This window comes from Cottoperca gobio, chromosome 16 (assembly GCF_900634415.1).
Source record: "Cottoperca gobio chromosome 16, fCotGob3.1, whole genome shotgun sequence".
NCBI lineage: Eukaryota > Metazoa > Chordata > Actinopteri > Perciformes > Bovichtidae > Cottoperca > Cottoperca gobio.
In genome coordinates, this window is record NC_041370.1 from 18129729 (window position 1) to 18201817 (window position 72089).

General features: G+C 40.5%; 1 protein-coding gene across 1 annotated transcript; it reads left to right on the top strand.

Annotated features, from left to right (window-relative positions):
• Positions 1 to 13174: 13174 nt before the first annotated feature.
• trak1a (trafficking protein, kinesin binding 1a) lies at positions 13175 to 51282 on the top strand. Its single transcript, XM_029450962.1, is given in 17 exon segments — positions 13175 to 13385; positions 21681 to 21875; positions 36125 to 36201; positions 37187 to 37303; positions 37464 to 37564; positions 37751 to 37859; positions 37944 to 38022; positions 38159 to 38289; positions 38459 to 38533; positions 39016 to 39153; positions 39242 to 39318; positions 39706 to 39942; positions 40226 to 40554; positions 42981 to 43318; positions 43320 to 43455; positions 45681 to 45783; positions 47658 to 51282. Coding segments are annotated over 15 exon segments (3081 nt in total). The 5' UTR covers positions 13175 to 13385; positions 21681 to 21875; positions 36125 to 36150; the 3' UTR covers positions 48718 to 51282.
• The last annotated feature ends 20807 nt before the right edge of the window (positions 51283 to 72089 follow it).

Genomic DNA, 72089 nt, shown 5'->3' on the forward strand with positions numbered 1-72089 from the left:
GCCGTGCATCAAATTATACACAAGCAAAAGAAAACTATTTGAAGTCAAATAAAGTGTCAAATGTATGCATTTTTGTTCACAGTGTTAATATTGCAGGAGGCCCTACATATGTTGCCGGTAAAAGGTGAAATAAATCACACATGGACACTGTTGTTATCTTATGATCACTTGACACATACAAGCCCATGAGCACACAGTCAGCTCAGATAGAGTTGAATTGTACAGAATAAGTTACAGTAACATTTCTGACTTTATGCTAATGCAAAACGCAATAGCTTAACCTATAATAATATATCATCATTTACTAGTTTATTTATATTTTGTATTAATAATCACAATCTGCAAAGTAGGCTAAATATTAACTAAAGGTATCAAATAATTGTAGTGGAGTACAATATGCCTCAAAAATGTAGTTGGAAAGAAGTGGAAATACTGAAGTACTTCAACAGTGTAGGCTACTTAATTGAGTAAATGTAGGACTTAGTTACGTTTCACCACCGCTATAAAGCTTTCCTACATTTCACAGAGCAACTACATTGAAAGTCATTTACTGTACAGAGTCCTGACATATCTGTTAGGGGCCACAAATCTGATGTTGGGCCCCGACAGTATTTAGTGAATATGGATGAAGAGTGAACACCAGGAGACAGTGGAAATCATCTGTGCCCAGAATATAAATCCTGTAATATTAACTAAAGAATAACCCTCCATTTCCTGAGAGCGCATTTTATTCTACAAAATAAAAGCAAGAAATGCATTTAATTTAAAATGTTTTCCACCACATTTACTTCTTACATCATTGTATGAATACATAAATAAATGTAATGAACATGAATTTCAAAGTAGTTTTAATGACTTGTGACAATTCAGGCCTTTTAAAAATGTGTGCATTGTTCAACAATATAAGCATGAAAAAAGAAATAGGTACAAATATGTATACTACAATATATAACAATAGTGTAAATAATATTAATGCTGAAATGGGACCTATGATTAAGGGTTTAAAATGCAGGAATAATATAAATAAGAATATTACTTGAAATGTAGAGTATTAATGTTATGTCAGTAATACAGTATATGTATATACTGACACATAATCAACACATATAATGTAATAATTTAGTGGAAACTGGAAATATTTCAGACCTTGCCTTAGATTGTTGCTAATGTTTATGTTTTTAGTTTGAAAATATACTATGTAAAAGAATATTCTGATAACGACAAACTACCCTGTTTGATTTATGTTTCTAATGCTTATTTACAAGCTCAGTTAATGTGGCAGTGTGCAAAGGATTGAATGATACAAATTATGTGTCTTCAACAATTAAAAGGTTTTCATGGCATCATCACATTATAATATAGTTTTCCATATCTGTCATGACACGTTTTACGTCACAACAACAACAACAACAACAACAACAACAATAACTAGATTTCAGGGTTTCAAGTTTTTGTCTTTACAGTTTAATATGTGTGTTGTAAGCAAAACAGACCACTAAAACTAAAAATGTGATATTAGTGCAATTTATTTTGAAATGACTAACACCGGAAGTGCACCCTGCTTCTTCTACCTTGACTCTGCTCTGCTCAGCAGCTTTGTTTCTATCAAGTGATTCAGTTACCCCTGCCTGTAAAGGTAGTTTGGTGAACGGGCACTGGGCTGACTCTGAATTACTTATTTTCTGTATTTGTCCGTAAACTTGCCTTTAAAAAAACAAACCCTGATTGATATTCTGACACCGGTCTGTGTCGAAGTGTTTCCCGTGGGGTGGGGGTGCTCTCCGTCGTTGGTGTTAGGATTCAGGTTAGTCAGGTTAGGCTGAGGCGTGATAAAATTGTTTAAGAGTTATGGTAAAGTCGGGGCTGGTTAAACATCTCAGAAGACTGGTTGTGGTTAGGAACACGGTTAGTTTCAGGTTATTGTGAGAGGACCCGCACATCGACAGGGGAACAGACTTCGACGCAACACCGGTCGCATGGTAGCATTCTGGATGAACCACATTGTTGCGTTGAGTAGTCTGTCGCCAAACACGGAACACGGGATTATTCTGTGCGATCTACTAAAGCGGTAAGAAGTATTTTTTGAGTTTGTGAACTGTGTGTGTCTCACATTAAATGTTGTATTATCATATGGGGATAGTGGAGCAGGTGCAGAGCGCCACGCGGTTTGGTAACTATTGATTAACTTTGTAACGGTTTCTCATGATAGGAACAGTTTCCTATAAAACTTTATACATGGCATGTTTTGTTTTTACTAATCTCCATAATTTAATCTCACAATTGTTCTTGTCGAATCAATTTTACTCGTAGCCTAATAGCTGACCCATGTGGGGACTTGTGTTTTCATGAGAATACCCCTTTTGTCTGATCTAAAGTTACCTGTTTTCTGCCCTCACTTTGTTCGACCCAGAGGTGAACATGTTTAGCTTTGAGTTTGTCGCAGCTGCTATTGGACACCGTTTTAATAAGATTGATTTCAGAAGATTTAGCTAGGCCTAATCCTTTCACAGTAAACCTGCCTCCACTCATTAAAAGTGACTCCATAAGCAGTCTGACTGCTTATCACCGCTACCTCTCAGAGCGTGTTGACAAACCTTTGACACTATGCATTGTGATGCATTCATGGTTTTTTCTTCATATACTGTACATCTGTTTGTTTTCCTTAAATGCAATTATTTTGTGTCAACTTAAACCCATTATCCCTTATTGATTTCGTTCATTAAAACAAATATTGAAATAGATTTAGCTTATTCAGATTTCCCTTTTTACAAACCAATCACAAAGCAGGACATTGAGATAATGAGCCTCAGGCAAGTGAAAGAAGGCTTCTGAAGCTTGACTGAGATGTGGATTGTGTGAAGAGGCAGCAACAATATTATAAGTTCAGTGTGAAAAGTATGGAGGTGCCAGTGATTTTTATTTTACTTCAGCTATACTCTGCTGAGGTGGAGGGTTTCTCAGTCCAGTCCTGAGAAGCTAAATAAGGTCCCAGTTGGTTTTGCCAACTAACAGCACATGATCCATGGGAGGCCTGCATACTGTCTCACTGCTCAGACACACACACACACACACACACACACACACAGCTGGCCTCACTGTTAACACACACACACACACACACACACACACACACACACACACTTCTGAAAACATTCACACTACCAGAACCTGGACCTGATAGCTTGAATGTCCCACAGATAGGTCGAGGGACTGACAGGTGGGCTGTGGGGGGTGTTTGTTCTATCTGACACACACACACACACACACACACACACACACACAGGCTTTTAGCATATGGGAAATCCCTTATCTTGGTTAGAGAGATGTGTGATATAAGTATTTTGTAACCCTACCACCCCTTGCAATAAGCCAAATTGAATGTCCTTTTCAAGGACTGAGGTGCATGCATTTATTTTGGTATGACATTCCACAAAAAAGACTAATTGAGCAAGTGACGGCAGTAAGGGATATATGCTGCTCTGCCAGCGCACAGAATTAGTAGCAGTAGTCCTTGAGACCAGAAGTCAAAGGTTGCTTTTATGTGTGAATAAGGCCATCAATATTAACTTCAAAGCTATTTTACTGCACACTATCACTGTAGAGTGGATTTATAGCTAGAGAGAGAGAGAGAGTGTGTGTTTGAGGAGATTTTATTTCTGGGACTGGACTGATGTGGGCACATTGACACTACCAATACTACTGCCATTTATTTCAGCAATAACAATAAACGGCACCAAAAAAGTAGTGGAAGTTATAGCCACAGTGACTTTTATACAGTCCCCAAGATTGCCAGTTATGTTACGCATGCAGAAATAAGAAGAAATCCCATTGTAATTACATGCAATCAAAACATTTGGAAGCGCAATGAATCCTAATACATATACAAACATGATGAGTTATTTTTAGTTTTACAGTTCACTGAACTGAGCCAAAGTGATGCAGCTGCATATGGACTGGACGTTATAGTGAATCATGCTGAAGTGCATGTCTGTGTCAGACCTAGGCTGGGCTGAAGGAGAGTTTTAGCAAGACTCCTCTGCTGTGCATATAAAGAGTGTGTATGCTCTATTTTTTTTGGCTTTTCGCTCTGTCTTCCTGTTGTCTTATAGAATAATAACTGTAAAAAATCTGCCTCTCTGTCTTTCTTACATAAAAGCAGTGTGATATGAAAGCAGTGCACATTCTTTTCAACAAAGCTTTCAAACGGGCTGTGCCGTCACACACATAAAGTAAACATAAATTTCCATCAGCCCTTTTCATTTAACTTTGCTCTTAAAGAACACAGTACGACAGGAGGTGTCCAGACATTACATGGAAGGGATTTATAGGATTTCGGAAAGGATGTCTCAACTTCCTTTGACTGATCATGTGACTTGTTGGATTTTAAAATCCACTAGCAGCTTCCTTCTTGTCATTTCACCTTAACTTCTCTCTTTGTCTTCCTCTTTGTCTCCTTCCTGTAAAAACACTTGAAATGAGACCGTGTGTGTGTCTGCTAGTCATGGTATCAGATCTCTTTTGTCTGACAAAGCTTGCTAGATTTTTAATCTATAGGAAAACAAAGAACTTGTTGCCATGTGATAGTGTTCAGAGTGAGATGGAGGAGTATGTATGATGCAGGGAATGGGCATCCTAGGGATTTTCTCTTAGATGCCTGTTTCTTTTGTCTAAACCACGGGTGTCAAACTCAAGACCCCCCGCGGTACAATTCTATCCGGCCCGCGAGTAATTATCATATCACCGATTCTTGAGAATTTGGATAAAATTTTGAATGAGTTGTTCACAATTTATCGAATTGAAATGACAATCTCTTGTCTGGGGACAACTGATTTTCTGGGTATTGGGCTATCATATAATCATATAATTTATAAAATTAAAGACAAACATATGACATTTTTTTACATTTCTGCAAAAGACCCTCAGATGATCAACCCTGATTATTTTAAATGAGAAAATATTATTGCTTTTCAACGGAATTAGCACTTTTCTTAGTGGGACATGTTTTATCCAAATTCTCAAGAATCAGTGACATGTCTATCATAACTGGCATGTCGGTTTTGGTAATTAAATCAATGCATGGCACAACCACGGGAAAATACATATTTGAGGAAGTATCTAAATGTGTGAAAAATGAAACTGTCCCGGGACTGACGACAGATGGAGCGCCAGCGATGTGATGAAAAGAGCGGATGCGGGAGAAGATGCAGCTGACGGTGTATCACTGCATCATACACCAGAAAGCGCTGTGTTGTAAAGCTCTGGAGATGGAACATGTAATAAAGCACCTTATCACAGACAGGAAACTTTATAAGAGTCAATTTAAGTCTTTTCTTAACATTTCGGTGCGATGGCTGAGTCGAGGGAAAGTGCTGAATAGATTCTTCTAGATGCGTGAGGAAATCTGCCAGTTTTTGGAAAGCAAAGGGAAACGCACCACAGATCTCTGGGACGATGTGAGCTGGACTGTTTGTGCGACATAACGAAGCATCTCACTGTTAAATCTCCAGCTTCAGGGCCGTGTGATCACAGACATGTATGATGCAGTGAGAGCTTTCCAAGCCGAGCTGCCTGTGGGAGACTCTGATGCAGCAGGAAACTTTGGTCACTACGTGTTTCCAAACACTGACAAACCATGTCCACCGCTGTTGTTCCCGACAGCACATTCTGCTGATAAACTGTATTTGCCAACTTTGCAGCTCAGAAATTTTAATTGAACTGCTCAGCAATCCGTTTGCAGTCGATTTAAATATGTTCCATATCTTTTTGCACTTATCCAATATGTGTATCCTGTTCAATAAATGTGGACCGTGTTTGGCCCTCGACGTAGTCCCAGTTTTTAATGTTGGCCCTCTCTGTGATTGAGTTTGACACCCCTGGCTGCTTGCTTTGCGCAGTTTCTCCTCTGCTCGGTTTCGCGAAAGGAGGGGCTTCACTGCCGACACACACACATGTGCGAACACACCCACAGTCAGAAACGGGGCGGAGAAAAGGAGAGGGCAGAACTAAAAAAAAGAATAATAATCCGCTGCTAAAGGTTTTACTTTAAAATGACACAGTATAATTATTTATTACTTGATTTATAAAAATGTCAGCTCAAAATTGTCTGCGAGCCATATTGTGTCATCGGCCCCTGCCATAGACTGTTGTAACCAGAAAATAGTAAACCTAACACTCTATAAATAATAATACAACACAAGCACTAACAAGCTCTATCAGTTTTGCAGATGACAAGTGTGTTTGTTTTCACAGCATAAGTATTAATCAAAAACTCAATAACATGCCGACCTTGCAATAGCATTAGATCTGTGTTATATTTAAATATAAGCAAAAAAGTCATCACTGCTGCCAGTCTCTGACAAGTTAGCCTTTACTCTAGATTTGAGTTGTAAAGAGTGTGTTTGTGTCAAATGGCTCTCTGGAAGACTATTTTATGTGTTAGGAAAAAGTGAATACTGTTGACGGTTAATGTCAGAACCATGTCAATGAGCGCGAGGTAGGTTCTCATGAATGTATGAAGCCAGGCCAAGTGATCATGATGCATGACATTACAACCACCACCAAGCAACCACCAAGCAACCACGTTTCTGCCACGGCAATGTTTTTATATCAGCTTTTATCAGCTCTGTAATACCAATTTCTTTTGTGAGTTTCATCTCTGATAAATCTTACTTTTGATCCTGAGTAAAAAAACTGATTGTATTGCTTGTATGTCTGGTCAAACAGAGGAGTATTGATCGATCCATTGATCATAAAGTGGATGACAGGAAGGACTGAACTTCAATTACTGCCTCACTCAAACATTTAGTTGGAAGTTGGCATTTCTATTCAGTTTTAAGATAATTAAAAAAAGCTTAGTTAACGGCAAGTTATATTTTAAAACTGATGCTGAATGGTTTTCATGCAATCATACTATCATATACTGCAAATAGAATACATTTTCATTCGTATTTTGCGATTATTATGTTGAAGCTACTGTAGCTGACAGAAGGTGCTGGCATGCCTAAGGGGCTTTCACATAGTCCGATTACAGAGAAAAGAATGGGGGGTGAAATGAAACTCGACCCAATCGAGCTAGAGGGAGTTAAAGAGAAATGTGAGCCTAGGCTGAACCCATCAGGTCTGTTTGTCGTGACCCACTAGGTTTAGGCTGAAAATAAAAACGTGTACACATTTTATTAAACGGTACCTGAACCGCTGTGCGTTTATACTGTGTGATTTATGCGGTTTCTGTACACAGGATAATGTTGACATTGCAGTTATCAGTAGCAACCAATGTTTACTCTCCTGATCTGTCAGCCTTTAATAACTGTTTTATGGCAGGAGGTTTTTATATGTTGGTGTTCTCACCATGGTGACGTTATGGAGGCTGTTTTTACATGTTTACAGCTGACATATATTTCTAATGACTGAGCGGGAATATGAAGCCCGTCACCCATCGGTCACTGAGGCTCTGACCTATTTCTTAGAGCAGAAACAAACATTTCAAGTTTCCTGAAGTGAGTGTTTCATTACAAATTACATTAAGAGGAAGTCGTTTATGGTGTTTCCTGTGTTAGAGCTCCAGCTTATAGCCCGTCAGTCACAGCCTGTGGCTCCCCTGTTTACAGGGATGACTACAGGAAACGGTTGTCCAGCAGCATGTCCTTAATATTCCATTATCCAGGAGGCCACATGTGTATTGAACAGCACTACTCTAAATGATCAGCTATTGAAAGTAAGGAAATCCCCTCTAGCCAGGACAAACCTCATTACTCGGTTGCTAAAAAGTGCTACAGAGGCACAGTTTTGTGAATTGATGTATTGACTGCCATAGCACCCAGCAGCAGACTAATGTTTTAACACTTTTGGGCAAACTGGCTACAAACAGTTAGCTCACAGGCTAACTAATAAGATGAAACATAATTTTGCTGTCCTGTACTGCTCTGCTACGTCAGCATAACTACTACAACTAATATTTGTGGATTAATCGACAGTGGACTAATTGGAAAAGTATTCTTAACCAGAGTGATTACTAGATGGTTAGTTAGATATAAAATATACAGTAGTATGCAACATCAAAATGACTTCACATATTTCTGTGTAGTTTAAACCAGGTTATTTTCTTGCAGTTGTTTGTTTTTGTATGCATTTATTTGCATATTTGTGGATGTGACATTGCATAACATTTTGAAATTAAAGCATAATTTTTTTGTGTGATGATATGAAATGAGTTATGTTTCATGGCCTTATGATCCTGGAAACACTTTCAAAATTCATTGCAGTGTTTGAAAACACGTGGACATGTATGCTGGCCTGTTTTAGGTGCTTGGTGTGTGTTGTTTGTGCATGTCAACAGTTTAAGAGATGATGAGAGCTTATGATCTGAAAGCCAAGGTCATAAGGAGATCAAGTTGCAACACCAACACCTTGAGCTGGGCTTGACTCAGTCTTCTTAGGGCTGATGTTAGCTGTGGATGGAACAAGTTTTTAGAGCTGTTACTCAGAGGTTTGGGTGGTGCAGCACCGTCTTTCCTTTAGGAGGTGAGAATGAATGTCTGTGGTCTGTGTTGTAATGTTCTTATTGTTGCAGTTGAAAGCACAGTCGGGAGTAACTGATTAACAGAATGCATTGAGAAATGCATCACTGTTTGATAGTCTTCTCCATACTGGACTAAGAATAAGTAGGCTACGCGTTGCATTTAAACTAAGGGACAGTATTTTTGGGGGGTTATTAAGACAAATTGGGACTAACTAGCGATTACTTTCCTAATGATTTGATATACTTATGTACTTGGACAAAGATATTCATCAAATAAATCTAACAAAAACTATAACAAAAGAGCCAAAAAGTAAAATAAAGGTGAAGTTACTGTACCCTTAGACTCATATTCTTGTTGTGTGAACTCAGCTCCTGTGGTTGCAAGTGGCTCTTCGTACGCCTAACATCACCTGCTAAATGTAGTCTGTGTTTGGATGTGGTGATGTGTGTATATCTTCATGCCCTATCCCAGTTCAGGAACACAACATGTGACTGTTTGTTTGGACTAAGGACCAAAAACAAATTGAATGGCTAGACAAATGTCATTGCATGTAAAACATTAAAAACACAAACATTCACTAAACCAACGCTGCAAAAACTGCAACGTTTTGATTTTGAATTTCAAGAAAATTAATAAATATAAAGAAAGTGGAAAACGACACCTTGTCCCCAAGAAAGAAATTGCAGTTACTGTTGTTCTGGAGCACCGGCTCTGTCAGCCCACAGCAATCTTCCACTTCCTCTAAACTCAACCAACCCTATGATTGTGAGCCCTGCTGGAGGACAGTGCAGGGTGGGACTGTTGTGGCCATAACATATTAGATGCTGGTACTGCTGATCCTAGTACTGCTGAACTTTAACTTGGAAATAATACAGCATTGTTTGGTCAACATTGCTGCTATTATAATAACATAATTCATTCAGGGCACTGGCTTTGAAGTGGTTCTGTTGTAAAGAGCTGCAAAGGCTTTTCCTCTTCATGACAAACCTCCTGTGATTCTGAAATAGGGGTTGGGGTGTTTCATTTACAGTAGAGTAGATTCAAATCCCTAAAAATCTTGTTTCCAACTTTTCCAGCCCTGTATCGACTTTTGTTTCAGTCCTCAGAAAGACTGCTGACCTTTGGAAGAAACATGTCATTGTCATATTTTTTGCAGTGACTGTATGGCTTGTTGTCATTAGCAACAGTGTTTGGATGTCCTTCACTTATAAATAATGGAAACCGTGTGACCTAAATTTGACTTCCCATAAGGCACCAAAATCTGACTCAATTTGTCTAAGAGAAGGCTGGGGTAGGAAAAGAAAAACAAGAGTAGATGAGTACTGTGTGTGTGTGTGTGTGTGTGTGTGTGTGCGTGTGTGTGATTAATAGCAACTTAGCCACGTGATTGTGTTGTACTTTTGTCCGCCTTTTAACTTGTCAGCCATCAGGTTTTTTGTATCATTGACACGGTAGCTCATCGCATTTGCTTATTAGTTGTTCTTTTCAGAATTTGGTTTATTACCAAGCAGGTTTTCACATACAAGGAATTTGCTTTGGTGTGTAATGGTGCAAACATAAACACAGTAGGAGAAATAAAAAAATAAGAGCAAATTCAGAATTTTAACACTTTTTGAAATTGTGTACAAGAAATATAAATATAGGAAAAAGAATGTAATGAAAAATATGTACAGTATGTCTTAGAGTGGAGGAGCTGTGCAATAGTGGTCGTAGCAGAAATGTGCAAAATAGTCAGAGGGATGTGCAAAGGTTCCCACATACTGGAGTATGATAATAATAATACTAATAATAATAATAATAATACATTAGGCCTTGAAGCATGCTGGCACGTGGCATGTCTCCAGTGAGGTGTTAAAAATGTATGTGAACACTGGAGACAGTTGATCAGCACAGTGCTTCAAAGTGGAAGAGAGACAGTCAGGTCCGGCTGCTTTGCGGGGGTTCTGCCTCTTGAATAGGGTGTTGACGTCCCTCTCAAGAATGGAGAGAGGTGGAAGTAGGGGGAGGGGGTCGCTAAGGTGGGCAGTAATGGGGAGGCTAAGGCCTCTGCTGAGGTGGAGCTCCTGGGCTGGAGTTGATGAAGAGTGTCGCGTGGGATGGTGTCAGGTCTGTCCCATTGTCTTTCAAAGCGACAGTAGAACTCATTCAGTTCATTGGCGAGGCGCGAGTCACTCATGGAGTAGGGGGCTCTAGGCTTATCGTGATCTGCCTTAGCCCTCTCCAGACAGTGGTAGAGTCATTGGCTGAGAACTGCTGTTGTAGTTTCTCAGACGACTGTTGTTTAGCTTCTCTCACTGCCTTGCTGAACTTGTATTTTGACTCTATAAACCTTTTGTTGTCCCCACTCTTGAATACGTCCTCATATTCCAACTGTAACTGCCTGAGTTTGGCTGTGAACCGGGGTTTGTCATTGTTGTAACTCACCCTGGTGCGTGATGGAACACAGCTGTCCTCACAGAAGCTGATGTATGACGTCACAGCCTCTGTGTACTCATCCAGACTGTTGGTAGCAGACCTAAAAACAGCCCAGTCAATGCAGTCCAAACATGCCTGAAGATCCCCCACAGCCTCACTGGTCCACTTCTTTGATGTCCTCACAACAGGTTTACAGAGCTTTAGTTTCTGCCTGTATGCAGGAATCAGGTGGACCATGACGTGGTCAGAGTGACCAAGTGCAGCACGGGGGACGGCATGATAAGCACCTCTGATTGTGGTGTAACAGTGATCCAAAATATTCCCCTCTCTGGTCGGGCATTTAACAAACTGTATTTGGGGGGTTCGTGGTTGAGTTTTCCTTTGTTAAAGTCACAGAGGACAATAACTAAGGAGTCCGGGTATGTCCGCTCCACATAGAGGATCTGATCGGCGAGCACGCGCTGTGCATCCTGCACGTTGGCCTGCGGTGGAATGTAAACACCGACCAGAATGACTGAAGCGAACTCACGGGGGGAGTAGAAGGGTTTGCAGTTGATGAAAAATAGTTCCAGAACAGGAGAACAGTACTGTAGGATCACTATCACATCGTTGCACCAGCCACTGTTGATGTAAAAACAAATTCCCCCACCCTTAGCTTTAACAGAGTTCTGTGTTACGATCCGCTCTGAAGAGTTGGAAGCCTGCTAGCTTCAGCCCAGCCTCCGGGATCGTTTTGCACAGCCACGTCTCCGTGAAACACAAAGCGGAGGATAAAGAAAAGCCTCTGTGTTTCGCCACAAGTAGCTGACGTTCGTCCAGTTTGTTGCACAGTGAACGCACGTTGGAGAGAAATATGCCTGCTAGTGGGGTGCGGAGACGCACAAGCACTCCAGCACATTTTTCCCTCCTCCGGCGTTTAACTGCATGAGCAAAGGTGAGCGCACCTTTGACTACAATGTCCAATAATACGACTGAACAGAGAAACGTGGGAAATAAATCCACTGGAGTTGTTCCTCTGATGTTCATGAGCTCTTCTTGAGTGAAAGAGCTCAGGGTATCGCAAAAAATGGAGTTAACGAACAAAACAAGACAAACCAATGCGCACCAACACACCGAGGCAGCCGTCCGTGGCTCCATCTTACATTACATAGCTGAGACTCACTTATATGAAGAGAGTTGTGTTATTATAGTGTCCTCACATATAATCAAGCAGAGAACCAGCCACTCACTAGGGTTGTAAAATTCTTTGAATATTCAAGGAGGAAATTTCCAATAACAGGAGTTTATGTGGAATTAATGGGAATAAAAACGGAAAGAAAGGGTTAACGCCTCAGGTTGTATTTAACTATGTTTATGATGCTCAGGTGTTTTAGGTGGCTATGTTCACTAGATTTTTTTTTATTGCACCCTCAAAGGGAATAGCATAAAGTTATTAGTTTATTAGCGGCACCTAACATCTTAACAATACAAAAACATCCAATAATAATCTTTGAAGGTGATATGTTGAGCTTTGGTTGTCAATGTGTGAGAGAGGTGTTGATTAAATTCTGTGGTCATTTTGAGGCCAAAGTTAGTGGTGGTGTATGGTGTTACAGTTATATTGAATAGGATGATTTATTACAGGGCTGTTGTATTGGATTATAAACCTAATGAACTGTTAACATAGTCATGTCTATAATTATCAACGCTTTAGCATGCGCTCTGTTAATGAACCAGATGAGTGTGGCACCATGTCTATAAATACTACTGCCCGCCCAAGTGATTGAGAGAAAAAGAGTTGTTTCAAATACATCCTGTATCTGTTCTGTTATTAGATATACATAGGAACATGTTTGCACATATTAAAGTAATGAGTGTTAACCCAAGCTTATGATATGATATTTTTATTATTTTATTTGGAATCTTGCTGTATTTTTTTTTTATATGCATCTTTTTGCATCTAACTTGTAATTTAAAAAAAAGTATTCAAATGAATTATTCTCCTAATTTTTGCCGTCTCTCCCCTCTTTCTCTTTCAGGTATGCAGTGAATAACCTCTGTACATCCAAGTGTGTGTGTGGTTCTGCTTCCGGTTCTCCGACTCCCAACTGTCCCATGCTTGAGACATCCCGACCGGCTTTGTCCACTCCAGTCCAGTAAAGCACTTGAGACAAATGTAATTTGGTTTTGTCCCATTAATCTTTTGGCAAGTCCAAGTTTTGTCCATGGCTGGTCGAGTTTTAAATCGGTAACCTCTCAGCGCCAAGCTGGACCGGAAGACGTCTCCTCCCCACGCCTGCTCCTCTACCCCGCCCCCTAAACCGTCTTCAGAGCACACAGTGTGGCTCCACGACCCAGGGCTCCGATTGGCCAGCGACGAGCAGGAAGAGGAGGACTATGTCAGTGATGCAAGTCGGCCGGCTGCACTCCAGGAGTTTACAGCCTCCTACAGAGATGCAGAGACCATTACTGGTAATGTATCATGCATACGTTTTAATCATCGGTAGACATATCTTACTGGAATCCATTTGGCAATGTTGAATCAACTCTAGATGAATACAAATATAATTCAGCTTTCAAAAATGCTCTCCTTTTAAACATCCATCTGGTTGCATTGTTTGACTCAATACAGAAATTATGTAGAAGTTCAACCAAATTAAAAGAATAATTCACCCACAAAATTACAATTTGTATATCAATTACTTACCCTGTGTTACCTTGAATTCTTGAAGAAAACTTTGTTTTCTCATGTGTCTCCATGTTGAATGAAAAGTCTAGATGAATTGAAGTAAATTGGGACGGCAAAACTTTTTACAAACTCTCACACAACTCGTGCAGTATAGTCCAAGTCTCATTTATCCAGTTGTATGCTCACTACTTCCCAAACACATGCATTTAGGCTAAAACCTTACTGTTTAAAACTCGTACGCTACTCGTCCGCGTAAGTTCGGACGACCCAAAGTATAAACCCCATTTACTTCAATTCATCAAGACTTTTCTCCGTTTTTTTATTATTCGTTCACAGTGGAGGCCTGCAAGAAATGTTTTCTTCAATATTTTAAGGTAACACACAGGGAGTAATTTATATACAAATTGTAATTTTGTGGGTGAAGTATTCCTTTTAAAAAGTATACAGTAATAACAGCCCACAATCTGTAATGGTTTTGGAATAAGCTGGGAGGAACATTGTAGGCTGAGACAAATAGTGAGAGTGGAGCTGTGAGAAAGTGTCCCTCTCTGTGACCCTTTTCTAATGTGACATCCTGTCGGTAAAGCAGCTCCAGGGGACCTCAGCTCTGTGTACAAGCCAGCATGTGAGAGGAGCTCCCAGTGGACTGTCTCTGTCAACTCTTCCCCTCATCTCCATTCATCCTTCTCTCCAAAGGAGCCGAGTGACACTAATGTCTCGTCTCCAGTGGTCACAATTTAGCTGTGCCGTGGCCCATCTCCTTTCTCTTCAGTCTGAATGAGCTTGTCTGGACCAAGTATCTGGCAGACGCTATAACAACTGACGTGATAAAAGATTATTGGATATTGATTATATTGATTATTGTTTTTCATGCAGCGGTCTAGATTCTCCCAACCTGGAATTGCAACAAACACTGCTGACAGAAAAACCTTTTGAGAATCATGATTTTACAACAGAGACTGTAGTGTTTCAATGCATAGCCATTACACTGAGAGACGGCACATCGTCTTTTGTCTCTTGTGATGAAACTTCTAAAGAAGTTTAGCAGTGCTGAACCTCTATTTAATAAGGAGTTTAGGACCCTGAGGAACGGTAAGGAATGGGGCCCAGAGGAAGGGAAAGGGAGCCTAATACAACCTGGCCAAAAGCCACATCAACAAGGCCATAAGGGTTGCCACGCACTTGTACAGCACCAGACTAATGAGTCAGTTGAGCAGTGATTGAGACAATTGTATATTCTCACACACAAACAACGGGAAAAGGCCCTTTCAGAAGTTTCCTGTAGCACACACCCTCCCACCCTTTAACATGACCTCAGTTCCTTGTATTATTTGAACACCAAAGCCTTCCACCCCGTAACAGCCACGAAGAAAGCTGGAGCTCCTGATGAAGTTTCTCACCATGAAACTTGTCTCTACTGTTAATCTAATCAGTTTCCAAACCAGTGTATCCTATCACATAGTCCTACAGGGCTGCAGCATACCCCAGTATACATTGGGCAAGAGCCAGGATGCACTCTGGAAAGGTAGATTCACAACTATAGACAGTTTAGAGTTGTCAGTTCACCAATTGTATGAAACCAGAGCTCTCGTCTTTAAGCTGAGTTGATGTTTAGCACAACCATAGTGATGCCAGAGCTTCTTCTGGAGAAGCAATTGCTGAATATTGTGTATATTTGTAGAGTCCCTGCACTGGGAGGGACCGCACCTATTTTATATGGTCACTGGATCCGTGCATTAATGGCTACTTCCTACTGCATGCTGCTCAACCAAGCTCAGTTAAGCAGGAAGTGGACAAAGTAAAAGGAACACTGTATAGTGTACTCAAGTACAGTACCCTGGAAAGCTTATTTGAAGCGTATTACTTCTAGTTTTGTTGAAACTTTGTCAAGTGTTACATTTTGCAAGAAATGTATGAGCTTGTTTATTGTGTGGTATTATATTGTAGGGCTGCAACTAATGATGATTGGTACATGTTAGTGCAACAACCAGCAGTGTAACACTTATTTAGCTAAATCAGATGATGAAGTGTCATGCTGTGGTAATATCTACTGTAGTTATGCGTCTTTAAAATCAGGTCAATGCTGCCATCTGCTGGTATGATGGGAACAATATAACAAACTTAACTTTCCTTTATCTGGTCATTTTGAGTTTCTTTCTCATCTCTTTATTTCCTTCTGTGTCTCGTTCTCATCCCTCTCTGTCTGTCACGTCTCCCTGCCTAACTCACTAGTTGAATACCTCCTCGCCGAGAGAAAGTTTGTGTGTTTGCGGGTATAATTTCACCAAGTCTTGAGAATGAATGGACACAAAGAGCTGAATAGAACAGCTCATTGCCACGGGGCAGTTCCTGGGCGTGAGGTTAATTCTCCGTGGTTACCAGCCAGCAGTGACGTAAAGAGTTGAGTAACTGTGAAAATTGCTTGGTGAGGAGGGAGAGAAAGAGCAGGAGCAACCAGGCAGAGGGAGGACGGAGAACCTGAGTGAGACGAAGGCAAAGTTATGCAAGTGGTCAAAAGGAGCACACACACACACACACACACACACACACACACAGAGCTGACTCAGAGCCAGGTAACACGAAACTGGGTTGTGTGGCGAAAGCATCTTCTTTTAGCTAATGCAGCCGTCTATAAGTGTTGTTAACTTTATTGAAGTGTAGTCGTTTTGTGGGATTTTGAATGAACTTGGTCTTTTAGATGTATGCCACATCTGACAGTGTTGCCATGGATACAGTGTTTTTGTAAAGGAAAAGACTGAATCATCCAATGTAGAACTGACAGCAAGGAGACGGGCTGTCCCTGAACCGGCTGGACTGTATAGTAACCATTCTGCAACGCTGCATAACAGTAATATTGAAATTACTTAATGCATTTGCATCTGAATATACTTTTGAGAGGGAGTTTGTGACAAATGCAGCTAGATTAACTTTACTCTAAAACAGAATTGACAAAGATGTGCACAACCCTTGCTTGTTTTCTCTCTTTGTTATTCTGGCTCCTTTTTCATTCTCATGAAAGCGCTGTTGTTGTTGTGTGACGTTGCATGTTTACATATCTTGTACGGCCACATGTCCTGTCATGTCCATGCCTCCTTTCCAGCTCTTGTGTCGGTCTTATTTTACACAACAAGCGCTCGTTATTGCAACAAGAATATAAAATGACAATTACAACTTTGTCCGCTAAAAGAATGCCCAGCAAATGTTTGGAAATCTAACTGCAATCAAACTGGATTGTATGGTAATTATTTTTATACAAGCTAACACATTAGCAAAAACGACACGCATACTGGACTCGGAGATTACAGGGTCAGTGACATTTAAACACCTTCGTACAGCCTCCCACACATGGAGCTTGTAGGCTGCCTGTGATATTTGACCACGTTGACGTACTCTCCTGTATTTCATTCACTTAACCTCTGTGACTGGCGGCAGCTTTCAACTGTAGCCCCAGTCTAATTCTGGACAGGGTTGTGCTGCAGCTCCATGAGAACAGAGTGGAAGTATTTGGTTGAATGGCTCCAATGGGGGAAGTTGGTTCTAAGTGTTAGTTGGTTGTAGTTTATTGTCAGGCCATTCTTTTTATTGACGTTTCTCATGAAAGGTACTTGGATTATCTAGAAAACAGCATGCAACCTTTTAATACAGTGCTGAATGCAAACAATCCAAACTATGATCCAACATCCTCCAGGACTCGATCAAATCCCTGAATAACTCAGAGGAGAGAGTGATGCAACATTCAAGTTACTTTTCGACAGTCAGATTGTTTCTCTGGACTGTTTTTGCCAGTCACCAGTGGTGGTGCATAAAACCAAGCATACATTCGGAACAGTTACTCAAAACGGATTTTGTTTAATTTCTAAAATAAAATCTTTCAATCATCTTCCCTTCCTATTTTTTTTTTCCGGTCTAAACTACTTGTGAAACACCCTAACCAGTCAAAACAGGAAGTTTTGTAAGTAGTAATTATAAACGGATTAGTTTAGCTATTGGTCTGCTTCTAAGACCTTAAAACACGGCTTAGGAACACATTTACGGATACCAGGTGCTTTTTTAGTGCCAAACCTGCTGGGATCGGTAGGATTACAAAGAAAAACACACTAAGTGGGTTTTCTGGCAGTTCTTCTGCAGCTCTGCCTGTGTTGTACAGGACATGATTACGGCTTTAACTGGGCTGAATCTGTTACATGACCTGCTGCTCTGGCAGTAAAATAAATGTCTTTACACTTGCTATTCTCTACTTCATCGTTTCTTTCATCAGGTCTGTGTCTCTCCATGTAAGAGTTTTGAATAGAGTCGGGGGAAGATAGATAAACAGTTGTAGGAACAGCTTCAGGCCTGATGTTACGGAAGAGTCCATCTTTGTTTGCTGGCTGTCAGAGAGAGAGAGAGAGAGAGAGAGAGAGAGAAAGAGGGGTAGAGCGAGCCGCGGGGCGGTCCATGTGGATATCGTCATTGGCATGTCAGGCATGACGAACCAGTTTGGCTCGGGTCTCTCCTCTTCACTCCTCCCTCCCTCCCTCTTTTCCTGTCTTTCTCTTGCAGTCTCTTCCACCCAGTGCCGTCCTCTAAAACTTTTAGCACCCTCTCTCTTGTTCTTCCTGTGTCCCTCCCAACGCTCTCTCTCTCCTCTCCGTGTTATTTCTTACGACCTTGCCCTCCCCCGGTCCAGTGGAAAATGTGATTGGGGGGCAGTGGAGTTGGTGGTTGTCGGGCTTCAGGCACCATGAGTAAGTACACTGCACAGCGTGGGTTTCTGCCAGTTTCAGCTGGTCTATAGTCAAGTTTTGTCTGCCTAATCTCTCTATCTCTTCTCTTTGGTTGTTTGCCTTGCTGTCTGTGAATCAGCTGTTTGGACTTGTATAGTTAGCGGAGCCTCAGGGATTTGCCTTTAAAAGTTCACTGTATTTTCAAGCTTATGTCAGTTCTTAAACATCTGAAGGAATATAAAACTTTAAACCTTACATTGTAAGTTTATGGAATAGTTTTTCAAAAGTTTACAATGAATGTATTTTAGAAAGGTCAACTTGTCTCTGTATGTCTTGACCACAAGTAGCACTACTGTACTGTAATAGTTTACAGGAGGCAGCCATGTTGGACAAAAGAGGCGTTGCACTAGGATTCAAACTTGTCCTTTTCTGTTTAGCAACATTTTAACAACATGAATCCAGTCCACGTGCTTTCATACACCATTATTCTCTTACCGAGTGTTGGGTCTCAGTCCAGTGATGCTATACGTGCAGTGTTGGTACTTGTGTGGGTCAACTGTTTGGTTAGGCAAGTTCATTTTTAACACGGGCACTTCTGCTTGATCTTAATTGTTTATTGCTTTGCTGTAGTTTGACCAAATTCGGTGTGTTTTTGGATCTGTGTAATTATTCTCAGCGTGTTTCTACTGTGACAGAATGACCTGATCTTGATTTTAGCACTTGTCTCAGTCTTTCTGCCTTTCTCACTCTGTGTCCTCTGCACATGTTGACATGTGTGTTTATTGCTCATATTGACAGTGGCCTATTCTTACACTTGAACTTTCTTTCTCTGGTGGCTTCTAGCTGCTGCTAATGTTGCCATGACCCTGCAGGTTGTGTTCTTTGAGCCAGCAGTCTATAATTACAAGAATATTGAACTTCTCCTGGTCATATATCAGCTTTGTTTATTGATCCCAAATCTAAATTGAAAAGTTTTGTAAAGTTAAAACTTAGATTTGTTTTAACAAGTTGCTCCTTGATTTAGTAAACAAGTAAATAATGTTACCACTCTCCTGCTAGATGTAAAGAAGTCCTTGCGATGTGCGTTGTGATATCATGTGATACGGTTCATTGTCTCTAAGCAGAACACAACAACACTGTTTGTTTAATTTGTACTTTGAACAGTCCTGAATGAATTTATTACACTATTTGTAACCTATTTAGCGTTAAAGTTTCTATTTGATAACTAAAAAATGTATCTTCAACTAAGTTAAAACTAGATAAGTAAACACAATCATACAAGGTGCGTCTTTTGATTTGTTCTGCTAAATACAACACACACACACACACACACACACACACAAATATTTTGCTGTTTCCATTGACCTTTTGTCAGCACACACAGCAGGGAAGGGTTTGCTCTATATTTATCTTCATTAGCTGAAGTGCTTTGGGATTCTGACCGGCGAACATCTGGATCTGGTTTGTGCAAATATGTTTGGGTCATTTTAGGGTTGTGGTCAAATCACTTGTGTCTGTATCTTTAACGAAAACGTTACATTGTTTGCTTAAAAGTCAAACCTGTGTAGATTAAAAGTTAATACTGGATTACATTTTAAATTGAGTTGTTAACGTTTTGGTGCTAAAGATTTGTATTTAATCTAGGTTTAAAGAAAAGACGTTTAAATTGAATCTTTCTTAATTTTAAGCCAGTTTAAAAGTTTGGTGCTACATAATTTTATCATCAAGTTAAATCATGAAAGAGTAGTTTTTAACACTTTAGTAGTGTTATATGGTGGTCTGGTGATACGCCTTCCAAACAAAACACTAGAAGGTTGGGAGTTCAATACCAGGGCTGTCACCATTGTACCCCTGAGCAAGATACTTAACCCTGAGTTACTCCAGGGAGACTGTCCCTGTAGTTAGTTCAATGTAAGTGGCTCTGGTTAAGAGCGTCTGCTAAATGACCTGTAATGTAATGTTATACACCCCCGATTCAATAGAGCCAAAAAGATCAAATGCATGAAGATGCAATGCAACACAAATAAAAGTTAAAGGCACAAAGTTAAAGGTTTAAACTTAGTTTATTTTGTCTAGTAAAAAGAGTGATCACGTCCAGAAGATTTAAACCAAATGTAAGATTAGCCAAAGACGATATGAATCTTTTCTGAGAATCATCACTCCATTCTAAGATGGCACATATTAGTAAAATGTTTGATTAATGGTAAAATGTCCTTTTTCTAATGGATGACATTTGTAGGAAGTGTGTGTGTGTGTGTGTGTGTGTGTGTGTGTGTGTGTGTGTGTGTGTGTGTTGCCTTTTTCAGCACAGTCAGTCATTCAGTCTGGATTGGAAAACTGTGAGACAGCATTGTTAGAGAGACAGACGGCAGAGGAGAGAGACAGAAATAGAGGGAGACAGAGAAACAAAGGACATTATTTTTTATTGTATGTTAATTCTCATTCAATGCCTTTGCTAATTCTGTGTATCCAAGAGCTTGTCACGTCTACATTTCTGTGGAAGAAGCGACTAAAACCTCAAATCTATGTGTGAACAGAGAGAGCCTGTGTGTTCTAAGAGTCCTAGATGGATGCCCCTTTTAATGGCACACTAGACTGATGTGTGAACAGAGAGGCACATAGCTGAAAGCTTAGGTAAGATTATTCAGTTTTCAACAGCAGCACACAAATGTGGCTCTCTGGTCGACTCCGTGGTTTCAGTAGGAGGCTGCTGTTGACTTAGTTAAGAGTGTGTAGAGCGGTTTACTGCCATGTTAAAGATGACTTCTTGTGATGTATAAATGGCTGCAAAACATGTTATTATTTAACCCTTTTATGGAGTAAATGAAAGTAGCAGCAGTTTGTTTGATCACTAGAAATTGCACGTTTACTCTGTACTGACTTTTGAGGAAAATGGGTCTAAATAATAATGTGCTGAGATTGCATTATTGCAGCCAGTATGCAACACATAGGGTTCTATTTTCATTTGTTGCAATCTAACACAATCAAAGGGGTGCACTGAACAGCCCAAATCAAAGAAGGCATTTGATTGATTTTACTCAACAAATTGAACCTGACCTTCAGTTGGTCTCCATTTCTGAGTGCTGCACAGAGGCCAGGAGTGGTGGGGTAGTTCCTCACTGTACCGCTAGAGGGCACCCTTTACTTTCAGCTCTAATGGACTGATGAACTGTCTTGTTTAAAATGGATTATAAATGAGGAGAGTGATTTGTTACAAATACCCAGAGATGACATTTTAGCACTTCTATCGTTATCCCTGCTGAAGACGATATCATCGTTGACTACAGCCAATAGTTTTTTCAAATTTTAATGAAGGGTATTGTGAAAGAAAAGAGAAAATACTGTACACTGTTTGTCTTTCTCTGTGTGCAGATGTGTGTAACAGTACTGATTTGCCGGAGCTCGAGATTATCAGCTTATTGGAGGAACAGCTGCCCGTCTACAAGCTGAGGGCCGACACCGTCTTCGGCTACGAACAAGATGATTGGCTGCACACGCCACTGGTGGACTCCAACTCTGCCCTCAACCTGACCACTGAACAGATCGAGGAGACTCTCAAATACTTCTGTAAGTTCATCACACACTGTGGATTTTAGAGGATTTAGTGAAAACAATACAGTGTCCAACTTCTTCTAAGGATGATTGTTGTAGTAAGAATTAGGTTTTCTAGTAACCCACTCTGTCCACACCCAAAATCTGTAAGCGTCTTGTGATTTCGCATCAGACAAAGACGACTTATGTTAATATTTCCTGAGATGTTCCAGAAATTTCAACATTAATACTCTTAACTTCAAAAACTACAGACAGATTTATAGGTTTAACCTTCAGGAAACTGTGTGACAATGAGGATTTAAGTTTGAGAGGTGAGAGATTTAAGATTTGTTCTGACCTTGAGCGAGCGAGATGGCCATCTGCCCATCAGGGTTGGCGCGACAGCTGACCATGGTTGCCACAACAAACACACATGATGCATCGCTCTCTCTCTGCTGGTTAATGTTTTGCTTTCTCTTGCACTCAGCCCTCCGTTATGTATTAATGCACGTGTCCACTCTCGTCTTATCAAACTAAGAGCTGCCTTGTGGTTGACGGCATCGCCAGCTGTAAACCACACACACCCACTTGCACACAATTGGAAGCAAACGCACACAATTTCTAATAAAAACATGTGCACCCAACAAACCAAGGTAACTTAAAGTGGGTTTTTTCACCATCAATAATTCAGTTCTAATTCACGTCTACTTGAGAAGTGACTCGGGGTTAAATAAAAAGAAATGGTGTCTAAAAACAGTTCACGCGTCTTTATAAATAGACTTAGCGGAGAAGTGTAACTTCACCTTGTTGCCCCATGTTGACACTGTCACTTTGGCCTTGACATTTATCATAGCCAGCCAGGCTACAGGTCATGACAAGGTCATGTTACATAAGAAGCAGTACGAGACATTCTGCAGGGGTGGTTTTGCAAAATAGTAAACATTGCATTTGTGCTTTATTATGAACTGTATTCTCCACATATGAGTTTCATCCTGGAGGCATGCTTCTCATTATCGCCTCAAACAGATGGCCGGGTATCGAAACCCTCAGGGCCATGAATAAGGAGGAAGAGGTCATATTGGTTTCATCCTGATCGCAAAGCTGTGTTGAAGTCTAGGAATATTTTCTCATACATAGTATGTATATAATAGTCAATACATAGTAACCATGTTAAACTTGTCCTTTCTAACATTCATCTTTACCTAGAGCTCCTGTTGTGTAACATTATTATGAATTAACAGGGTGCACACTGTTAAAGCACCGAGGTGGTTATTGATTTATTTAAGTATGTAACCTGCTGCATGAGGAGTACATGTTTGAGGAGATGGTGACACAGAGGCAACTGACCAATAGAGAGCAGCTTCATGTTGTGATGACATCACACCCACATGACTCATGAGGAGATGGGTCATCTCATTGATAAATGTTCCCATAGCCATCCTAGATATAATGTTGCTGGTGGTCAGTAATAACCACCAGATAACATCCGTATTTATATGGATAATATTTTTGGTGTAGCAACTGCAAATTTACCCTTTTAAAAATGGTCATGGGATTTTTATATATATATATATATATATATATATATATATATATATATATATATATATATATATATATATATATATATATATATATATATATATATATATATATATATATATATATATATATATATATATATATATATATATATATATATATATATTCTGAAACAATATTGTCTGGTTTAAAAGATTATATAAATAAAAGTAAATTCATTTCCATTTTAGTTTTTTAACTATAATTTATCACTACCAAAAAAAGAGACGTCCGGAAAGAGTGTGGTCGTGAAAGAGGTCTCAAGTTGATTCCCAAATCAAAAGATTTTAACATTATGGTTATTTCTCCAACCATGTATTTTGAATGTATATGTAGCTACATACTTCTGAAACAAAAAACATTATACCTGATCATAACAACACATTCAGACCAAATATAGAAAAATTAAACCTTTCTGAAAAAGATAAAACTAAACTATAATGAAACTATAATGAAAAACTATTATAACCTTGATTCCTATACAGTAGAAACACATGATGAACTGTAGATACATCTCTTATGTAACCCCACTGTACGTGGAGCAGTTATATGTCCTCTCTGGCAATTCAGCATTAAATGGTGTGCGAGTCACTTTATTAGCAGGAGTTGCATTTTTACACATCAAAAAGTCTAATTATTAAAGCCAACTTGCTCCCAGTAAGCATCAGTTTGTGAGTCTGCCTTTAGCCTGATAGCTACTAGTGGTGGCCTTGTGTTAGCTTCATCCTGCAAGTATAAATGTGTATTGAGCTTATTTCATCCCCCGCCAGCTAAAATGACTCGCTCTTGAATGCCCATTGTGTTCATTCATTTTGGGTTAGCCACGTCACCTCTGCCAACACTGCACTGCTTTCCTGCTAACTGCTCTACATGCTATGCTGCTCAGCGTCAGGCCTTGGAGGCTGAGCCTGTTACTATAGCAACCTCACAGAAGGACAAAGTAGAGGAGACGAGGGGGCGATGCTTGCATACAAATGTAGGGCGGGAGCAGGCTGGTGATATTGCTCCCTCTGATTGGCTGTAGGCATCCTCTAACCCCGCCCACACCTCTGTCATGATTCTCATCATTTCTGCTGCAAAACCCGTGACTGCTGCTGCTGCTGCTCGCTCTCTCAATCTCTGTGTTTATTGAGTCATTGTTAGAGATACGGTGGTGCTTGTGTAGAGCTAGTGCTGTCACTGAGCATGGGACGTTACAGAAGAGAAGTGTTGTAGTATGACCTCCAATAGACTGGGCCAGAGGACAGACTGCCAGGAGCACAGGAAGACGAACTGACAGGAAGCTATTAATGGATGGAGACGTGAAAGGATAGAATCTGGCACATTTGCTGAAGCTTTGGAGTGACTGAGGAAAACTAATGGACAGAAAAGAAAGAAAGACCAAAGGACACAGAAAATGCCAGATTCCAACTGACACATTTGTTGAAGCGGTGAAGAACTAACAAAGGACAAAAAGGATAATAAAGTGACAATGTTTTTTTCTGCTCACAACTGATGACACAAGTAACGGTTCTGTGGGATGACACGCAGAAATCGCACCAGCACCACAACAAATATGGAGCATAATAGGCTGACAGTTTGCTGTTAATGAGTGTGGGCCAGAAATGGAACATATGATGAGAATGGGCAGGCTGTCACCGATAATGACTGTGTGCCAGCTGGGAGCTGCAAAGTATGCTGGGAGAGCAAAACTGGACACGGACTGAGGAACAGACACAATCAGTAACTGGTTAGAGCCCAGCGACAACTGGTTGTCTCAAAGCATGCTGGGACATTGGAATCAATACGTCGGTCTGTCAGAGCAGTGAGGATGAACAGACGAGGCCAGACCAGAGGCCAGAGGTTTGTCAGTGGAGACTACTACGAGCTGGATTGGTACTATGAGGAGTGTACTGATGGTAAGACCACAGGCTGCGTCACTTTTATGCAGTGACGTCTTGTTGTTGAAGAGTTCACTCAAACTACTAACGGCACTGATGTTACTGACTATGTAGCCATGGTAAGAGGTTGATTTCATATACGCTATAGTGCTTTCTGTTGAATAGTTGAACTCAATTGAAGAAATTGTGTGGGATATAGAAATACATACAGTAGTAGATGGTAGTAGCTTTAGTGTAACTGCTGTGGTTAGGCATGAGACGCTGTGAAAGTTTGATGTCACGATTATCCTGACTATGTGCCATATAACTAAACTTGCCTTGCCTTGGCCAAATTTGCGATATTATCAAAAATGCTTAAAACTTTTCAAATGGCACTAAACCATACTGGAATCACTATGTTATAATTCATAAGGTTCCCCCAGCATAAATACAGATTCAATAGTTAAGAATAGCAACATTGCATCAGTCTGTTCTTTCCTACATGATTATTCATGTGTTTTTTAAATCGGCTCTATTTTTCACTTCTCTACCTTGATAGTGAGCTAGAAAACCTTTTCAAGTCTCTTGTTAGGGTATTCCCGATTATCCCGATAATAGAGATTCATCTAAATCAACTCATTGTGTTATTTTATCACGATCCGCGATGTAATCCTACTTCGTCCCAGCCCTAGTTGTGGTATGCTGTAAACATGCACTGACGGTTCCAAAACAAGACACAAGCTGTCGAGAAACTACACTGACCCAACAAGTGAGCTGCACAGTCCCTTAGATTAAGATCTCAGCGTACGTGTAATGTAGCAATACAGAAACATAATTAATAGTTAATGGTAGAAAGTACTTCCTGGTAGGAGAGTTTGGAATCAAAGTTCATTGGTATAAGAAGTGCCTTGATGAAGTCATGTGTATGTGTTTAGAGTTAGTAGAGCCAGGTTTCCTAACATGTCCCCTGCTGACACACACTGAGGTTAAAGTGAAGGGAGGTTCATATTAAACCAGCTTGGTGAATAGGTAGACATTTAACCCCCTGAACAAAAAGAAAAAGTGGATTATAAAGTACTCAAAAAAGATAAAATACATTTGAATGCCTTTCAACTAAACCCCCTAGTGGAGTCAGCTTAAACTGATTTCTGTTTGCTAATCTCTATCTAAAACAACCCAGAGAATGTGACCTTGTGGACTGGCATTCCTGACAAATATCGAGGCAGATGTTACAGTAAGGCATTACAGCTGCAGCTACAGCAGGCAGTGTCTGCTGGATACAGTAGGGGTTGTAACAGGTGCCCTGTGGCAGCTGAGTCAGTGACTCTTCTAATATAGTAGCCCATATGACAAGCTGTGTGAAGGTGTATGAAGTGGGGCTCGAGTGGTTGGTTGTGAATCCGTATAAGAGGGCTGTTTGTGCTGATGTCAGCTACCTGCTTATCAAAGAGATACCAGCTGACCTGGAGAGACTCGTAGAAGTTGGTGACAAACAATGTTTATTGTGAGAAGTGATATGTAATAAAGATATACTGTAAAGCAGCTGACTCTTCCTCCCGTCTGAGTCTCTCCTCTTGTCGTGTAAGGCAGCTTTGTTATGGCCCCATGTCTTGATGTGTTATGTAATCCATTTCACTCAACACGGCTGTAATCTGCGATAATTGAGAAAATGTGCAGTTTTGCAGTTTTGATAGTAGTATAATGTGGTTTGTGCATTTAATGTGAAGGTTTAATGCATTAAGGGAGTGAATGTGGTTTAATAGTTGTGGGTACTATATTATGCATGTGTGGCAGGGATGCTCTGTAGAGATTCTTACATAACAGTTAGAGGCGGCTCAGCCAGCACCTGATTAGAGCTGTGCAGCTTAAATGCCTGCAATATTATTTAGCCGTGGCTGCTAACACAGGTTGGTTCCCAGTCTTTGGTCAATTGTTTTCTACTACACGCTGACGATCCATTTTACAACTGGGCTTAATGCTAAAAAAGCCAAATGAGGGAGGGACATGCAGTGTCTGATACATCTTCTTGTGTAGTGTAGAGGCAGAAATAGAAAGGTTTGGTGTTTATTCTGAGATATGCGTGGGAGCGATGCAGAAGTAGGTTGGCTTATATTTAGCACAATGATTTGCCTGCCGCTCTAAGCCACCCTTGTCGATTGCAGCCTGCCAAATATTCTTTGGCACTTCAAAACAAATTGCTGGATGGATGGAGGGCGAGCAGGAGGACAGAGGGCTGGGGCTGAGAGAGAGGGGGCAAACTATTCTTCCAGTGGGGAGGTGACAGGGGGGGAGGGATAATTAAAGGAAACAAGAATGAAGCTGGGAGACGACATGGATTTGTGTGCCAGTATTTAATTATATTTACCCTTTAATAACTACTGCAAATTAACGTTGCATGTTTCTAGTCTATATAGGGTTCAAATTGTAACTGTCTCCCCTTCATCACGTGATTTAGCATTTCATTTTTAGAATGCAAACTTATCATTCATCTTGAAAGTTTTGGTTCATTTTACTGCATTTAAAAAAACTCAGCCAGCAAGTAGGACGGGAGTTCTGTTGGTAATTTTGCTACAGTTTCTGTACCAAAAAGTGAGAAATAAAAAGAGAGATGTGCAGCAATATCAGACAATCGTTGTATGAGTTGGGTGGATTTTAACAGGGTTATACATGTAACTCTTAATGATATTACTAATGATATATACTAAATGTTAGTTGTGTAAATTCCTTGTCCAAGTGGAGTGTAAAGAGTGAATGTGACCAGAAAAGCAATGGGGGAGTGAAAACAGTTCTCAGAAGCACTGAGCGCTGTTTGTCCACGACTCCTTTGTTGCCTGCAGCATGGCATCCATATGACCATTGAGTGGAGTTACTCAAGCATGCAGGATGGTACTGAGCTGGCATCCCATTTCTACACCAATTACAGTAATTATAACACTTGAGCAGTGACTAATGAGCAGAAAAGTGGGCTGCTTTGATTCACCACCTTGTCATTTATGAAGGATCCGGTCTTACCAACTCTCCTCAAATGGACATGTGACATTGACAAAGAGTACAGTACATACAGTTATTCTCTATTTGTCTTTATGAATGTGAAAAGAAAAGTCTGTAAAATATGAAGATACATTGTATATTTCTCAAAGGTAGTAAGGTTTATTACAGTTTATTGTACTTAAATTAAATGGTTACTTAATTGGAATAACAAATCAAATATGGAGCAGGATAAAAATACTTGTTGGTACTGAAACTCTTAACAAGATGAATGGTTCCATACTTTAAAGTTTTCCAGGAGGTAGACAGGTTTTGAAGCTTGTCATTGGACTCCTCTTTTTCATGCATTTCCCATTAACCCCTATGGAAGGTGCTGCAAAGTGTGGTCAACTTGTCCCAGTTCTGCCTTTTCTTGCATTTGCGTTTGAAATGCTTTTTCTGTATTTGAAATATTTTTGAGTATTTTTAAAGATCTATTTCTAGTCTCCACTCTTGGAATGAAGTGAATAGGTGAAATCAGCGCTGTGTCATAGCTCTCACCCTGTCTGTAGTACACAGGGTGCACAGTTTGTATGGCTGTGAGGGCATTAACATGTGAGCGTGTACTCACCGTCTCTGAAGCCTAGCCTCTGTCACAGCTGATCGGCTTCTGATCTGGAATTGATCCCTCTCCCATGTCTCTCCAGTCTTCAGCATTCATGTCTATTAACATGCAATTAAACAGATTAAGATTTTTAATTATTGGAATTACGAGGTAAACCTATTTTTCTGATTTAAAAAGAAAAGGTAACATTGGGCCTCATCCAGCAACATTCTCCTATATTAAGAGAAGTCAACTCAAACTGCACTAAACGTAGCCATCGGCTCTTCCCCAGGTGTGCTGAACGATGAATCTACTTGGAGGCGTGTGGCTGATTGTGTATTAACTCCCCTAAACATTTTGAAAGGGCAGATATTGGTCCGTGTGCAAATACTCTGGCACATGCCCACAAATTAAGAGACGCTACCAAAAAAGACTTTAAGAAGAAGAATGCCACAATATCACCCTCCGAGAGTTTTTATTATCTTAATAGGATCATAGGACCAATACTATTTCTTAAGCCCAACAATGATCCAATAATCCAATCATTTAAATGTTTCTATAGAATATAATCTGAATTTGATATTGATGTGTTTTTTATGTTCCTCAAATTTAAAACTTACATTGTCTTGTGGTGGAAAAACTATTTTTAAATTGTGGAAAAAAAAAAGTGTTCTTATCTTATTGTGAGAGTGATCTGGTCCACTCGTAAAATGTTCTCTTGCCTCAGAGAAGGACGAAAATGAGACATTGGTGAATCCCAGAGATCAATGGGTACTAACAAATCATGGATACAAAATGGTTTTTATATCACTTCCTGCATGACGTCCATTGTTTCTCTTTTGCTCCTCATTATATCATTAAGATGATATGATTGTGAGGAGGAAATAATCCTGAACTGTCCATTCTATAGATGTTTGTCTGTTATCATGACTTCACAGTATGGTGCATATTAAAACTGGCTTTGAATCTCCCTTTTATTAATTTCATCGTTTGCCACCCTTCCAGCCCAATTTAAACTTGCTATCCAATAAATGTCCCCTATTGATAAACAGGTTGGAGGGTAAATATGGGTTAAAACTTTCACCTACAGTATTCACTGTGACTGGCACGCCCTGGAAACAGGTGCAGCTCTAGTATTGTTTGCTCTGCCCTATTGTCACCATAGAGGCTGAACAGGACTGTACCAAGTTAGTTTCACTTGAGGGGGGTTGAAGCCAACCTGAGAAACAGGTCTCTCTATTTAAACTCTAATTTGCTCTTGTTGGTGTCAGCCTAAACCATTTCAACCATTTAAGTGGAAAATGTTAAAATGGGTTGACTGGTTGAGGATAACTGGGAGAAATATTATAGATTACTGTAAATGCTCTTGTGTTGTTAAATCTATTTTAATCTGGTTTTGTGACTGTAAAAAGCAGACAGCCTCGACTACAGTATACAGTACTTGTGCCCCCCCCCCCCCCCCCCCCGTCTGTGGTAAAGTAGAACAGTCCATTCATTGACCAGTAGCATAGTAGACAGGGAGGAGTCAGGTTATCTGGTTGTCTCACAGAGCTACCTCAGGGGACAAGTGATACACACACTGTTAGAAACTCACTCAGCAGACATGATTTGGTACTTGACAGATATACACAGACAGACTTTGCCAGTCATGTACAATGTAGTGTTTAGAAAGACAGATAGGAGTCACATACACTATTCACACCTACTGTCCTCCTTGGCACACACAGATTAGGTATTGATTCATAGATTAAAACACACCCACACATGCTCAGGTAGGAGCCATGGCGTTGCACTTGCAGGCTTCATGGTTTAGTGGATAGCCTCAGTGACAGAGTGGAGGATGGCACTGCTCACAGCTGCTGGCACTGAGGACGAGCTGGAGTACTCCAACCAGCCAGAGGAGGACGAGGAAGATGTTTGTCTACCTAGTCATGAAAGCAGGGACCAGGAGGAAGAGGAAGAAGAAGAGGAGTATGTGTGCCTTCCCGGTGATGGAAGCACAGAGCAGGAGGAAGAAGAGATGGATGAAGAGCAACAGGTTCTGTGTGAAGGTAGTCTTCTTTGAGTTGTGCTCTCCTTCTTGGATTTCACTAGTCTGTGTGCTACCTTGCTCCGTGTGTCTCGCTGTTTGTAGCATGATTCTTCAGTCTTAATGAGTTCTGAAGCTATGTGGGTCCTGAAGGGGATTATTGTAGACCCGTGTAACCCTTTAAAGGGAGTTTTGTCTCCTGTGGGCTGCGGCTTTATCTTGCAGGGGCAGTCCCTAATGTTGATGTTGGTCTCTGCGCTGCATGGTCCAGTGACCTGCTAATTTGACATGTTCAAATATGGGCTTGGCTGTTTTTTCCCAGCTGTCAGTGCAGTGCCAGCATGCTACTTTTGATTATTTGTTTAAAAATCTAGTTTGTGTTTAATCACTTTAGCATTTGTAACTATCCAGAGTTTTTCAGACATGGTTAGAAAGATGATGACAAAGGAGGAGGAGCATTTTGAGAGACGTTAACTTAAACTAAAGGTACAGTCTAATACATGTACAATGGAGAACTCTTCAGTGATCTGGCCAACTGAAAGTAAAAGTGAGCTTTTATTACAAAATATGATTAGAAGAGAAATTCTGTTTAAAAATAAATACGAGATTGGTCACTTTGTCGTATTTGGGTCAGTGCATGAGACACAGAGGTTAAACATGTTTATAGTGGCAATTAAGATTAACATTATATGACATTTTAACGCAGGCTGTGCTGGGGTATTGTTTAGAATAACATGGGGGACTTTCTATCCATTGTCCTGGTTTTTGTTTGTTGTCCTTGAAACTGTGTTGTGTGTTGCCCAGCAGCAACCGGGCGGTTCATGAAGCCAGAACTTCAGACGTCTGGCTCCGCCAGGTGTCTTCTGATGCCTCCTTATTAAGTTTTAATCGCATTTCAACTCAAAACTCTTAAGTCACCAAACCTATCTGTTGAGGTAGAACCTGTATAGTTTTTGATTTAACATTACACTTGTTGTGACTTAGATGGGTGCTGGTGAATAAGACTAAACGTGTTTCTTCTCTTTTATCATCTTTCTGGCGCAAGAAAGAAAGAAAGAAAGAGCAAGTGAGTGGCTCTGTCTTAAGTTACCGGCTCTCGGTATAAAACACCAAGAAAACATACAGATCACATTCCAATATTAAGTTACACGTCCAGCTTGGTGTTGTACAGAACACCACACACACACACACACACACACACACACACACACAGGTAAACAGGCTGCACCTTGTGCTATCAAGTGTACTATCTCATTATAGGCCAGATAGCAAACGTATACAAGTAATACATTTTGTGTGTGCGCACGTTCACATATGTATGTTTCCTGGTTGTTGTTGTTTCCATGCTGGTTTGTTCTCTCGGTAACACTCTGTGCCCTAACAACTCGCCCAGGAGAAAAGCTTATGCATGTGGATGTTGTCTGAATCGTGACCAAATACTACCAATTTAGCAAATGCCAGAACATGCTAAAGTAAGATGGTAAATATTATACTTGGTAAAAATGCAGCATGTTAACATGATGACGTCAGCAACTAAATCAAAGTACGGTGTTTAAGTACACAGACCTGCTAGCATGGCTGCAGATGATTAGTGTCGACTCTTGTTCAAGTAGAACCTCTCTAACACCCCTAAGTATGTTTGACATGTGTTGGGTTTATAGAGGGAAACGGTTCAAACCCTGGACCTACTTTGGGGGGGGAAAGAAAGTATGACCAACACGTTGAGTTGCTCTTATTTAATCAAACAAAATGTGAAGCTGCTCTGTGTCATGCATACTCATTGGACCTTGTCTGGCTGGAAAAGAGCAACTCCTTTAATAATGTAAACTATCCTTAACTAAAGCACAACCAACTGATGCCTTGTCAAGTAGCCACTCAGTGCACCGCCTGTGAGGAATGAGGATATGAAAATATTTTTGCATTGGCCAACTCTGTTTTGCGTGAGTGTGTGTTTCCTGCTATGACACCTGAGATGTTGGACATTACACCTCCTCTCTCCAACTGATGATGTTAAAAGTGACTAACAAGACTAAATATACATCCTTCTACTCCGATATATCCTCACCCAGTCATGTTATCTACACTGACGTGGGAATATAACTTCAGAACAACTCAAACCACATTTTCCAATGAACCAATAAAACCAGTCACTCTTGAGGATCAGGGAAATAGTTGAGAACGCCCCTTTTTATGAATGTTTTGCCCCGCACGGAGGTTCATACAGCTGTAGGTGATGTATTCTGTCCACACCCTGTTGTCCGAGCTTTGTATGAGGACGGGAGGAGTTGATAATGACTGTGCTCATGCAGCTGAAGGAGCAGTGCTGGGGTGTGGTTCTTCTTCACATTGCCCGCTGTGTCTGCACTTAGTTACTTATCTTTTCTGAATCACTAGATATGAAAAGTGTGCTGTAAGGTGTATGTGGGTGTGTAGGAACAAGAAAATAGATGGCAGGACGCAAATAAAAGCGCTGTTAATTTGTGTGTGTGTGTGTGTGTGTGTGTGTGTGTGTGTGTGTGTGTGTGTGAGAAACACTGAGAATCTTATATAATCCTAAATTGGGTAATCTGAAGTCAATACTCAGTTGACTCTTTATGTCAATGAGGGTAGAGTAAATATTGGAAACACTTCTTTGTAATGCAATACAATTTAACAGCATCATAACTTTTATCAACATCTCTACAACAGTATTAGACTAATTAGTTTATGTAGGTGTACCTAATAAACTGGTAAACTGGAGTGTATAAGGAAATCTACTTTTTTAGGCAGGTTAACATTTAAACGGTAAAAAAATAAAAAAGCATCAAGTCACACTGGTTATGGTCTACCCTCCATCATATGCCACCACAGGGTTTTTATATACTGTTTGTAGGAGCTAATTAGCGTTCCTGCTATAAGTAGGAACCAATGTTTGTTGACGGTGGTGTTCCGCCGGAAGGTAAACAGTTTTTGACCACATACACACCCGGACACACGCATACACAAGCTGGCTGAGGTAGCGTTTGCTCCACCAGGTTAAGTTATTGTGTGTCTAAATGTCATGTTATGTTTGCTGATGGGAATAAGAAATAAACGGACTGAATGTTCAATTGCAAACATTTTTATCGGAATCTTAATTCAGCAGACACGACAACAAGTGCGTCAATTAGTGCAACAAAGCGGAACCTCGGTGGCTTAAAGCGTTGGCTTCGCCTCTACACCAGTGGTCTTCACTATTTTCTACATGAGAGCCACATTGATAGGACATTACATTATTACATTACATTACAGTTCATTTAGCTGACGCTTTTGTCCAAAGCGACGTACAAAAAGTGCAAACAATCATGGAGATACAACTCCGAACAGCAAGAATCTTGTAAGTACAATAGCTTCAAATAGGTACAATCGTATTAAGTGAACACTGTCTTCAAATAAGCCAGTTTGAAGTGCAACATACAGAAATAATAGAATACAAATTCAACTATTAGCTATAAATAAGCCAAACCAATATAAGTGCAACATACAAAGAACAGAAATACTCCGATGACACTGTGATCGTCAGCCGTGTCAGGAATGGACAAGAGGGGGAGTACAGGAACCTGGTGGAGGACTTTGTGAGGTGGTCCAAGTCGAACCATCTGCAGCTGAACACCTCCAAGTCCAAGGAGATGGTGGTGGACTTCCGAAGGATCAGGCCACACCTACAACCTGTGTCCATCGAGGGGGTCGACGTGGAGGTGGTCAGGTCCTACAAATATCTGGGCCTGCAGCTGGACTACAAGCTGGACTGGACGGCAAATATGGACACTAAAGGGCAGAGTCGTCTGTACTTCCTGAGAAGGCTGGGGTCCTTCAAAATCTGCAAAAAACTACTGTTGATGTTCTACCAGTCTGTGGTGGCCAGCGCTCTCTTCTATGCTGTGGTGTGTTGGGGAGGAAGCAGCAAGAAGAGGGACTCCCTGGTGACAGTAGCAGAGAGAAGGACCCTTGATAAACTGTCATCCATCCTGGACAACGCCCACCACCCTCTGCACAGCACATTCACCCTGCAGAGGAGCGTGTTCAGCGGCAGACTGCTGTCCCTGTCCTGCTCCACAGACAGGCTCAAGAACTCTTTTGTCCCCCTGGCCATAAGACTGTACAACTCCTGCTGGTGATGGCCGGGGGATTCCAACTTTCCAACAATTCAAACTTTCCAAACATTTCATACACTTCAAGCCATCAAACAAAAACAGTGGTCAATGTTGCAGTGTTGTAAAATTACTTTTGTAATTATTTATACAGTCTGTATTTTTACATTTGTATTTATATTGTACAGCCTTTATCGCTTATTTTTAATTTTATTTGTACTTACTTTTTAATGGAGGGGGGGGTGTGTAATGTTAAAAGTTATGTAATGTATAATGTCTTTTAAGCTACTGCATGCCTAAATTTCCCTCGGGATGAATAAAGTATTTATCTATGTCCTGTATACGTCTGTGTGTGGTGGCTCTTCACTGACTCCAGCCTCAGTCCTTGTGAAGCTCCCCCAAATGTTTAAATGGCCTCTTCTTGACAATCCTCTCAAGGCTGCGGTTATCCCTGTTGCTTGTGCACCTTTTCCTTCCACTCAACTTTCTATGGATATGTTTGGATACAGCACTCTGGGAACAGCCAGCTTCTTTAGCAATGACCTTTTGAGGCTTCCCCTCCTTGTGGAGCGTGTCAATGACTTGTCTTCTGAACAACTGTCAAGTCAGCAGTCTTCCCCATGATTGTGAAGCCTGCTGAACCAGATTGAGAGACCATTTAAAAGGCTCAGGAAATCTTTCCAATATTCAAATTTTATGAGATACTGATTTTTGGGTTTTCATTAGCTGTAAGCTGTAATCATCAAGATTAAAACAAAGTATTATAAAATATTTCACTTTGTGTGTAATGAATCCATATAACATATGAGTTTCACTTTTTGAATTAAATTAATGAAATAAATGAACTTTTCCACGATATTCTGATTTATTGAGATGTACCTGTATCTCTCCTGAATTTTGTTATCTTTTTTTTTTGTAACATCTTTTGTCACCTACAGTCAAAAACTCAACAAGGGGAGTGCAGAGTCTTAAATAATGTAAAGAATAACTAAGTTTATGTTGTGATACCTGGGATGAATGTTATATGGTCACACATTTAATACATGGTTTACTGTTGTGATTGATTATTGAGTGCATCAACTGTTCACTCCTTTTCTTTGGGGGGTTTGTATTGATCCTTCTCTCTGTGTCTGCAGTGCTGTGTGCTGACCGGGTGGGCCAGATGACGAAGACCTACAGTGACATTGATGCTGTCACTCGACTGCTGGAAGAGGTAAGATCAGTTAAAGCAGAAAACACACAAAGGACTACAGTATATGCAGACTGTGAGGCCAAATGTTGTGGTCTGAGCATAGGTGGCTTTATGAGGTTCATGGCATCATAAAAGTAGCTGCCGGCGGCTGATATTCAAATCTAAGTAATCCACATCAGCTGCTGGTAAGGAGCTCAGCCGGCTTTCTCGGCATACATAAAACAATGTGAAAACAGTATAGTGTCGTTGTTAAATGAACCATGAAATTCAAAAGCCAGCCATCCATCCATTGGCTAAACATGGTATTAATGATGTTGCATCATCAACAAACGGACCGGAGAACTTTGTACTGACTCCATTGCTGTGGGAAGTTGACTTCCTTTGGTTGACGAAGCATTAATATTCACAATTCAGAGTTTTATTACACTAAGTTGATCCTCCTGATCTAAGTAGGTGTTGCTCAGGAGCAACAGTAATATTGTTATTGATTGCACCCAGACGTACTGAAATACAGGAGTGCCTGGCAGTCATTGTACACTGATAATAAGCTTTTAATTATACAGTAATTCAGTGTAGGGAGTGTTCTGGGGCTCCAGTGGGTTTGCACTTACAAGAGAAATGTGCTGTTGTGGGCAATAAGAGATTGACGTATTAAGTGTCCCTTTTTATTTTGAAGACACTGCGATTGTCCTTGTTGAGTAATGTGGGACATCATGTTTTGTTTCCGTCAACCTCTGTTGTTTATTTCTCCACCTTTTTAAGACTTTTTAAAAGGGTACTTGTGTTGCATTTCCTTACGTTATTCCTAGAAAACAAATGCAGTCATTTTATAGCTCGACATTTTGGGAACCCTGCTCTTTCACTTCCCTGCTGAGGGTTAGAGGAAGAGATCAATACTTACATCAAATGAACCTATTTTCCCATTATGTCAAATCATTAATTGAATGTCTTTGGTGTTAACTGTTTTGCTGCGAGTACACTAAACATAACTTTTATCTCTGTGCAGAAAGAGCGCGACTTGGAGTTAGCAGCTCGCATCGGACAGTCACTGCTGAAGAAAAACAAAGCCCTCAGTGAGAGGAACGAACTGCTGGAGGAGCAAGTGGAGCACATACGAGAAGAGGTACACATCGGTCACTTTGTCAGTTTTATAGGACCCTACAGGTGGTTGGGTATTTCTTTTAAACATCCACAATAACTGTTATTATGTTCGGTCTGCATGGGTTTGGAGCAGTGCATCATTAGAGTTGTAGCCATCTCTCTCTTTCACTGTCCACATAAAGGTATCTCAGTTGCGTCACGACTTGTCCATGAAAGATGAGCTGTTACAGTTCTATACCAGTGCTGCTGAGGAAAGTGAGGGGGAATCTACCACCTCCACACCGTAAGTCTCTTCTCATCCACCTCTCCTCTTCAGTAAAATATTATGCAGTGCAGTTATGCATTGGAATTCATTCTTCTTGTGTGGAAAAATAACGTGATAAATAATACGTAAAATGACAAGCAGTTACTGAATTTGATTGATTGACCTGCTGGTTCACATGTTTCTCTCTCTCGTGTGTGTTTACAGTGTGCGTCCCAGTGAAAACAATGTGTCAACTCCACTTTTTTTCCCCCTGGACTCCTTGCAGAAGAAACTCAAAGATCTGGAGGACGAAAACAAATCATTGCGATCTGAGGTAAACACTCACTCACTCACTTTTCTTTATTGGGGTGATTTATTAATGTAGTATCTATTAGTAATGTCTGTTTTGTTCTATCAGGCCAGTCATTTGGAGACAGAAACGATCTCCTATGAGGAGAAAGAGCTGCAACTCGTCAACGACTGTGTCAAAGAACTCCGTGAGTATTGGACTGGCTGAAGTCATAATGTTATATTTGTCAGCTACTTGCTCCCCCTCTAAAGGCAGTGAGGCAGCAGAGAGGCATTCTCTGTGGCAGATTGTCACTTTTGATGAACACCTGTCGATGTTTCCAGGTGATGCCAACGTGCAGATTTCTACTCTGGCTGAAGAGCTGGCCAGGAAGACTGAAGATGCCTCCAGACAGCAGGAGGAGATCACACACCTCCTCTCTCAGATAGTAGACCTCCAGAAGAAGGCCAAGATGGTATAAACCCTGACAACTCTCTTACTGATCATTTTAATATCTGCTGTCATTATTTGAATATGTTACATTGGTTATTTATATTTTGTTTTATTAATGCTTGTGTGCAATGTAATGAAGCAGAGACGGAATATATTGGATTCAGTGTTTTTTTTATCCTATTTTGTGTTAGTATGCTGTGGAGAACGAAGAGCTGACTCAGCACTTGGGTGCAGCCAAAGACGCTCAGCGACAACTCACTGCTGAAGTAAAGCAATCCACAACATGCTGACTGCCTACGCTATCAATATAACTCTGTATTCTTGGTACTTCTAGAACTACATGTTATATATCCAATATAAAAGAATCATTAACCACACATTTCAGACCTCCATATAACAATTGCAGTACAGTTATATAGTCAAATGTGTAACTAGAACGTCTTCAAGACATACTTTTTCTCACTTAAATCAGGTCTGATTAGTTTTTTCACCCTGAAAATACTTGGATTTGTAATAAAGACTTGAAAGTTATTAGATGCATATAGAGTTAAGGATAACAATCAATGGTTTAATATCAGACATTTAACCAATTAGTTATTCCTTAACTTGTTATGAGAATGTATTTATTGTGTATTCCACTAGCAGTAAGACAATCAAGTGAAAAATAAGCTACACACAATAAAATGTAGCACTGTTTGTTTGCATAACGTAGTTTATTTTTTGTTTATTTTTTTCTCCTTTCCTCCAGTTGCGAGAGTTACAAGACAAGTATGCAGAGTGCATGGAGATACTTCATGAGGCTCAGGAGGAGCTAAAGAATCTGAGGAATAAAACTCTACCGCTCAGCACAACGAGGCGTTTCCATTCTCTGGGTCTGTTCCCGATGGTGAGCTCATGTTCATTAATGTCTGTTAGTGTCCCATGCTCTCAGTTGCTACAAAATCATTTGACCTTGTCTTTGTTTTCTTCCCCAGGACTCTCTGGCAGCAGAAATAGAGGGCACCATGAGGAAGGAACTTCAGATGGATGATCCAGATGTAGAAGAGCAGAGGTTTGGCTCACCTTAAAAAGAAAACATGGACAGGGTTGTTAATGACTAACTTCGCACAGAAATGGTTAACACGTTTCAACAATCAGTTACAAAGTTGGTATACAAGAAGCTTAAAATGTTCAGTCACATCTCTCATACTAGCTCATCAAGTCATACCTAAAAAAACATGGGAGTTTCCCCATATTTTATAAAAGGTATCAGGCCATTGTTTGAAAGCTAATTGTAATTTCTCTCAGGCAAGATATTGAGAGCTTGAGAGAGATTTAGACACTGACTTGTATAGGGCTTTCTTGTTTTTGTTTTTAAAGATGTATGTTTAGCTTGAAGAAAACTTTGGATTATTGGCAAAACTCTCAATTCAATATACATGTGATCATGTTTCTCCAGACTGCACCCAAAGCGAGTGTTCCAGACGGTGAAAAACCTGAACCTGATGCGTCAGCAACGTTCATCGCTCGCCTCCTCCCTCAACATCCCGGGCTCCAATCAGACATCATGCCTCACCTCAGAGCGCTCCAGCAGAGTGGGCACTCCGCCATCCAACTCTATATATGGTAGCGAGACGGGGAGTGGGATCATCCTGGACAACAGGACTAGCAGTATCCTGGAGGGTCCAGACGATGGGTACGGACAGATCCACTCTGCAACACACATTTGACATTGTACTCTCTCTGTACCGATGTGAAGTTATTTCTTGTTTCTTTCTTATTGTCTCAGTAACTAAGAGGATGCAATTCACTTATTGGTAACCTTGGTGTTTGTTAGGACTTGTGTATCTGTTTGGTGCCTAGTAACTCTAGCCTAAGTTTTAGGTTTTAGTCATCAGCTTTACAAAAATCAAAGAGACATATTGCTTTTAAAAATCTTCACTGAAACCAAACAATGTCAATGATGTCCCCTCCCCCAGGTCAGAGGACTCTAACAAGCGTCCCCCTGGAACCCCAGGGACCCCGGGCAGCAGGGACCTGGAGGCAGCCCTGCGACGTCTGTCCCTCCGCCGCGACAACTACCTCTCAGAAAAACGCTTCTTCGAGGATGAGAGGGAGAGAAAGCTAGCTTACCTGGCCAAAGACGACGAAAAGGGAGGCGAAGGGAGTAGCGGAGGTCCAGGGACACCGACAGAGAGCCTGCTGTCGCTGTGCTCACATCCCTCCTTTGGAAGCGTCTGGTCGGGGTACTCATTCTCAGCGAGGTCCTACCTGCCGGACAAGCTGCAAATTGTAAAGCCGCTAGAAGGTGATTATTCCTCTCAGAGACACAAGTCCTCTAATCCTCCACATAATGAAAAATTGAGTCAAAATCAGAATGCCTCGCACAATGCACATTTTGAAAAAACTCAACAAAGTCAAAACCAGAGCCGGGTACAAAATTCAAATAGTAGTTTTCTACACACTCAGATGAGTCAGAGCCAAGCCCTTCAGAACCAGCAGCAGAATCAGTATCTGTTTTTTCATCACATCAGTCAGTCCAAAATCTTTCTGAGTGCCTCACAGGATCCTAAGACCCTGCAGAGGAGCTCCAGTTTGTCGGAGCTGAGCAGCCTGCGGAGCTTGCAGCCTCACCTCAGAGCTCTGCTGGATGTGGTGGATCAACAGGAGGGGAGTTTAAATCTCCAGCACTCCTTTTACTTCCGACACACACAGCCACGCTGCTGGTTTGAAATATAGAATACTGGACAGCCTGCTGTGTGCTGCTTGTTTGAAGCATATGGCTTGTAAAAGAGATATAGATAATATAGATTTGAGCTGTATATCTTTCTCAAGGCAGATTTGAGTGTTTGTTTTTCAAACCTTTGAGAAATGCAACCGGTATGAAAATGTATATCATACCATAAAGGGATATATATTGTATTTGTAGTGAGTGAGTCAGTATGTGGTACTTTAAATGGCACTTGGTGTATTTTTGAACACAAAAATACCTTGTTTTTTTAATAGAGGATCTTTATTATCCTATAACTATTTATTTCCATACTGTATTGGTTGTGGAGTTAAAGTGTTAATATATTTGCAGTCAGATATTTATTCCCACAATGTGGTCGTAGTAGAAAGTGAGTAGTTAAGATACAATTGTCTCCCCATATCCCAACATTATTGAGTCGGGCAAAATAATCAGCAACAGACTTAAACCTGAAGATATTTTTAGCCTTACAGCATTAATGACTTTGAAAATTATTTATTATAAGAAAGACCAAAATTGTGAAAAACTGCTGTTACAGAGCTATTTCCTGTTTTGTTGCACCACCTAGTGCTCAAACACAGCACTACACCACTGCCCTGGTGAAGCAGCATAATGTGCTTCAAGTAAAGGGGCAGAAACAGACAATGTGTCGATGTATAAATACAAGTCTAATGATGGTTGGTTAAGATGTGAATAATAATCTCTTATTTCACGGTGAGTGTTCTGCAGTCATAATTATATCATACATAATATTTCTGGCTGCTGTCAGAGGACAATCCTTTACCCATTTAAAGGCAATAGTCCAGAAATGACACTATTAAGAAACCAATAATTTGACGGTATTCTTACTGCGTGAGCCTTTTTATTGTAGAGAAACCAATCCACAGACTGTTCTGCTACATTAGTGCCATACTACTGTATGTACTATCCATCCCTTTCACTCACTTTCTTTGCTCTCCTTTTTCTTTGGTTGCGTCTTGTCGTTGCACTTTACTTCATTTCTGTTCAACTTGTCTCTTTCCTTTGTTGAAGATCTCTTGAATAAAATCTTACTAATTTTCTCACCTTCCCTTTTCTCTCATTCTTTTTGTGTTGGTCTTATGAGTTTGTGTACTGACATCTTTCAAAGGACCTTCATGTTTCAGAAGATAAACAACCGTTCATTGGACTTGAAATTTACTAGATGCAGGGCAAGACAATGACTACTGTCACTGCACTATGTGTGACGGGCTGTATCTACTGCATGAAGAGCATACAAGATATGCCTTTGCCTGTCGGAGTACATGTATATGTGAGGTGGATTGTGTGACTGTTTATATGCATGATGCTCCACTCTGGTGCATGTGTCTCTACCATCTGCTTGCCCTTATATGTGTTTATATACAGTATGTCTGCCAGTAAACAGCTAGAATATATATTTTTACACATTTACTGAAGAGATGTGTCAGTATGTCTACCTAACTAAAGTATAGTGTGTTTTTAGATGCAGCATATAAAGGGTGACATTGATGGTGCCCTGGTACCTGGTAGAGCGGGCAGGCCATGTAGAAAAGGATGAGTCCTTTCTGCAGCGGCCCTTTTCTGCATGTCATCCCCTCGCTCTCTCCCTTAATCTCAACGGTTTAAAAAGCCAAAAAAGGAATCTTTAAAAAAAAAAAGGAAATCTAATAAATGAAGCTCATGTAATTTGGGTTGGATCGCTGCACACAGTTCAGTGAAGCAGGCCTGTGACTGTAGGATTGTAGTTTCATAGCTATACCAAAATGCACATGTTAAGGTATGATTTAATCTAAGATAAAAGTGCTAAAGCTAATCGCTAGTAATTTGTATTTCAGGGTTAAAACATGGAACATCTCCCATTATTACCACCAACACTCCCACTGTTCTGAGGACAATATATCATTTTGATAAGATGCATTTGTGGCAGAGAGCATCTTAAGACAGATTTACATAACATGAGTTTTTCTCTGACCTTCTTTTCCCAGGCTCTGCTACTCTTCATGCATGGCAACAGTTGGCTCAACCGCACATGGGCGCTCTGCTGGATCATCGGCCCGGTGTGGTCACGAAGGGCTTCCGCACTTTAGAACTTGAGCAGGAGCAGGAAGAAGGCTGGCAAATGGACCAACCGGAGGAAGACGAAGTTTCATGTGACTCTGCCTTGTCGGGAGAGAGCTCTGCTCCCATGGATGTGCCTCGCTCTACCTCTTCTCCCGCTGTCTGCCTCAACACAAATGGAGACATCTATGACAATAGCCAATCAGAAACATTGCAAGGAGACATGTGCAGGGCTAGAGAAGCCATTCAAGTAAAAGATGGACACTGTTGCCAAAATGCCCCTTTCCTTCTCCAGCTCCTCCCCTTCTTCTTCTCCTCTCACCTCTTCTTCCGAGATGAACGGGCACGTGGATTTCAAGGAGCTCCAGGCCTTACAGGCTGCCTCAGTGGACCGTATGTCTGGTGAGGGAACGCTTAGCTGAGGTCACTGCACCCACCCTTGTAACCCTGGAGAATAGAGATAAAGGGAGGGGTGGGAGGGTGAAGGGTTGGGGATGCATTCACTGGACATCTCACAACCCCAATGTGACATCCCTTCCTGCACCATCACGCTCATGTGCACACACCTGCACACCCCCACCCATCCAACCGGCAGTCCTTGTGTGTGCAGCCATCGAACCCCATCAAAACAGAGTACATGTTTTTGTTGTTCATTAATTTACATCTTCATACATCTTCCTTCTCCTTTCACTGTCACACTTTGCTTTATTTCAACCAATCACACTTATTTTCCACTCTTCCCCCTTACGATCCTCTTCACTCTCTCTTGACCTGCAGCACAGAAGTGTTTGTTGCTTGGTGTAACTCGTAGAAATTAGATTCAGGAAATAGTTTGGCACTTTTTCTTCTAGCAGTTAACACTGAAACACCAGTGCACCTCACAAACTCATGCATGCAGCAATATCATGGCTTGGGTCCAGTATGTGGGCACATACGTGTATATCAGGTGTTATCATTGCAGCTGTCCAAGTCACATGAACACATGACACCCAAGGCTGGTTTATATTGGAGTTGACTCGTATCTTTGGTGTACAGCGGGGTCACCTTCGATATAGGATTTATGGATTGCAGACATGAAACAAGGGTTAACATGTTAAAGTGAGAATATCCTGAAATAAGAAACCCCCATATCAAACTACCTAAGCACAACCTAGGACAATTTGATGACACTGAAAATCTGAAAACTCGATGACCCTATTCCATTAATAAGTCTAAGCCCGTGTTTCAGCAGCTGGATGTGTAACAGAAGACTGTTCCACAACATGACTACACTATGAAAAAGAAAAGGAGCTTCTGGCAACATTATTTACTCAAAACACTTTTAACATTAACGCACGGGCCCTGTTATTATAGCTATGCTGAGTAGGTACCATTGTCATCTGTGAACACAAGTATTGAGACATTGATATTGAGCTTCTGTTTTACCATTTTAAATTCTTACGTGAGTTTGAGGAATACTCAAAATGACACTGTAACAAGGATGACGCGTGAAGTTTCATAACAGAAGAGTCAAAAAGTCTTGTTTGAAAACGGGAACTTAAGTTTGCCAGCACTCCTCATTGGTGAAGGGATTACATAAACTTTCTTCCAAATTTACAAATGTCTAAAAAGCAAAGAAATGTTGAGCAAAACGTTTTGATCCTGAATGTACTACAGAGCACACATTCTTTGCAAAACTCTACATTTCAGACATTGCACGTACAATACAGTCAGCCCTATTCCTCATCTTTCCCATAATATTTAATGGAGAATATAATCAAAGGCAATAGTTCAATGCGTCAGACAGTGACCTTCAGTTTAACAGTTCTGCTTTTCCATTTGACTGGTGGGTTTTTTATTCTGCTGCATCTGTATTCTTTAGGTATTCTCTTGCCTTGTGAATTATTCTGCCTAATACACATGTAGGACATTATGCCAGATGCATCTGGGTGTAATGATCCATACAATGTGTGTTATACCTTACTCTCCTCTTTTTTCTAAAAAACTAAAAGATGTGGTCAACATGTTTAGATGGACTAAACTGACTAGGCTGTAAAAAAGCGCAATTGTTCAAGTCTGTCTTAAAAACAGTCAGACATCCATATGGACACAGAACCAGTTGTGACTTGTGATCGTTCCTTCTGTTCACACTGGCCATTAAAAGATCCCTTCCTCATATCCTTTCAATGTAAGTGATAATAATAATACATTAGATTTGTATAGCGCTTTTCTAGAAACTCAAAGATGCCCTCGTTCCATGAAAATATACTTTCCAAAGTTTATCTGACATTATTTTAAAGCTTCATTAGTCTGAGTTTGTCAATTTAACTTACAGTGAATAACTTCCAAAGTTAGTTTTTTCAACATGAAATTCCCACTTGCACTGCCAGTATGAACTGGAAGAATGAGTACAGTGATTGTAAGCAACACAATATCATGAAACTGCTGTTAGCAAACGTGCCTAACTGTGTTCCCACGGTGCACACCCAATCATCACTTCACTGTCTTATAAATGATGGAGATGATGCATGCTGCTGCTTTTGATTGGGGTCTCATACTAATGATGGTAAAGGTTTTCTCCACTGTGTGTACAGTGTTGCTTGGTTCCCTTTGTCTAAGTACTAACAGCCTTCTCCTCTCTTCTCTAGTTAATTTCCCAGGAAAGTGTATGTCCCATACAAGCTCGACATACACCTTCACCACCTGCAGGATTCTCCACCCCTCTGATCAGCTGACCTCTGTGTCCCCAAGGTAAACCTCTTCATTACCAGAGTACTTTGTATTACTGTTGAACTGTGTTCAGGTTTAAATGTCTGCAGTATTGTTTAGTCCTTGGTTTGTACAATTGAGTGTAGTGTGCTATTATGAACACAAGATGGCAGATGAAGTTATTTTTCTACCTGGATTCCATTTTTGCATTAAAGTTTTACCAAATGGCACATTAAGGAGAGAGAGCTGCTGCTAAATCAAGAAGCCTTATGTTGAAAATAAAGACCAGAAATGCCTTATAATGTTATCTACGGTAGCCCTAAAAGGTAACGAGGCAAGTGAGAATAATGCTGGTGATCCATCTAAATCTGGTTCATGAGTTAAGAACAGCTAAAAGAAAAAAGCTTGTGCAGGGATGATCTAAGTTCATGATCTGTGAAACGGGAGGAAATTGGCCAGTGATCATTTTTCTAAGTTACTTAATACTTATTAATGTCTTTCTCTAATTCAGATTAGCGCCAATTGAGATACATTTTTAGCCAAAAAGAAAGATGGTAATGTGACATAACTTGCTAACACACTATATATGTATGCATACTTTGTATTTAGAGTGCATTGAGAAATTGAGACTTCACTGGAAGAAAACATGAAATCTTTTAGTCCCATCTAGAACATGGGGTATTGTACACTTCAGCGTCTTGTGGCTAGTTGAGTATTACAACAACAAACACACCAAAAGTTACTTGGAAAACATATCCTAAACACACTTGCCTCACTGAGCTCTTTGAACTAAGTCTCCACTGTGTACTGTACATGAAATAGCTGCTTCTCAGCCAAAGAGCAAATCCCGCTCTTGTTCCCCTCCTATAGATTTTGAGGCAGGGCTACTTTGATGCCTCAGCACCTGGCTGACTTCATACTCTCTGTGTCCCTGCTGTCTGATTGGCCTTGGCAGGTCATGTGATGAGGAAGATGAAGTGGAGTTGTATCATATGGCTGTCATGGCCGGAGTAGAGCAGACCCATTGAGTGTACCCTCTGGGATGCACATGGGTGAGGCAATGCATGAGAGTGCATTTCTAAGACTGTGGGTGTGTGTGAACCACAATAACAAAAGATTTGACCTAACTGCCCAGATAGTCACGTCATTGTGGGCCTACATGTAGTTTGCCTCTAATGCTGCCTTGTCAACATGTTCCAACTAACAATCCAGCCTCTGACGATGCTATGAGTCATATCACTGGTCAAATCTAACTTGGTCAGGATTTAAGCATGGAGGCTCTTTCTTGCCCACAATATATTGTGGAAATCATCATCTAATCTAATCTAATCATACCTTTCAGAGCTCTTAACCACTGTAGCTCTTAATTCAGCAAAAGGAACTGGCTCAGGTGTCATCACGTCACTTTAATCTGGTTTTTGACTGGAAGTATACGTATACGTGGGTGGAGATGGTAACCCCTGGCTGGCCTCTGGCATCATTGAATGTATATACAGTATACATAAAACCACTTTTCCCATGTGACCCAAGGACCAGATAAAGGTCAGGTGACGGCACCTGAGTCAGTTCCATTTGCTGGATGAAGTGGACTTTTGTTACTTATAAGTGCAGCGAATTCTCTGTATAAAATGTGTCCGTAAGCCTTGATGCTCCTGACTGGTTATTTCAAATAGATTATTACAGACAATGGGGCTCAGTTGCCCCAATAGGAAAACTTTTTAATTCCTGCATGGCTATGTTCAAGGTTGTGTTCATATAATTTTTATTGAGTCTTAATTGTCACTAAAAGCCAAGACTTGATAACTCATGTCCACTCATCTCTGTCCCGTCACCCATCACCTACTGTTTCTCATGCTCCATGCACACCCAATGCTTCCTCCCTCTCTCTCTCTCTCCCCTTACTCTTCCATCTCCAGCTCAGCTCTGGCGTCTTGTCAGAGCAGTGCTTATATCGGCACCCCTACCCCCAACTCCTCTCCTATACCCTTCTCTACCCCACCTACACCTTCCTACACCCCCTGCTGCACCCCACGCCGCCTCTCCCTTTCCAACTCACTAGCCGAGTCCTCCACCAACCTTCGTGACTCCACCAAGACCACCAGCACTTCCCTCGGCCTGGTGCACCTCCTGCTGGAGCATGGGATTTCTGCCTCAGTGTATGACCCCCGCAGCTGGGACCGAGGGTTGGACGTCAGCGGTGCTTCAACACCCGTGGGAGGAGCGCAAGCGCAGAGGAGCACCAACGCACCAGAGGAGGCTGAACACAGACGGGTGGCAAAACGCCCGGACACCCTCCTCCTCCTGCAGCCCTCCACCCCGCCCAACTCCCCTCGTTCCAAATCTGCCTCTTCTACCACCACACGACCAGTCTTTCAGTTCAGCCCTTCCACCGATGACCCGCCCTTTTTTGACACCTTCCTTGCCTCGAAGCCAGCTCGTACCATTCTGAGGGAAGTGCTGGGGGAGGCGGAGAAGGAGCAAGGCGGGCAAACAGATGATGACAGCCAAACAGAGAAGCTGAACCTGCGACTTGTGGACAAACTGAAACGTTTCCGCACCCTCACCCATCACACTGCTTCTGCTTCATCTGCAAATACTCTATTAGCCCCCTTTGGCTCTACTGTACTGGGGAACACTGGACTGGGTGGGGGGCTTCCAGGTTTGAATGCAGGGTTGAGGAGAAATCGAAGCTATCCTGCCATGGTAGGGGCTAGTATGGCTATGAAAGACCCAGGAGGACCCCCTAGCGCAGAGCTAGTCATACCACATATGATGCAAACCCCCCACACAATGTCCACACAGGAAATGAACAAAATGCAAACAAATCCCACCCTGGCCATACACATACCACAGACGCTACATGAACTGGAAACAGTCACACCACAGACTATAAAGCAGAGACATGCCAGGCCAAATGACGGACTGTGGCAATTAACAGGCAATGACCAACACAGTGAAGATGAAACTGGGACATAATGGGAGATATTCAGTGTATTGGCTCATATTACAACACACTGCAATTAGCATTTTATGTGTACACACACATTTACAAAGCCAAATACCCTACATGACTACAGACATCCTTTAGCTAGAGTGATGAACAGTGCAGTCCACATAGACTCAACAACAAGCCATCTCTCCTCCTAACCAGTCCAGACTCCAACTCATTTATTGAAACAATCAGCGGATGTAAGCTGAATGAAATGCTGGTGAATGAAGCAGTAGTCTCTGACACTGTTACACTATTATACTCATAAACAGTCAGTTGCCTTCCTCTGTGTCCATTGTAATTGTATATTGTAGATGCAATATACTGTGTCATATATAGTATGATATTAAAGCCCCAATCTGGTGGAAGTACTGCACAGCTTTCTCACTCTCATTTTCCTTCTCAACCTGACTTTTGAAAATGTACTGTACTGGCCCGAATATAATTATATTTTACCCAGGGCTACACAGTTATGCATTCAGTCAGCAGATGTTACTGTTACTGCACTTTAAGATAGTCCCGTGTCATGGGTCGTCTGTAGCCTTAATGTCGCTAGGCGAGCGAGTTATTACCGTGACGTGGCAACTCAAATCTCCAGAGAGCATTATTGACCATCATAAAACGACACATCTGTAGTCTTTAGCTTTTGAATGAAATATTTGTAAAAGTGCACAAAGTGACTACTCTGTGAGTCATGTCATCCCAGCGTTCAGTCTAATGTACGAACTGGCAGATCATTTTAAAGCCAACCAGGAAGAGAACATTCTCTCCCGATGTAAAGATTCAGCCAAGAAAAGCTTTCTGCTAGTCCTGAATGAGGCAAGCCTGTTACCAGAGCCTTTTTGTAGGAGTAGGATTATGTTGGATTAATTTTGTTATTTTTACTGTACTGTTTTTGTATTTAAATGTGGCAATACATTCAAATATGGTTAATTTTCCTACTTTGTTTCATTTAAAATGCAAAACATTGTAATTTTATATTCGGGCCATGATGGTATTTTAAAGCCCTTAATTGCACTGGAGTTAAATGGAAGTTATATTGTCACACACAGTGACATTGGCACTAGAGATTATTTTCTACCAGCAACTTCTTTTCCTCTCTCTGTATGTATGTTATCTGTCATTTCAAAAATAATCCAGATTGGGACTTTAATGTGTGATCTGTTCTTACGTGCCTAGAATCAGCTAACATACTGCATCTCATTGGAGTATGGGGTTGTATTATTTGATTACTTTATAAAATCATTGTTAAGATTAATGTATTTGCATCTGAAACTGCTGAGGCTCCCCACATATGCTATTTTTTGTCTCCTAAGGAGTTAGAGTTGATTTATATTCCACAGGGACGTGTAGCACATAAACAGATCAGCTCCAGCTATACAGACACCTGATGAACACTGTGACGACAGAAAACACGAGACTTGCTTCGTCAGATTCACTTTTCTTCCCCCACATTGCCCGTGTAAACCTGGATCCTGGATGGGTGAAAAAAATAGCAATATTAAGCATTATAAAACTTGTGTGTTTCTGAATGTAACTGTACAAAGGAGTGCCACTTGAAATATCCAAATGTTGGTTTTAAAGAGAAAGACGTTTTTGGTTTCGCTGACCCAGTTCCAGTGTCCATCCTCGGGAGCGCCCAGACATTTGGTACACTTTCTGTAATTCTAACTAGGCTATAGTTATAAAAAGAGAGAAACTAAGTTTTATTAACCCATATTTGAAATATGACTCATAAAAATGGATCCTTGCACACATGCTGATCATGTAGGTGTCAGTTAAAGTCTGAAGCTGGACATTGGGATTGGGCCACTGTACCACTGTCTGAATGGATGGCTCTGATGCTGGCAGTGATCTGTTGAAATCCTTAATTATTAAGGGGTTAAACTAGCAATGTTATTGAGTGAGAGATTAATAATCATTACATATATTTATTAGAAGAACAAATAACTGAATGCCCATTGTACATGTTAAAGGGAAGACTTTTGCAGATTGTATTTATATTTTTAACAGTCGCACTGACATTTTTCATTGTATAGTTTATGTTAAGGGTTAAATGATAAACATTTCTCTGGCATAGTAAAATGACTTGCATTTAGCGGTCTACAAGTACATTGATGCTACCCATAACTTCATAACAGTTGCACGTTTGGGGAAAAAACAAAACAATTCACAGTATTTAAGATGGCAACACTGAAGCGACAAGGAGCTGGTGTGTTTGTGTGTGTGCTTGCTTTTCTGTGTCAATTGAATCATCTGAATGTAAGTTATTACAAACGGTAAACCTGCTGTAGGGCCATATGTTTGTGTACAGTATGTTGATTTATCTTCAGTTTCTGGTAACCTCGGAAGGGGAGCTATTCTTACATTGTAAATGTATGCAACACATGTAGTCATGCTAACTTTTTTCATTAAAAGATAAAAACAGAACACAAATACAGAGAATGAAGTTGTTTATTTTCAGTAACGAGGGAAAGAAACGTTTGTGTTCAGGGACTGAAGTGTTCTATTCTACAGAACATACTGCCGTCAATAAAAAATAAATACATAAAGAATGACTTGTTTGCCTCATTCTGCAAAGAATAATAATGCAGTAATGTATTGTGAGTCCAACTTTACTTATCTTTGAGGATGTGAATGTTTTTAAACGTTTGGCTCAGGGAAGTTCGCTCATACGCCCTCTGCTGTAGAGGTCTGGGAACAAGTTTTCAGCAGTGAATAAAGCATGAAGCATCACATGAATCCCTCCTACTGTACGGCGGGGGGATCAGTATTACATTAATCAGAACAATTTCCCGATATATGCCACAATATGGCAAAAGCATTAAGGGACCATCCCACTACAAGGCGATAAATGATATTGAATCATTGCCTCCCATCTGGACTTCTACAGCTTCCTGCGTCTGCCACCAGACCTCTGCAGCTCGTCCAGGCCGCTCATGTTCAACCTCTCCAAGTCTTCCCATAACCCTCCTTCATTCACAACACTGGCTCCCTGGTAGCGCTTGCATTCGAGTATGCAGTGCATTTAAGGGAACGACTCCGTCCTATCTCCAAGACATTGCCAAGCCTTACACTCCTGCACTCTTCGACTCAGCCACTCCTTCTCCTTTGGGCACAAATAAGCAGCAACAGAAAATCAAGAAATTCTGGATGTGGGTGATCAATAAAATCACGTATGATAGAAAAGTCAATAAAGACATGATTAAAAGCCAATTCCCTCTGTCCAGAGATTGTTACATTGTTAATTTAATGGGTCTGTGTAGAAAATGTCCTTATCCATTCTGATTCTTAGTATTTACTTTTTACTCTGGCAGTTTTGTTCATTGAAATGCCTCAATTCATAAACATAAAACTGTATATTGATGCGGTTATTGGTTCCTGTGAGTAGCACAGAAGACTACAGTGCATTGAGTAACTTTAGTAGCTCCATTCCAGTCACAGCTTTGTACCACAGGGAGGCAGTGTGTCTCAGAGAACAGGACTGGCAGCTGGTGTAAACACAAACCACAGCCAACTCTAAGCCAGCTCTGGAAGATTAAGAAATGCAAATGTTGGTCTAGCAAATCCATATGTGCTCCTCCTGGCGTCACAATGAAGCTCTGCAGAACTTTCAGTTCATCCATCCTGTCCGGGTGTCTCAGTGAAGACGATCAGACAACACCACTGTGTGCACTACCACACTCTTTCTCTTTGATTATAAACAATGTATCACATTTTAAATTATTTGAATTATCTATTAAATAATATTGATTATGTCCTCTTTCTTAATAAACTGATTCCCAAACCAAGAGTTGTAAAAGCAGAGAGACAAAGTGAGAGATGGTGGAGAGGACGACAGAAAGCAAGACCACTGTTAACCTGAAGGATGGGCAGAGAGATGGAGATGAGATTTAAGAGAAGGGACAGATGGATTTAGGCAACACTTGATGCTTATGAAATGTTTTTTGATGCTTAGTGGAGGACTAGCAGTTGTGTGCGGCCCCACAGGGGACATGAAAACATTCTGAAGAATTGAAGCAGTCAGTCAGGTTGTTACGTAAGAGATGTTAATAATCTCCTTTAAGTTAAAATACCCTTAAAACTGATTCATAGAAACTGATCTGTCCTTAGGTAAGTAAGTCTGGATCTCCACTGGGTTCTTCTACTTTAGCTGCCGTTTATGCTTCCAAGCTAACATCACTAACGAGACTCTTGGGCACGGAGTAATTAACAGCAGCTCGGAGAGAAGTTCCACTTTGGCGACAAGAAGTGTGATCATGTCCTCAAGAGGTGAAGCATGATGGGCTGCAGAGCCAACGTCCTTCATCAATTCACACGGTGACCAGAAGGAGGGCTTTACTGTTTCTGTAATCGACCCACATGCTGCCAGCATTTGGTAACTGAATAGGTAGTGCATTACTTTGACGATGCCGATCTTTTGTAATTTCAAACTGTTGAGTTAAACACTTTTCATTGTACACACACACACACACACACACACACACACACACACACACACACACACACACACACACACACACACACACACACACACTTAGTGCAGCCATTAGAGGTGTTCTGGTCCAGTGTAAACATATGAAACATATGCTCGCTGCACAACAGGAAGTAATAAATCTGAGACACAGTGTTTCTTTGAGTGATTCGGTGCAAATGCATTGTTTAATCATACAACACAGTATGGTTAAAGGTTCAATGTGTAAGATGTGCCAGAATTTAAACTTAAAACAATGAACTACATTATCAACAGAATGTGAAGAGGTAACAGTGACGACCTTTTGTCAAAGCCGTCTGTGTGTTGTGTTGATGAGATATCTTCTGAAATCAGCATGGAAACTGATTGTCTCTGTAGCCAAGCCAACATACAATCCATCAAAACCTAACATTACAGGGACCGTACAGCCCGCAGTGCCACAGTAAACACAGATATCTAAGCTGAGAGCAGAGATTTATAGACAGGGCCTCAGAGTTTCAGCAGCCTGCTCTCATGAACTGACTGACTGACTTACACAGGAGTGTAAAAAATATAAAGTAAATATATCAACACTCAAAGAGAGATAGAATACAAAACACAATATAAATAATACATTAGAATACAATAAATATGACAAACTATTACAATTAAAATAAACAGGATAACATACATAACATAAACATAGATAACATTGGCTTTTTATTTTAATAATGATGGTTTTGATTGATACAGATTGTATGGAGCCAGTAGTAGAGGTCAAAAACTGCCAAATCATATCAAAATATGATTAAATGATGATTGTGTAAATATTTAGGAAAACATAGTTCACAATATGTGTTATTAGATATTTAGGTTTAATTAGGAAGCTGTAAAGTTATATTTCTATTCTGTTTAAGAAAATTGCAGAATTATCAATTTTCAGCTTTGATCAACTTAAACCTTCATTCAAGTGTTTCCATCCATCCACTTGTACCTGTGATCTCGTTCTTTCGGTCATGACCCAGCCTTCATGACCATAGGTGAGGGTAGGAACGAAGATCGACCGGTATATTGAGAGCTTTGCCTTCTGGCTCAGCTCTCTTTTTGTCACAACGGTGCGGTAAAGTGACTGTAATACCGCCCCCGCTGCTCCGATTCTCCGGCCAATCTCTCGCTCCATCGTCCCCTCACTCGCGAACAAGACTCCCAGGTACTTGAACTCCTTCGCTTGGGGTAATGGCTCATTCCCTACTCGGAGTAGGCAATCCACCGGTTTCCTGTTGAGAGCCATGGCCTCAGATTTTGAGGTGCTGATCCTCATCCCAACCGCTTCACAGTCGGCTGCGAACTGATCCAGTGACTGTTGAAGGTCACAGACCGATGATGCCATAAGGACCACATCATCTGCAAAGAGCAGCGATGAGATCCTCAGGTCACCGAACTGCAACCCCTCTCCTCCACGACTACGCCTCGATATCCTATCCATGAAAATCACGAACAGGATTGGTGATAAAGCGCAGCCCTGGCGGAAGCCAACATTCACTGGAAACAAGTCCGACTTACTGCCGAGTATCCGGACACAACTCTCGCTTTGGTCGTACAGGGATTGGATGGCCCTCAAAAGTGACCCCCTCACCCCATACTCCCGCAGCACCTCCCACAGTATCACCCGGGGGACCCGGTCAAAAGCCTTCTCCAGATCCACAAAACACATGTAGACCGGATGGGCGTACTCCCAGGCCGGATTCAGGAGTTCCTCAAAGTACTCCTTCCACCGGCCGATAACCTTCTCAGTCGAAGTCAGCAGGGTCCCACCCTTGCTGTACACAGCTTGGATGGTTCCTCGCTTCCCCCTCCCGAGGTGCCGGAAGGTTTTCCAGAAGCACCTTGGTGCCGACCGAAAGTCCTTCTCCATAGCTTCTCCGAACTTCTCCCACACCCGCTGCTTTGCCTCTGACACGGCAGAGGCTGCCGCCCTTCTAGTCCTTCGGTACCCTGCAACTGTTTCCGGAGTCCTCCCGGATAACATAACCCGGAAGGACTCCTTCTTCAGTCGGACGGCTTCCCTGACCACCGTGGGTCCACCACGGTGTTCGAGGGTTACCGCCCCTTGAGGCACCTAAGACCTTGAGACCACAGCTCATCACCGCAGCTTCAGCAATAGAGGTTTTGAACATCACCAGGTTCAATGCCCCCAACCTCCACAGGGATGTCTGAAAAGCTCCGCCGGAGGTGTGAGTTAAAGATCCACAGGACAGGGGCTTCCTCCAGACGTTCCCAGTTCACCCGCACTACCCGTTTGGGTTTACCAGGTCTGTCCAGAGTCTTCCCCCACCCCTTGATCCAACTCACCACCAGATGGTGATCAGTCGACAGCCCCGCCCCTCTCTTCACCCGAGTGTCCAAAACATGCGGCCTCAGATCAGATGATACGATTACAAAATCGATCATTGACCTTTGGCCTAGGGTGCTCTGGTACCACGTGCACTTATGAGCATCCTTATGTTCGAACATGGTGTTTATTATGGCCATTCCATGACTAGCACAGAAGTCCAACAACAAATGACCGTTCGGGTTTAAATCAGGGAGGCCCTTCCTCCCAATCACGCCTCTCCAGGTGTCTCCATCGTTTCCCACGTGTGCATTGAAGTCTCCCAGCAAAACTACGGAGTCCCCTACTGGAGCCCCCTGCAGGGCTCCATTCAGGGTCTCCAAGAAGGCCGAATACTCCGAACTGCGGTTTGGGGCATAGGCACAAACAACAGTCAGAGTTTTCCCCCCCATAACCCGAAGGCATAGGGAGGCGACCCTCTCGTCCACCGGGGTAAACTCCAACGTAGCGGCGCTCAGCCGGGGGCTAGTGAGTATCCCCACCCCGGCTCGACGCCTCACACCTTGGGCAACTCCGGAGAAGAATAGAGTCCAACCCCTATCTAGGAGTACGGTTCCAGAGCCAAGACTGTGCGTAGAGGTAAGCCCCACCAGATCCAACTGGTAGCGCTCCACCTCCCGCACTAGTTCCGGCTTCTTCCCCCACAGAGTGGTCCCAGAGTCCACGTCCCCAGAGCCAGCCTCTGCTGCCCGGGTCTGGTCCGTCGAGGTCCCTGACCATCACTGCCACCCGTGTGACAGCGCACCCGACCCCAGCGGTTTTTCCCATGAGTGGTGGGCTCACAGGATGGATGGATGGGAGGCACCATGTAGCTTCTTCGGGCTGTACCCAACTTTTTTTCATGAAGTCGTTTTTGAACCATTCTTAGTCTGGCCCCTTGCCTGAGACCAATTTGCCTTGGGAGACCCTACCAGGAGCACTAGGCTCCAGACAAACAGCTCTCAGGTTCATAGGGACACACAAACCTCTCCACCACGATAAGGTGATGGTTCCCAGAGAGGTGTTTCGATTTGGTTCCCAGAGAGGTGTTTCGATTTAACTCTTTATTAATCTTGGTCACATTTCTATTCATATTGTCTATGTCAGTCAAATTCCTTTATACAATTGGGTGTTATGTCATCAAACAGTTCTTCTTACCAGAGACATGGTAATCTGTGCACAGCCGGATGTTTATCAGTCACTTTGGGTATTTTCAGCTCGACACACGAAATGCAGCATCTGACTTTGAAAAAAGACAAAATGCATTCATTTTCACGGTACTTTCACTGTGCTGGTGAGCATATTCAGACGTAATATTAATAAGATATCATTATAATTAACCTCAGTCAGAGCCTCCATCTCATTCATATTTATACTTGCATAGTGTGGACATAAATCCTTTATGTGTCTCATTCTGTTAGTTTACTGCAGAACTCTTCCAGCTAGAAGAAGTCAAGTCTTCCCCCCTTTGGCAACCATTTATTATGAATATCCTGCAGTGTTTGACCAATTATTTAGTTTGGTTACAACAGCATGAAGCATCTGTAATACACAGCAGACTGCAGATTATCCAGCCATTTACTGTAGCTGCCAAATAACAACAAACTGAAATCAATAAATGAACAGAGCAGCAAAGTAAGCAGGAGACGGAGGAGGATCGTGTGGACAAACAAATTATGATCAGCTCAAAGCTAACAATGCCTCTTTATTGGTGAAATATTGTAAATCTTTGTAATCTTTCAAGCTCTAAGACACATGTGCACGATGGGTTTACACACACACAATAAAATACACGTTTTACACAATGCCGCTTGATCACCTGTTTATAAAGACACTTGTAGGCTGCTGCCAGTCATCTTTATTTCTGTTACATATGCACTACAAGGACCCAAAATTTAAAAAATTTAAAAATCATGAAACTACACAATAGGGAGACAGAACATCAATCATTTACATTGATGGTTATTGAGATGTTTAGTTGAAATATAATCATATAATTGGTAGTTTTTTTTTCTGGTGAGAGCTAACTACATGTTTACACAAGCTAATATTTACAGCACCTACTAAACAGATTATGCAAGACATCGCAGTTACACATTTATAGTATTAAAGCAAAACTATGTAACAGCAGCAACTGTGGCCACGAGTTACAGGATACTGCTGAATGGAAAAGTCTTAGTCTCAGTAACACAACAAAATGGATCTAAAGTTTGCTAACATCAGACACAATAAGCCACTGGTCAAACAAGACCAAGTGAGAATGTTGTGTGTTTAACTGAGATCACTGATATGAATTCAACTTGCATTTGTAAGAGGAAGAATGTTTGTTTTTTCAAAAGTTACATAGTCTGACTTTAATGCATTTAAAAGAGCTTTGACATTTCAGTCCCTTTCAGGGCTTTGTAACAATTACAAATTAGATCCTTTATGAAATGCGACCTACAATATTACAGAGTCTCATTAAGTCATTAGAGGGGGTCTCCTCAGTTACATTTCACTGTATTATTCCACAGATTAGCATATAAACTAGGCTTCTGCCTGTGTGGATGTGCGTTTCTTTTTTTTCTGTGTTGCAAAACTCCAAACGGACATATTGAAACTGCAGCTCTTTTAAAAATAATTGTATCATGGCTACTGGTTTGTAACATTCATCTAAAATCACAAAATAAATAAAATTCTCAATAAATAGATTAATATGCCATTAAATGTTCCAAAAAATAATATTTAAAATAAATGTAGGCTTTAATTAATAAATTGCGACATCAATTAATATTTCTGTTTTACTTTCCTTCTTATTTGCCTTTGTATTAATTCAACTATTTATTTACTTTCTTATTTAATTGTATCTTTTATTTAATTGTAATTTTAAATGTATTTATTTTAGCATTTATTTATTTTACATCTAATTAATTATTTAGATGTATGTATTTACATATCATTTTGGTCATGTTAGGATACATTTTCCCTTTGCATTTCCCCCTCTATGTAATTCCTCAAACTTATTTCTGTATTACATTTCTTTAGGTATTGCTTCTTCATTATGGAAATGAGGGCGCTGTCATTCAAAGTGTGTCACGGGGGCAACTTTTACCCTATTGGTTGATCGACATCAGACTCACTACAGGAATAAATAAATACAAAAATACATACATTTAAAAATTTAAATAGATTAAATAGGAAAGTAAATAAATAGGAAAAAAAAAAGAAGCTAATTCAACAGAAACATCAATTGATTAATGGCTACCTTTATATTTAAATTTATTTTTGGTCAGCTTCCCTCCTCCACGTATTGCTGTGCAGCATTCCCCTTTAAACGGTTACTGTATTACTACAGTAGTAAGTGTAACGCTGTGAGAGGAATATTGTGTATTAGGTCACTGTGTTCACAAAAAGTCATACTAACATCCTGCATTCATTCACCTCTAATTTACAAGCCACGACACAAAACTACTAAACATAAACCATTATTCTAAACACCTTTGCATCTTTAGAGAGCATTTCTCACACTTTGTTATCACTGTAATATTTGATAGTTTGAGTCAATATAATCACAAGATAACTATATTTACTGTTGTTTATTTCAACAACAATATCCTGAATGTGATTAGCAGCAGGTCCTGAAGGAACAACAAAATGAGAGTTAAAGTTTTCCACTGCTGTGGCCTCGAACGAGACAATGTGAGGCGGGTCTTCCTCCTCCTCTCCTCGACTCCACCTGCCCTGCTCCACTCATTACAGTTTCATTGTGACATTTAACAATATTTACATTAGATTATTAGAATTTGCCAGCAAATTGAATCAAGTCAAATGAAGTAGAATTGCATTTCTCTCAGTCTGCTGCGGGGAAGAAAACGCAAGCTGACATCAGATGCCGTCAGCCTTCTCAGGGTAAAAGACATTTTGTTTTCCCTGTGACGCTTTCTGACCACTGGGGTGAAAAGAAAATACAACAACAACAACAATACTACAGAGTGGAATAATTCAATAAGACTATACACGACTGAAAATAACTACAATTATTTCCAGACACTTCTTGAATCCTGGTAAATTGACCTGAATGTGAAGAAGACAGAGAGGTCACTTTGTGATGCAGTAAGATCTTAATAAAGTTTTAAATTTAGCTTTTTTTAAATGTTTTTTTATGTGCTGGAAAATAAAGTTGGAGTAGTATTCTTCACTGGCTGCCAACCAATATGCTGCCAAACAATATAACAATGTAATGGTCTTGTCATGAGTGCACAGTCAGTCATCCAGGGTCCCATTACAACCGCAGACCCGCAGACCCTATTATAGATACATTATTCAGTGAAGTCACTGAAGCTGAGCTTAGATCAGGGGTCTTCAACGTTTTTCAGGCCAAGGACCTCCAAACTGGTGTAGCATGGCGTCGGAGTTCTGTGCAAGGGGGGTGAGAAGGATGTGAATGTGCAAAAAAAAAGAATATATATCTTTTTCCCACCATGCCCCGTTAAACGATGCAATTAACTACTGAGACGACAAAAGTATTAAAATGTTGGAGAAATTGCAGCTGGGGAGTGGGGACGAAGGTACAGCAAACATAGCTGAATGTAAAAAGTGACAATTGTTGGAGCTTAGAGAAAAAACACAAGCAATTTGTTCAGTCACCTGAAACACACCCATGTCATACACGATGAGTTCATGCTCGTAAAAACTGAAAATCACACACATGACCAGGGCTTATTTAAGCGGCACAGTCTCTGAAACATAATGCAGATGAAATGAGACAACAGATTCCATAAATGTGGTATTCAAATCTATTTATAGGCCAATATGACTCATGTTAGTTGCAGGAGATCACTACTAAATATGTTAAATTAATGGTAGTGGTCATAATCTGCTTCCCTTGAGTTATACTAAACATGGTTGACATTGGTTGACATTTGTCAATTACAAACATACTCTCACGCACAATTTGCATTTCTCAAAATATTGTATTTCACAAAGTATTAAATAGTACATCACAGATAGAGTATAAAGTGTGGAGACTGAAAGGCAGATAATGGTTAGAGATGCACCGATTTATCACCTTTTTAAATGCCGTCTGCCTATTGGTAAATAAGACCTATCTGCAAAAAAGATGACATTTCTTTGCTCATTTCAGAGGTCGATGTTTATATGTTGTTTTAGTTATAAAGAAGCCACTGGCTGGACACGACTGGCATATGTGGCATGGCACAGACAGTGAGCGACTGTTCAGCTTTGCGTCTCACATCTTGGTTGAGAAGTGAAACTACTTTAGTAACTACTATAGCTATAGGTGGTTTCCATCTTTTTCATGAGAGAAGGCTATAATTAAAGGTTGTTTTATACATTTGTGTGATTGAATTTGTGCTCATTCAAAGATAATGTAATAAACGGCTGAATGACTTTAAAACAGTTTAGTTCGGCTTTTATTTGTTATTTTTATGAAGATATCTGCACACATTCGGTATCAGCCCATGCAGGCCGGTGCATCCCATGATACGTAACACATTTGCAAGATGGATTCAGATCCAAAAGTTTACTTTGGGCCATCAGCATGTTTCTATGTGAAGCGGTGGTGAGGTTTTTTATTTAGGAATGTGACAGTGATGACGTTTCCAGTGCAAGGTTATATTTAGCGGTCTGTGCTCGTATCACCTGCGTCATCAGCGGGATGTAGAACATGATGACATGACATGAAGACAGAGATGTCGCTTTTATTTATTTATGTTTGTGTCCGCTGTGTGTGATGATTTAAGAGATAATCCAGGTACACTACAAAGTGAGGGAACTGTTTACTGATGTTGCAGTTAACATTCAATGTCCATTAATTCACCGTTGTTTTGTTTATTATCAAATAAAACACTATTTTCGCATGTGCTGCTGTTGATACTTTTAGCACTGAAGGAAGCACACACGGTTTCGACTCACATGCCAATTTTATATTTTTACATTTTTATAAATCATGTAAAACATGTAGAGTGAATGATGAGGAAACACTAGTGAAATAGCATGTCTATAATGTTACTACAAAGTTTTATTTGTGTATCTTCAACCCAGTTTTTGCATTTGTATTTTCTTAATGAAGCCATAGATTGGTTAAACGTAAGAATCAAGAAACATAAGTATTCATTTGTAAATCAGAGTTTAAGATGCGTTTAGAGATATTTAATTTCCTGTATTAATATTGTAATCACCCCAGCTCTTTCTAAACTTGTCCCCATGTCTATGCTATTACTGTGCTGGTATGACGGCAGGGCTGCCAGGTCACATTGATGTTATTATGATACCAGGTACACAAGTCTGATACAACAGGAGACTAAACACAGCAATCAGCTACAGTATAGATGTTGCACATCAGTCTATAACACTAGATAAGATAGTACTGTATAGGACAATATAAATATACTTTCTTTAGCCACTGTACTTCCCACCATGTTGCCTGCTAGATCATCATAAAATAAAGAAAGAGAGGAATGGACTAAAGTCCCATCTAACCCCAGGATGTGATGGTTTATTTTAAACGTGCCGCATGTAGATATAACATACCGTATTTAGCCAGTGTTTGACTCACATACAGTTGGGTTTTTATTCATTGTTTTGCCCCGACTTCCCATTCATTAAATCAAACTCTGTCAATACTGACCAACACACATTTGAAAAACATTGCTTCAAGCCAGAGTTGAATCACAAACCTTAAACCTTTGCAGGCTTTACAAACCTAGCAAGCATGGCAACTGAAGCCCACATGCTAACCAATTAATCATTATTCAACCATTTAAAACAAATTGGGCAGAAGCAACGTTAAGTAATGTCATCAAACCCACATGTGCTACCATGTGACATGATTTGGTGGTGTGTTTACAGTGTTTCCACAACATGACTAAGAGCAGCTCATTCAAAATACTCTTGTCCATAAACTACCATTTGAACTTTAATATGATTGTGAACATTATATGTTTTGGGGAGCTCCGATAGACAATCTAGTAGTTCATTCTCAGATTAAGAGAAATGTTAATGTTTTCCATGTTTTCGATAGCAGGAAAATTGGTCAATTGTTGTCCAGACTTCTAAATGGCCAGTAGCACTAGTTCCTGGGCTTCTCGAGGCTGTGGTCATCCCACGGTGCGTAATGTTTTACAGGAATGTAAATTGGTGGTGCCCATTTAGCTGCTGAGACCGCTCTCACCATCAGAAACGTAAATGCACTTAAAACACACAAAAGCTTCATATTGTGTTTATTGTCATCACCTCTGTGTCAACGATTGGCTTTGTGTATTTCGAGGAAAACCTCAATATCGATGATCTAAATAAACAATGTCATGGATTTGTGGAGGTACAAAATGAAAAGAAGATGCGAGCTGGAAAAAGGGAGTGAAAGTGCTGAAGGGTCAGCTTCTATAACCTCGAGGACTCTGACTGACCAACAGGACAACCAACCACAGTGGATGGGGGGGCATCCCAACCACTGTCGTAATCACTACGCCTTTACTCCTAAATATCATGGTAACATAAAAATAAAAAGTCCACACTATTAACGAGGAAAAAGGTGTACACTCAACAGTAAAACTCTGATAACAGGTCCCATACTTTCAGATAATCTACTCACTATAAAAGGAGTTCTTATTTTTTAGGTAATCTGTCAACAGCGTACGTAAAATAAATAAAATTAAAAACTGAGTTCCAGCTAATGTTTTTGTTAATTTCCAAAGTTTGCAAATTCTTAATATAATCTGTATAATATATACTGTATCTATTACAGTATCAACACACTTTTCTGTCATCAATAAGCATGGAAAATATTTTTTGTCCTGTTTGATAAGTCAATATAATCAAACTATCGCTGTTAATGACAGATTTTGTATGTTGGGAGTAAATAAGTGTTTCTGTGACAACTGAATGGCATTCAATAAATCCTAACATGACCAATTAATAATGATATTGTGATATTTTTATTGTATTTTAAACTACCAACGCACCTATTTTCATGTCTACCATCTACACTTCATATTGTAATAGCTCTAGCTTGTTGGCTTTCTTATCTGGCCTCCTCTCCGGCCATTTGGATATCAGATGGATCCTGTTGATCTGTGTACTTAATACACATTAGGGTCATATTTTACTTTGTGTGTGTCTGCCGTTTTATGGCTGCTATCTCCTGTGGTTATATACTAATGTCTTTATGGCTGCTTGTAATGGTCAACAACAGAGGAAGAATGAAAGATGGACGTGAGAAGAGAGAAGAGAGAAAAAAGCAAAGAGAAAGACAGAAGAAGAGAGAGTGCTCTGTGTGTGTCAGCAGTGTGTATCTCTGTTGTCTGTAGTGTGTTTTTACCCAACATTTTGGGGTTAAGACTTTAGCATTTGCCCGTACAGAACCATATTGTGTATACAATAACCAATCAGAGCATGTCGCTCTGATGGGAAAACTGCTGATAACAACTACAACACACACTTATTTTCAGCAGGAGATATAACCTACAGAGAGCTGTCAGACAGTCAGACAGAAGTAACAACCTGAAGGAAACAGTGTCAGAAACTGCTCTACAAACAAATATTTTTTCCTTTAGTTTTTTTTTGTTGCAGTTATACCACCATGAACTAAACCCCTCAGAAATACAAACCATTTCATAGAAATTATGTTTTTGTGGAGATCAAGCAGGCTACCAATAATAAAGGGATGTACTGATCCATCCATCTGGATCGATATATCTATTCAATCATCCAATGTCATCGATGCAAAGCGAAAACATCGATATATAATGTATATCATCATCTTTAAGATGCATCATCTTCCCAGCAGCTCAGCTACTGGGAAGCTCAAGCTTCAGACCCATGAGTGGTTTCCACCTTAGCCCAATGGTACTAGCTTCAGTTCCGACGCTACAAAATGGCCATCATAAGCGATCCAGCAAAAGCCTTAGCCCTGCACCAGGAGTTATCCATCCTCCTGGCTAAGGGTGCAATCGAGCCTGTGGATCCCCTCTCACAGCCCTGGGGGTTCTAATCGACCTATTTTCTTGTAAAAAAGAAGGGCGGCGAACTTTGACCAATCCTGGATCTGAGGGGACTCAACAAGTCCCTGAAGGTCTTGCCATTTCACATGCTCAGCACAGCAGACGTTCTCTGCGTTGTTGCCAAGGGGGAATGGTTCACGTCTGTCGATTTAATCCAAACAGTCATACACACAGACACTGATCTATTATCCGTTTTATAACACAAGTTTGAGTGTGTGTGTGTGTGTGTGTGTGTGTGTGTGTGTGTGTGTGCGTGTGTATGTGTGTGTGTGTGTGTGTGTGTGTGTGTGTGTGTGTGTATGTGTGTGTGTGTGTGTGTGTGTGTGTGTGTGTGTGCGCCAGACAATAGCTCCAAGACCTTATACAGTGATTCTAATTGTTGAGAGCTGGAGCCCTTATTGGACTATTTGCATGATGAGTTTTGCCATTACCATTGTTCAGGATGCTCAACTCTAACCTGAAGTGACATTCTAATAAGAAATGTCCCCTGTGTAACTGTGTGAAGTTAATATCCCAAAATCAATTTAAAGCCTCCCATTGACAGAAATTCCACTTTCTCTGAGAAAGCTTGTAAAATAGGGGCTGTGTTTCAAAAACAATTTTATGCAAAATCTGGACATGAATGTTGTGAATAAGGAAAACGTAGCCGTTTTCTATTTTATTTTAACTTTGTATTCTTTGTGGTGTAGTATGGCACAGAGCCATAATGCCACAAAAGTAATAGAAAAAATACATGCACTCATTTGAACCTGTGTGTGCGTTTGTGTCATATCCCCAGTGAGAGCGCCTTGGTCCCAGAACCATGACATCATCTGCTACGCAAGTTCATAAGCACCGTGCTGCTGATGCCAACACACTCACCCCCCGGCCTTTTGTTTCTTTCATGCGTTTCTATGAATCTGACTCACACATACAAGCACACAAACATTCTGCTGCTAGTTTTACCGTTTTGTGTGGCCACTTGACTTTGAGTTCATGACTGTTTTTATTATGCGCAGGCACGCTGCTTTGCTAATCAGGACCGCTCACATCATGAGTGGACTCTCTTTCTCTCCAGCTGTCATCGTAAGAACAGGGTTTGTCACAACCACAGCCTGCATCAGTCCCTCTTATTATGTCTCCTTTGCTTTGCAAGTTGTTGGTTGATCAGTAAAAAAACACACGTTTTAATCATACTGTGTACTAGAAAGCTAACATTATCATACTTCCATTCTCTCCAATAACCACTGTGGTCCACTCGTAAATGTGACAAAGCGTCATGATTTTCCAGTCAAGAGTATTAATCAAACCAGGCCCTCCTCAGTGTGATGCTCAGGGGGTATGCACTTCCAGTGCTGCTGCTATTGAAATAAGAAGTGGCTTCCACTTTAACTGCCCAAATACGTCCTATAAATAAAGAGTATTTCAATTTGGAGAGGTTGGCTAAATCATGATATGATAATTCAAAAATGAATCTTTAAAAAGATACACCAGCAGAATCCCATTGAATAGGGATACTTCAGGGATGGAGTGAATTCATATTTCATTAATTTGTCAAAAAAAACTGTCCTCTGTCTCACATTGTCCTGTGTTAATGTTAATGTTAATGTTGCTGATTTGACTGATAATGGGTTAGAGTTAGGAAAAGAATCACACACTCTAGACAACTAAATTGTTTCATTGCCACCATGCTCCATTCAAAGATAAATGGTAGTTTCAAATAATGATTTACACCAAATTCATGTCAATCCAACAACACTTCAGTGCATCGAATAATAATAATAATAATAATAATAATAATAATAATAATAATAATAATAATAATAATAATAATAATAATAATAATAATAATAATAATAAGCTTTATTTTGGAGTGAATAGTAGTGAATAGGTATCGAGAGGGGGAGGAAACTGGAGATCTGAATTCTGTGAAAGGGAGATGGTTCCTACCCAGTACGCACATCTATTCTTTCTACCACTATGTGCATATATCCATTTTTGCCAATGCTATGAGAATACTATGGAGTGCAGTAGGGCTGCAACTAAAGATCATTTTCATTATCAATTAATCTATTGCTTCTTTTTTATTTCTTTTATTAATTGAGTAATCTGCAAGTCTATAACATTGTTTGTGTGGTCCAGACCTGAGTGTACAATCTAACATTATAATATTGCTTTGGGCCTGTGTGTGACATTATCAAAATTATAACTTCTCATGCTGTCGGACATCTGATAATATTTGTACAATCCTCCGGACAGTTGTATATGGATTTTCTTCCAGTTGTGTCGTGTTGACTATTAATGTTCCCCATGTGGGTATGATTAAGACATATTCTATACCTGATGCAGGTAAAACAGAGTTACATTAGCTGCAAAATACATTTGTTTTTATATTTTATATACAGTATATATTGTTTATCCTTCCTTTATTATGATATATTATCATACATTTGCCCGACTCCCACAAGCTTTTTTTATTACGCCATACATACGCCATAACGATTTTCCCTTTTGTCTTGCAGAAGTTTGCCATTAATATGGTAAGAAAATTAACCTGTCTTCTGCTGTGAAGTTCATTGTGAGCTGGTATCTTTGTTAAGATTTCCAGCATGTTGCATAAGTGGACACATGCAGTCTGGAATTGTTTTTTTTTGCGTGCAGTGATCATTAATGAAAAGTTCAACAGTGTTAAATGTGATTTATGATCCCACCTGTGCCACTAATGACCCTTACCCATTATGTTGCTCAGCATTCTTACAGGAAACCATTATGGTAATAATCATAGGAAACAGCAGGTCGTGTGTGTAAACTGGTGTGTGTGTGTGTGTGTGTGTGTGTGTGTGTGTGTGTGTGTGTGTGTGTGTGTGTGTGTGTGTGTGTGTGTGTGTGTGTGTGTGTGTGTGTGCTGGACATGGGTTCCCATTGATGTGCAGGTCTGTTTTAGTCAGCAGGCAGTACTTTGGATTATAGATGGAACTCATTATTAATGTGTACATATAAAAAGGGCAAAGATACAATTATTTTCCTGTTCTATGATTAATTAGTTAATATCTTTGAGTACCTGCGTATGTGTGTACATGTTTGTGTCCGTGTACAGTACTGTATGCTCTCTGTTGATAAGTGGCTCCTGGCTGTATTTACTGACCAACAGAAGCCATATTATTTGATTGCCTAGAAGTCCACAGTGAACGTGATCCACAGCTGCAAATTTCAAATTATACTCTGGCTGGTTTGATAATTTGTTAGAATATGGGTTTGAAATTGAACCAACAAACACCCTGAGACAATTTGTCTGGGACACAGAGATTGTAGCTTTGATACTTGAGTGTAGGAAATGTCATTGAACAAAAAAAATTATTCTATCCCACAATCTATATTTTTCTTTAATTCAGGTGACTAACTTCGCAGTTTCTCCTCAGTATTTTTTTAAATTAATAAACCACCTAGATTATGACATATCTCATCTTGTCATCAATTTAATAAGAAGTGAAGGCTTTAACAGAAAATAGAAGTGTTTTGTCCTGTCAGGCACCAACAGTATTGTGACTAACCTACAACCTAAAGCTACTTAGTGGGAACTCTTAATGATTTATGTGTGAAGAAAACAACATACAACCTGCTAGTTGCTAATAGTAAATCATAGTATGTCATGAAAGATGGCAGGTAATAAGAGCAGAATGGTAGAGCGAGTTGAGACTTGAGAAAAGTACAAAACAGAAATACGCTTGACGTGGTTGTCGGTGTTACCGGTGTTAGAGCATACTGTCGTGGGTTGTTAGTTTAAAGAAACTCATTTTAAAAGCAATACCAGTCGGACGACGGATGTTACTAGAAACTTAAAGTGTTCACTCCGTACAGCAGCACAGAGGAGCAGGACTCAGATTTTACTCATCACGGGACGAGAGGACAACACGATGGTGAAGGATTTGGTGTCCTTGATTCACCCTCAGACCTGCAGTTTCCTTTTGTGGTCTACACTGCAGTGTGAAACGAACCAGAGCCAACAATACTAGTCTGTATACCTAAACCTGTTTTGCAATTCATGTTTGGAGTCCGGTGCTCCACCTGACTTTCGTTTGAGTATTCTTGACTTAATTCTCTTGACTTTTCTTTTCAATTTCTGTGTGTGCACAAGGCACTGCAGTCTCATGCCTTTTTATGGGGATTGGCGAGGTGATTAACTGCTAATTAGGATCAACTGGCACACACTTTTAATTCATGAGGTCAATGGGATTCATTATATAAGCAGGGTTAAGGTTTTAGGTTACTTTTATTGTCTCCCATGGGGTAAATTGCTGAATCAACTAACAAAAAAACAAAAAACACTTCAGAACCGGGGAGTGTCACTCGGACACATTTGTCTGCAGCACGGGGGGCCCCCAGGGAACGGTTCTGGCACCGTTTCTCTTCACCCTCTACACTGCAGACTTCACCCACAATACAGCAAAGTGTCACCTGCAGAAGTTCTCTGATGACTCTGCTATTGTCGGCCTCATCTCTGATGGGGATGACAAGGAGTACAGAGAGCTGACACAGGACTTTGCCCTCTGGTGCCAGAGGAACCACCTCCTGCTCAACGCAGGGAAGACCAGGGAGCTGGAGGTGGACTTCAGGAGGCGCCATCATTCCCCCCCCCCCCAACACCAGTGAACGTCCTGAGAATGGACATTGAGATTGTAAAATCTTACAAGTACCTGGCAATTTTCTATGGAGTGGTCTGCTGGGGCAGCAGCATCTCGGCCGCTGACAGGAAGAGACTGAACAGACAATCCCCACGGCCCCTGGTAGACCACCACACCGAGAAAAGTCCATTCCATCACTGTTGTGCAATATTCACTTTTACAACTTTTTATCAACCACTTTCTACTTATATTACTTTATTCTATTTAACTATTGTGTGCTCGCCACTTTACTTCATATGTTTTTCTGCTGTAACTTCCCCGTTGTGGGACTAATAAAGGATTTCTGATTTCTGATGACATTGAAAGTTAAAGCCACTGGCCTATAATCATTGTTTTCCTGAGGACGAGACTTTTTGGAGACTGGAATTATAATGGATTATTTGTAGATCTCTGGCATCGTGTGTGTATCTATGGAGAGCTGGAAGAGGCGATGCCAGGCTGGTGTAAGTTCTTTGTGTCAGATTTTAACACATTTTGTTCCGCCCGTTCCTTGTGCAGTTTTCATGCTGCTCTCATTTGCTGATTTAGTTATTTTTGTGTGGCCTTCAGTCCAATAGCATCTCCTGATCTGAAGACTATTTTCTTACTCTCATTCTTTGATGACCGTTTTCTGAGGTATGACTGGATCAACACAAAAAGAGATATAGGCAGTAATCGACTCTGTGGCCATATCAATGTCTGCATCCTGAAGGAAAATGTCCCAGTCTGTGCAGAGAAAGCAACCGTCATAAAAAAACAAATAACCTCCATGCAGAGCAGCGCCATGGTGCAAACAATTGTGCAGTTCAAGAACGCGTCAAGAATCTGACGTAGACTAATATTGTTGAATTTGGCCCATTTACCGGACGATTTATCTGACTTTAGGGAGTTTGGTGATACCCTTTAACTCGACACATTGAGGTTCATGTTTGTGTTTTTGTGTGAAATGTCTCAACATCTTTTGGATGGATATCTGTGAAAGCAAAATATATATTTTTTCAGATTTAATACTTTTGTTTTTCCTTTTTGGAGCGCTTTCACTTCCGTCCACAATTTATTAATTTAATTCCCAGCAATGAGCTGCTCCTCCTCTTCCTTTGTGCATTGCTTTGTGGGAGACGGCACACAACAAATAATAACTGACCTTATTTAGTATGCACTATGTCTGGTTTGAGTACATTTCATTTTGCCATGGTTCCAGTGTGTACACACTGTGCTAAAAAATGCTTATATTAAATATGAAGTATGTAGACATAGATTTTTAGACTTTAGCCCGAGGAAACATTTATAATTTATGTCCACGTATTATTTGTAAAGTAGTGTGTTTCTACCCTTGCCTTATTGATTTGCTGGACAACATAAATACTATTCCTGCAGGCGAATAATAAACTGTATTTTTCTTCAGAAATGTTGCCAGTCTTATTGTATTATGTCTTTCAATAACCTTGAGTGATCTGAATCCCCTTATTTCCTCTGTTTCTCTTTCAGCCTCTCTGTCACTCCCTGCTTCGTTTGTCTCTCTAAACCAGTTATCAGCTAATTGGTCACGGATTATATCAATGAAAAAAACTGAACCAAAACATAGGAAACGTAATTTTTGGGCTTTCTGTTCCAAGAGGGTAATCCTCTGACAGATTGTATTAAGGCTCAGAGAGATTGTTAGTCAAACTGAATGACAAACAAGGTCAACACTCATCGCTCCAACCTAATGTGTCAGCACAGTGTGTGTATGTGTGTCTTTTAAATGATGCTCATTTCAGTGTGTGTAAGATGAGTGTTTCTTTGTTCTTAATGGAAGCCAAGTAGCTCTAGAGAGTGACTCAGATCCACTTAAACCTCTCTCCTTCTCACTGTGGCTTTCTTCCTTGAGCCTTCTCAAATCATCCATCTCCCCAATCAGAACCTGAGGCTGTGCGCTTTAGTCTTCTGAATTAGGACCGGAAATCTTATCTCTATTTGACCCTCCTTCACAAATATGTGTGGAAAATAAAACACTTTGAAAAACACTTGACCATTTCAGTCTATGTACAGCTTTGTTTAGGAAGTTTGGGAAACATACCCGCTGAATATTTTACGCCCACGCATGTCTGGATATCAAACCCACTCAGTCGTGACAGAGATATGTAAATCTGTCATGTTCTAGGGACCAAAAGCCAAATGTTTTCAATTTGAGTGCAGAACGGTCAAACATTTCTGTGTCATGCATTCTTCTTTTTCATTTGTATCCCTCTAATTAATAGAAGTGTAACGATCCATCGATGCAAAGTGAAAACTTTGATACATAACATAAGATATTTTAAAATTCTAACTGATATATTTGCACTTAAAAGCTCATTTAGATCGAGTTTGGATTTAAAATCAAAATTGTGACCCCGAGTTGCTACTGTCTCGGACAGCAATTGAAGATTAATTACATTTTTAGATTATTTTCTCAATAAAACGTCTGCACAGGAGAACGCTAGTGTGCTAAACACAGCAAGAGTATTGATAAACTATTAGACAATTAGATTAGAAATAATGAATCTTAATTCTGAATGAGACTTGGATTAAAAACTTGCTGAGAACTTGTTATTTTAATAATCTTTAAAGAAATAGCTCGACATTTAGCTTTCTTGCCAAGAGGCACTGCAGATGAGAAGCTTAATAACACTTATCTGTACGGTAAATGTGAGCACAACAGGAATTGTGGACGATGTAGAAGTTACTACTCCCAGCATAAGAAATAGTACATAACCCTACCATCATTGTGAGTGAGCCTTTGGACAGAGCCTAGCTAGCCTCAAGTGTTTGTGCTGTGCTATGCTAAGCTAACGGTCTCCTGGATGTAGCAGTTGACTAAATATAATGCTGTGATAAAAAAACACTGATGCTGAGAGCAGAATTAGAGGGAAAATGC